General features: G+C 40.2%; 1 protein-coding gene across 1 annotated transcript; it reads left to right on the top strand.

The window, feature by feature from the left end:
• The first annotated feature begins 2780 nt into the window (after positions 1–2780).
• On the top strand, positions 2781–39563 carry MS3_00010315 (uncharacterized protein). Its single transcript, XM_051218677.1, has 8 exons — positions 2781–2877; positions 10949–11132; positions 16256–16988; positions 20100–20253; positions 27998–28402; positions 31100–32009; positions 36825–37094; positions 39085–39563. The coding sequence occupies exons 2-8, from the start codon at positions 11009–11011 to the stop codon at positions 39357–39359; spliced, it is 2871 nt and encodes a 956-aa protein (XP_051070563.1). The 5' UTR covers positions 2781–2877; positions 10949–11008; the 3' UTR covers positions 39360–39563.
• Positions 39564–60948: the final 21385 nt, after the last annotated feature.

Genomic DNA, 60948 nt, shown 5'->3' with positions numbered 1-60948 from the left:
TGATTGCAAGTCTGGACGGAGAATTCTGTCTCCAGCATCTAGACCATGTATTTGAACGACAACAAAGGCACGGGATTACTTCAAACATTCGGAAATGTCAAATAGAAACCGACTCTCTAGAATTTCTCGGAAATATCATTGATGCTCAATGCATCCGACCTCTAAAACATAAAGTCGTGATCATTAAGGACTACCCAGAACCCACGACAATCCAGCAACTACGCACCTTTAACGACCTAGTAAGTTTCTATGGACGATTCCTGCCGTATTGCGCGTCCCTTATGAGACCTTTAACCTTCCAACTTCGTGGAAATGCGAAATCCATGAATTTGGACAACAACGAGAAAAATGCATTATCTACAGTTAAGTAACGTACCGCCAAAGCAACATTGCTCACACACCAGGACACCAAGGCGCCCATTAGTATCGCAGTAGATGCATCTGACCCGGCAATCGGTGGAGTCTTACAATAATGGGTTAACCACACCTGGCGATCCCTGGCATTACTCTCGAGACGACTGGTAGACACCGAATCGAGGCACAGCGTTTTCGGAAGAGAACTCCAGGTCATGTATTGTGCTGTAATGCACCTTTAACACTCTGTTGGAGGTAAAGAATTCACGCTTTTTATTGATCATGAACCTCTCACCTCTTTAGGCTCATCATCAGATAAGTGCTTTCCTCGAGAGTCTCGACAACTGGACTACATTTCGCAGTTTGCTTCACATATACAACATATTTCTGAGGCAAACAATGAATCTGAAGACACTTTGTCTCGCATAACTCCCTTGAACAATTTTCAAAGAATCGATTTTCCTAAAGTCTCTCAGCTTCAAAAAGAAGACACTGATCTTCAGCACCAGTTATCGTCAACAACTGCAAAACTGAGTATCAGACAGATGGGAACAGGTGATGAAACCTTATTATAGGAAGAATCTACAGGTAGGGATAGTCCAATCGTGCCGAAACATCGACGCAACGTCTACAATACGTTGCACAGACTTTCGCATACAGGTGTTTGTGTAACCATCAAGCTCATGGCAAAACGATTTTGCTGGTTTAGTAGGAATGAAAACATGAGAGAGTGGGCACGCTCCTGTGTAAGCTGCAAGAAATCTGAGATAAGACACAACGAATGCCCCTTAGGCTCTTTCAAAACTCACGATGCTCGTTTCGACCATGTTCATCTGGATTCGGTAGGACATTAACCAGATTGAAATGGATACTCTTATTTATTAAGCTATGTAGGCCGTCTCATTCGACGGCCAGAGGCAGTACCTATCAAGGACACAACTGCCGAATCAGTTACTCTCTCTTTCGTTGAGCGATGGGTGTCAAACTTCCGCTGCCCTTCAGCTTTCATTACATATCTTGGACGCCAGTTCGAATATGAACGTTTTCGTTGTTTGACCACACTATTAGGAGTCACACGATTCCGAATGGCCGCCTACCAACTCACTGTATCGTAACAACTACCGATACATGATAGAGAACAAGCTTAGGCTAGAGAAAGAACAATATATTTAATATGAATAGAAGATATAAGGTAACATCCCGCAGGGACCACGCCTGCATGGCCGAGCCATGCCATTCGATGAACTCCAATCAATTCAATTCCTTGTTCGCGCTTTCTCCACCGTTAGGTATTTCTCCGCGTGTGATTCGACATGCATTTACACATTCTTTTTGTCATCCGGGACTGCTGGAAAAGATAAAAAAGAACGAAGTTCACGATGAAGAGAAATTTTCATTGTACCTGTTTCCTGTTGCTATATTGTACCACATTGCCCCTTATAGTGAGGGAAGACGACCAGATGTTGTTATACATAGCAGGTTATCAGAAGAGAGTTTGCTAACGACGAACTTATTATGTTTAAACTTCTGGTTGGCCACGTCTCAGTGTTTACACTGCCTCACTAGTGGAGGGCGGAGAGAACCATAGCGGTGAAGAAATTCCCGAAATCAATAGCTCCGTAAGTCTTTAACCTTTTATGCTGACCGCGTTAGTTTAACTGAACAGACTCTAGCTGATGGAGCTCGATCACGCATCCGTACCAGATCACGAATAAGTACGTCGTGCTACTCATCCCTTTCAGTTATTAGCCAGCTTAGAGCAAAAGTTCCTTGACTTACCGATAGATATCCAAATATATCTTTAAACTCCTTCATTTCTGACTTCTGATTTGACTGGCTCGGCAAGTTTCGGTTGTATAATGTGCTACTGGTTAAGATGTCAAACTCCGAATAATTGTGGCGTCTTTAGCACTTGGTGACTTCCCTATTCATTGTGCTCCCCTAATGTTTCTCCATCTAATGTGGGTGTCTTTTATTTTTAATTTTTGGAGAGAACGTAGCAAGGGTCATATTTTTAGCAACCAAAAACACTACTCAACTACCAAGGAGTAAATTCCATGAGACAAATAGTCCGCTACTTTTATCTAGTAAAGTTTGAATTTGAAAGTTTGGAGATTTGATTATTGAAGATAAATGAAACGGAGCTAAAGCTGAAGTCGAACGCAAGTTTCCTTTCGGAAAACACACCTAAAGAATCCTCGTAAATTAGAAGGAATTCACTTTTCTTGCATATAAAGTGTTCTGAAAGTCAACTAAATCAAAGAGAATGTATATGGATTGCTGCAGGTTGATTGATATAATCACTACACCTAAAACCGACAACTAATTATAAATATTGTCTTACAAAGAGTGTAGCTCAGAGAGAGTAGCCAGTTTACAGCATCAGGACACTGCTCGACGAAGATTAGGTGTAGTGCGCTGTTTTCAAACTGAAACGTTACTAGTCTCTTAAGTAGTGTAGTGCGTGCATCTGTTCGTCATAGAAACCTCAATACTTTAGCATTCGCTTATAATTTGCACATGGTATGATTTTGTTTTTTCGCTCATTCTGCGTTACCTCATTGTGACGATTGTGCCTTTGTATTTTTACTGCTATCATAAATTCACTTTTTAGTCACTTGGATCTCAAGTCATGTATAATGCATAATACTTCCCTGACATATTGTGTTAATTCTCATTAATAGGTGTTTTATTTGTTTTTGAGAGATGTTGCGTTTCGGGGTAATATGCATTTGCATTTAAATATACAATTGTGTTTTAATTGCATTTAAATATATTTTAAACCTATTTATTATTTCCTAAATACCAGGTGTAAAAAAGGAAACAAATATTGTCATATTTGTAATTAAAATATGCATTTATCTAATTTATTTCTGTCAGTATGCCGGCCCTATATCTTCTCTTATTAGATATTAAGATTTCCAATGAATTTGGTTCGACAGGTCAAATGGTTGCTAATCTTTTCCTAACTTATTTCCGTGCCCTTCATTTTCACTGAATTAGTCATGTCATAAACAGCTGTTCTGCTAACTTTTGGGTGTCCGTTTGCTGGCACGAAATCTTGCATCCGATAGGGTTGTAGTCCTCTTGTTATATCCTTGGGATGTCATTTTGTTTGAAAAGGAGAGGAAGGTAAGTGGACTGTGTTCCTCCTGGCAATGGCGGTCTCTGAGTTGATCCAGCTTTTAAAAGTATCGACAGATGGAGCCTAAGTCATGTGTCGAGGTAACGGATTCCATTTGTTGGTGATTCGATGCAAGGGTCGTTAGTCACCTGACAAGTAATTTGTTCTGGTCTTGTGAGAACTTTTACAGTGTGTTGTCCTAAACTTTCTGTTTTTGAAAACAGGAAAAATGAGGGCACATCGGATGCAAAGTTATCACCAAGTAACTTAAAAACTGTTAATGAGTCACCTCTGGTTCTTCTATATAACAAAGGGAGTAGATTTAGTTAATCCAGTCTGTCGTCATATGGGAGCTTTGGGATTGCGCGTATCAACTTGTGTTCTGTTCTTTAAGCCTTTTCTAACAGTACGCTGTCTCTTTTTGGAACTAACCTCTTGTATGCAATACTCAAGTTTATGACGAACGAACATTGTATACAATGTCCGGAAGGTTTTAGCATCAACGTGGCTAAAGGCTTTAGGTATGAGAGACCATAAGTTTCTAAAACATTTGCTGACCATTTCAGTAGTTTTTATTTCCTGGCTAACAATGACTCATAGGTCACTGTGTATCTAGGCAACAGGTAGCTCAATGTTATCCACCGTATATATATCTGTATCATCAGTCAGTCAGTCAGTCAGCTACAACGTAGGACCAGGCACATATGTGCATCGGTCCAGGTTGCCATACCGCATCAGCACAACAAGATGAACACCGGATTCATAGCAGTGGTTAGGTCAAAGGTAGTAATATATAAGAGAAAGATTGCATATACTCGTCCTTTTATTGATAGACGGATATCTCGCCTTCGCCATAGGTGACGCAAGTTGGCAAAAGCCAATCGAGCTTTTCGAATCCGTGCTGAGATTTCGTCCGATACCAACCCATTAGGGCTGATCAGACTTCCAAGATAAGTGAAGTTGTCAACGCGTTCGACTACTTCACTCCCTATCCTTAGTTCAGGTGTTAACGCAGACCAGTCCTGAAGCAACAGCTTGCATTTAGAGGGAGAGAAGCGCATTGCAAACATTCTGGCATTGCTGCTTAGTGCTACCAAAAGACTCTGCATTCTATCAGCGTCTTCACCAAACAGGACTATGTCATCTGCGTATTCTAAGTCGATAAGTGGACCTCCTGGTACGAGATCAATACCCGAGAACTCAGTCGACGAGAAAGTTATTTCCATCAGTAGATCTATGATGAAGTTAAACAAAGATGGAGAAAGTGGACAGCCTTGACGGACACCACTTGAGGTTGCAAAAGTAGATGACAGTTCGCCATAAGCTCAGACTCGAGTAGTAGTGTTCGAGTAAAGAGCCTTTACAAGGTTTATGTACTTCTGGGGTACGCCTTTCAATGACAGACACTGCCACAGAATCTCGCGGTCTACCGAGTCAAATGCTGCTTTTAAGTCGAGAAAGACCACCACTGTCGGACGTCGATAAGTATGCCTGTGTTCTAGAATCTGACGAATGGTGAATATGTGGTCGATGCAGCCACGACCAGGTCTAAAGCCAGCTTGGTTCTCTCGTGTTTGCAGTTCACGAGTCTTAGTTAGGCGTCTGATAATTATCGAGGCTAGTATTTTAGATATTATATTAGTTAAACTAATCCCTCTGTGGTTGTCACAGGATGATTTTAACCCTCTCTTATATATTGGGACGATAAGTGATTGTGACCAGTTAGATGGAATAACGTCTAACTCCCAGATTTTAGCTAAAATATTAGTCAACCTAATCGCTAAAATTGGACCACCATCCTTAAAGACCTCTGGAGCCAATCCATCTGGACCAGCTGCCCTTCCTCGTTTCAGATTAACTATAGCCTTTTGAACTTCTGCTAGAGTTGGGGGACCTTCTTCAATGTTCCATTCACACTGTCTGGGAATGGAGGGTAGTTGTAGAGTAGCTGAAGGCCAGCTGAACTGTTCTCTGAAATGTTCCGCCCATCGTTCTAAACGCCTGGACTGGGAGCAGATGAGTGTATCGTCTTTTTCCGACATAATCTCACTTACACTTGACTTAATAATTCCAGTTTCTTTTATTAGTCTGTAGAGGTGTCTTGTGTTCCCTATAGCCACCGCCTTTTCCATCTCTTTTGCTTTCGTTGCTCACCACTGCTCACGGTCGTTCCTTAGACTTTTGCTCAACCTAGATCTGATTTGTTTTCGCTCTTCATCGTGTTCAGAGCCTGATGGGATGAGTTTACGAGAATCCATCAGTGCAATAGACCTAGAGGAAATCCATTGGTTCTTTGTAACCATGTGGTTTAAATCACCGATAGATGTCACTGCTGTTTCCACAGCAGTTTGTATAGCTTTCCAAGCAACATCTGGGTCAACCTCGTCCCCAGAACTACCTAATTGTGACCTCAGTTGTTCCTGGAACCTACTTTTGGTTTTCTCATTACTCAATTCAGTTCTAATGGGTCTTTTTACTGAGGCTTTTTTGCGTCCAGTGAGGCGCAAGCAGATGCGTGCCCGTATTAGGGCATGGTTGGAGTCCATGCAGGTACTCCAGAATGAGCGACAATCTTCTACCGACCCTCTCCAACGATTACTGATGGCAATATGGTCTATTTGAGTACATCGTTGGTTTGGTGCAGGGGCTCGCCATGTTAGACGATGTCTCTTCTTATGCTTAAAATTTTTGTTAAAAATAAACGATTGTCTGAGCACAGTTGCAGCAGACGACCACCATTACCTGTTCGTTGTGCCGGAATACTAAAATACCTTTCTGTTTGGTTTAAACTACCTATCTGGGCATTAAAGTCACCTGCTACGAGTACTATGTCTGAACGTTTAGCTTTCTGAAGAAGTTCAGATAGCTTTCTGCAAAATTCATTTTTCACTTCATCCGAGTTGCAGTCGGTGGGAGCATGGGCAGAAACGACGAAAAAGTAACGACGTGTGTCCCTATCCTTCCGAGTTCTTACGGAGCCGTTTAGCCGAACAGCACATAGACGACTGTTGACGGGGATCCACTATAGCAGTGCTTGTTCCGCCCTCATGCTTAGTGCTATGCCTACACCTGCCAGTCCACGAGAACTGGCCATCGGGTCACCAGATACACGGAGGGTGTATCTCGTTGGCTCTCCGTTTTGTCGAGGTGAGGTCAAGTGGATGACCACACTGGAATCCTGTATGCGTGTTTCGGAGACACAGCATACATCAATGGTGCGAGACTCTAGGGTTTTAGCCAAGGAAGCCTGCTGACCGATTTGACATAGGGTGCCTACGTTGAAAGCTCCAATGTGTAGTTTGGAGCGAGGTTTCAGTAGACCTGGGACAGAGTTTTGAGCACTAGAATCGTTGGCTATGGTGACACTTGAGGAGGAAGCCGAAGGAGGAAGTTTAGGGTTGAAAGTCGATGTAGGAGGAATAATAGGAATTGAAGAGGAAGGTTGATTATGAATACAGTGGTCTTGAGTGCTGTTAGAGGTATGAGGGCGGTTATCACTTCCTGGTTGCCCACACTGTGGAAGGGTTGTTCTGGAGGTACCTGAAAAGGAAATTGGATTAGAGGCGGTCTCAGTGACCTGAGAGCGTGACCGCAGTGCCCAAGGGACAACTGCTTGAGGCCGGTCGCGCACGGCCTTTTCGTGGGAGGTTTTTGACGTGTTAGTTCCGTTCTTCAAAGGGCCTTACCGCCGGAGACGGAAATCCGTGAGGTAAAGTGAGGCGCGCACTTTTAGGGTCGACCTTTTCTAACCCCACCCCTCCTTGTGGGAAGGCAGCATCGCTGTCATGCTGGTTGTCTGAAGGAAACACCTTACTGCTGTCACACCTCTGTACAGTCAGCAGTACGACTTCGCCTTCGGACCTTGGGTTTGTTGCTTTTAGTCTTACCGCTCTTCAACCGACCTGTCTGACATGGTAGGACCTTGAGTAACGGTTGTTCCAGCCAGTGTAGCTCGGTTGCTTCATCACGATAGGCAAGCCCGACCACCACGTCAAGGTAGCAACAACGGTCGGGATATCTGTATCATGGTGACCAACGTGCATCACAATGCACGTGGATGCGTTTGTCAGCGACTGACAAATTCTAAACTATTCAGCTAGTTTCTACAGGTCATTTTGAAACACTAAACTATCGTATTCGTTTTTTTTTATTGCTCTCCATATCCTGATATTGTCAGTATATAACAGAATGGATGATGTTGTGAGACTAAGGTTATTTACATACAGGAGGAATAACACTGGCTCCAAGTCTGTACCCTGAGACACTCCACTAGGCACAGTTTACCAGCTAGACAATTTGAGGTTTGCCCGTACTCTTTGTTAACTCTGAACTAGAAGGTCCCTTATCCGCATAAATAAGTTGACTCCGATCCCGATATCACTTAACTTTGATAGCAGCCGGTTGTGAGGAGCTTTCTCAAAGCCCTTACTGAAGTCAATGTAGGTTGCATCGTTAGGTAGCTTTGGTCATTATAAGCGCATCAACTTTTTCAGGCCACTTATAATTTGTGAGACATGAATAGTATGTTCTAAATCCATGTTGATTTTCAGAAAGGATCTGGTTTTCGTTTAGATATCTTTTTTAAAACTTAAACAACCACTCTATGGGTCGAAATTTCCCAGGTTTGTGTCTCACACCTGTTTCGGAAGACAGTACTAACTATGGCGTTTTCCAGTCTTTTGGCAATCTACCTTGAGCTGCAGATAGATTTAAAACATATCCTTAAGGGATTTTCTAATTCCTGTGGTAAACTAGACTGCATTTCTTCGGGTTCCATGGATTTACCTATATGAAGCTTATTTAGCAAACCTAAGTAAACGGATTTGTATAGGTTGAGGGTTTGTATGTCAGTCAGTCAGTCAGCTACAACGTAGGACTAGGCACATATATGCATCGGTCCAAGTTGCCATACCTCATTTGTATGAACAGGATAGGGCTTCTCTACAGTATACACCTTGCACTGGGGCGTATGTAATAACCACGTCAGTTAGCTTTTGTTCGAAAGAATTTTTTGATAACTCAGTCCTCAGAATTTCCCAGTATACCATAGGTCCATCAAAGTCTCCTAAGACTAAACATCCACCACTCGAAGACCAAGTACTGAGATCGTTCAATAAGACCTCATTCAACTCACAGTTTGAACTGCGGTAGAGCAAACCATTTAGTAGCTCTTATCCTTTGCTTTTCAAGTGGCAACTAGCTAATTCGCATGTCCCACTTTTTGGGATATGTTATCAATAATGGTAAATGAGAAAGTATTCCTAATGAATTGAACTACTTATCCTTTAAGACTGTGTTCTGTCGGCTCTTACTAATGTGGAACTTTCAAAATCAAGTTCCCCACTGTCTTCAAACTGAGTCACCTAAATTTCTGTGATGGCGATTACATCCGACTTGCTAGAGTCTATCTGCATACCTATCTCCAATAGCTTGTTGAACAAGCTCTGGGCATTTGTGTATCAGATTTGAAGCCTATTTAAATGGCATCGTGCTGCACCCAAAGTGGCTTCAAGATCATTGTCTGTTGAAGCCTCACCACCCGAAAAATTGCAATTCTCACGTATTTCTCGCCAGTGTTTAACCTTATTTTTAGTTTTTTTCCAGCTTCTCGTCCTTTTATACGGTTCACGAGCAGACAAGACCCCTGACCCCTTTAGTTTATGTCCATTTTATAGAATTGAGTTACTTTCATAGGGAAATTCAAATACTACTTTTAGCAGACCGGTCTGAATTCTTTTCGAGTTCATTTGGCTACTCAGTCTAGAAACTTTCAGCAAGGTCGCTCCAGAGATATCTTGAGGCATTAGCTAGTTAAGTAGATCTTTTATCAATACAACGTCATGTTCAAAACGAGTTCTGGGTTCTGAGCTCCCATTCTCCTTGACTCTATAAAAAATAGCTGACTTGTCACTATGATCAGTCTTCGATTTCCCAGCTACTTTTTGAGAGACTGACTTTCCTTTGGTAACATGTCGTTTCTTATTCTCTATCTGTACGCACTCGTCAGCTTTCGTTGGAGTAGCAAACACAATCGTGTCACACGCTATGGGATCCAAGATGATTGTCGATGACTTGAGTTGTCAGGTTTTCGTTTTTGCTGCTATAAACAAACCTAGCCTTACGATTAGGTCTTTTAAGTGTTTCCTGCTACCTGTCATTTGGGGGACGTGGGGCAGAAGAAACTTTTTTTCCTGAGCTTTTACTTCTGACAGACCTTTGAACTCGGTTTTTCCTGCTTTGGCCCAAGTAATTCAATCGATTCTGAGTTTAATTGAGGTAACTTCGCATCAATTCATGTATCGACCGAGCGAGTACCGTCTAATGTGTTTCGACTACGCTTACTAATACTCACTCACCACTGTAATGACTTCGGATAGCAAGCTGTTTGTGTATAAGCAGCACTGCTGACACAACCACACGTAACCATTTTTACTAAACCGTTTAAAAGCAGCAGGCATTAGATCCGTGCAAACTTCATAGTACCATCATTTGCACTCCTCTCAGTGCATGCCACTTTTTACAGAGTATTGTCAGCGTGTTTATTTATTTATTTAAACACATAAACCTAGGTACAAGAAGGCACCAAACAGATAAATCATTCGGTCTGTGTGAGGGCTAGGATACTGCCCGGGTGCCCAAACCGAAGCAGGTGGTTTTCTTAGGGGGCCACTCCCCGAGCCTTCGACCTAGAGATCTAATCCACAGGGCAGTGGAGCAACGTCAGGAGATGCAGTCTCATGGTAGCCGGTGACCAATGTTTGGTTCATACGCCATTTGTTACCTTAGGATCCTGGAGCCTATGTGCACCATTGGTTTGGAATCAGGGTTTTCCAACTCTCCTAGGTGGACTCTCCGTGTCCACCAACCAGGTTAAAGCGCCGGACATTCGCTTTTCGTCCTCTCATTTTCGTAAACAACACCCTCACCACGAGAAGGCAGTGAGTAGAACTTCCCTGGCAGTGGTTGAATGCACGAGGCCATGTAAGAGCATTTAAAGAGAGAGAGTTGACTCTGTTCATTGTCGGCCGTACCAGGGCATTTGGGGGCGTTATTGAATGCTTCTTTTGTACTGTCCACCCATCAATCCGAGGTTTTCAAATAAACATAATAATAATATGAAGAATCCTTACTCAGTACGTATTTCTCCGTGAATTACCAAAGTTTACCTAAAACTCGACAGCGCTGTCTTTGGTGAACCATTGTCTAAAATGTAAAGCACCCACACAGTGAAAGGACTTCTAAAGGCTGTCCCCGATATACTGAGAAGACGTGAAACGTGTTTGTCATCTAGATAGTAGTAATAAGTATAGGCGGCTTTCAAATATCCTTGCAAACTTTAGAAACTTCTTTAGCTTAATATTTGTGTTCTAGTACAGGTTTTATTCTCCAATATCTTTTCAAAATTCTCAGTTTTCGGATACATGCTATCGTGTTCTCGTCATGTATTTCGAAATTTTTCTACCCGCATAGATTAATATTTTCCCACTTGTATTAGTATTTTAAATTAATGGAAACTGCAAACGTTAACTTATGGCCCTGATCAATTCTAATAAACCGGATAGTGATGGAAACTTAACTGGATCTATCGTACGTCGTTTACATTCACCCTCTCAATCTTCCGTGTCTAGTGAAGAACTCCTCGTTTGGTCTAAAGGTTAGTTAATTTCCCTCCCTTTTTAATGATTGAAATATTATTCATTATTTTGACATTTTAGGCTTTCTGGTTGACATAGTTACGTTTCAGTATATTTGCTGAACAGCATATATATGTACAGAGATAAAATTATTTTGAAGCGCAACCTTAAGCCTTGTTTTAGCTCACATTTATAAGCTTGGTAGTTTTTAAAACTCACAAGTGACTAACTTTTAAAAGCATTCCTTAATTTCTAGTAATAAGTGGTTACCTTTGCAGTTCAGCAACGTCGGTAATCAGGTGGATATTGCCTATGATAATGGATGATAGTCGTTCACTATAATCAAATTGACTGAATTTAGAAACGTGAGTGCCCTTCGCTGTGGAGTCCCATACTAAAGCAAAAAGCTATCAATTGCTTTTAGATTTACAACTTTTGGCTAGTTAAAAATAGTCTTTATTTCAAATTATCTTCAAAAATAAGTACGTTTAATAAAATGGGACGTCAGTTTAAAAATCAATACAAGTTTAGTTAAAACAAAGTATAGGTTAGTAGTTCTTAGCAGATTCTTATCCGGTTCCACATCTGAATAAATATCTTTAGATAAGATGACTTCATTGTTAAACTATCCTATTTTCAACGACTAGGCTCATAAATCAAACCCTACTCTTTCTACTTCGGAATGGGCGACAGGGTAGTCTCACTAATCTCCATATAATCTGTCCGACTTGTGTCTGAGTACATAATCCTGTACTAAGTAATTGAGTTATGTTCACCAAAGCTATTCTATTTGAGTACATGTAATGCTCCCTAACGAATTCATTCCCGTCTCACAAAGCTTTACAGTCAGAGATGTTGTAAGAAGCAATTTCCTACAGGTGTAACTCTAAGCTGTTCTCTAGACTGTCGAGCACAGAGTCCTGGTTTAGCCAAAGTCAGAACAAGTAAGCTATTTGGTTTGATAAACTTTATCTGTTTCTAATTTATTTATTTAAACATAAATATTGGTACAAGAGAGTGCCAATATATATGCGCCACACAAAACAATGAGAATTTGAAGAGAAGAAGGAAAAAAATGAAAGGTAAGGAGCGTTAAAAAAAGAACAATGACGAACGGATTAGTAAGGTAGTGGAATAATAATAATAATAGTAATAATGGGGAAAACGAAAAGGTACAATGAGAAAAAATCTTCCAGTCAGGCAAGAAACAACCTTTTTTTAATGAAGAAAATAAAGGAAGGTTACAGTAGGATCACCACTGGCTTCTATTCGGAGCCATATCTGATAACGTCTCTAGCCACTGTGTTGTACCATCTCTCGGACCCCAACCAGGCAGTCGTGAAGGACCAACACAAGCCAGCTCATTGCAGCTTTCTTTCATACCACGACACCATGTCATACACTGACCACCTCTCCGCTTCTTCCAAACAGTCCCAGAGTCGGCAAATGATGCACGACGTGGAATTCTCTGGGACGACATTCGTAGAACATGTCCAACCCACCGAAATCGGTGTTTCAAGATGGTGACACCAATTGCATTATCGTCTCTGTACCCGAACACACGATGCCGAACCTCTGCATTACTAACATGATGTTGTCACTGGATGTCAGCAATCCTTCGGAGACAACGATGATCGAACACAGAGAGTTGTCTAACGTCCTCAACTCGGAGAGGCCAGGTTTCACAAGCATAGAGCAAGACTGCTCTCACAGACGCGTTGTAGATCCGACGTTTTACAGCCAGACTAACATCACGAAGGCGCCAGAGATGGCCCAGATTGGCATAAGCCGCTCTGGCTCTCACTATACGTGCATTGATCTCATCACTCACGCCCCCACCAGCACTTATGCAACTACCCAGATACACAAACTTCTCGACTACTTCTATCTGCTCACCATCCAGGGTGAGTACAGGATTAGAATCCTGCCAGTCTTGTAGAAGTACTTTGCACTTCGAAGATGCAAAGCACATACCATACCTACGAACACTGATTGCCAACTGATTAAGTGCGGATTGCATGCCTTGGGCATTATCCCACAGTAAGACAATATCGTCCGCATACTCAAGGTCGAGAAGTCTTTCTCCAAGCAACAGATCTACGCCGTCATTACTTACATCCATCAGAACTGTTTCCAGAATGTTATCGATGGCAAAGTTGAAGAGGAATGGTGAGATTGGGCATCCCTGCCTAACCCCACTGCTCGAATGGAACAATGGAGAGAGGTGGTTGTATGCCCTCACTCTGCCTGAGGTGTTTGTATATAGGGCTTTTAGGATGTTAATAAACTTCTCAGGCACACCCTTCTTCAATAGACAATCCTAGAGAACAGTCCTATCCAACGAATCGAAGGCAGCCCTGATGTCAAGAAACACTACGATTGTTGGCCTGTGATAAGTATGGCGGTGTTCTAACATTTGTTGGAGGGTGAAGATATGATCAATACACCCTCGACCAGAACGAAAACCAGCCTGCTCCTCGCGAGTCAATCTTTCTCGGGTTTTGAACAGCCTACGAAGTATGACGGAAGCCAATAGCTTGGACGCAATCGGAAGTAGACTTATCCCCCGATAGATGTTACAGGAACGACGTGAACCCTTTGTAAAGATAGGGACAACTATCGACTCATTCCATGACGTTGGTACACTCTCTAGCTCCCAAACCTTCTTAAACAACACAGTCAGTTCCTTAGTCAGAAAGTCACCACCATCTTTAAAAAGAGCCGGAGGTAAGTCATCTGGGCCAGGTGATTTGTAGCGTTTCAAGAGTTGGAGTTCCTTGCGGACTTCCGCCTCATTTGGTGGATCAGTTGTCACCGGCCATGGAGGGCAGGACAGTTTGACTGATGTTGCCGGAGCAGCAGGCCAGTTGAACTGCCCTTCGCGAACCCACAACTGACTGTACCCGCCATTTTCATGGCGTCATGCAATTGCAACCAATGTTCATCTATACTTCGCGATGGAGTGGCAGCTAGCCTAGAAGCTACTCGGTTCGATACTTACTAGCAACAGAAGTTGCAACCAGCTTGCTAACATCAATCCGTTGGTGGCGGTCACTTCGTTGTCCACTGAAAAGTAAGGTAAGATTGGCGCAGACCAGGGCATGGTCAGAGTCCAGATAGGTACTCCGAAAGGAGCGGCAGTCTTGTACACAACCACGCTAGCGGTAGCTGATCGCGATGTGATCAATCTGAGTCCAGGCTTGAGATGCAGAAAGGGGACGCCAGGTAGCACATCGGCGATGACTGTGCCGAAAGTTAGTGCTAGCCAGAAACAGGTTGTGGTCTGTGCATAGTTGCAGTAGACGGTCCCCGTTATCTGACCTGCGACCAACAAGTCCCCATCGGCCACCTAAACGACTCTCTTCCGTGCCTAGACGCCCGATCTGAGCATTCAAGTCTCCGGCTAGTACTACAATATCTGTCGAACGCACTTTCTGGAGAAGAACAGTTAACTGGTGGTAAAACTTATCCTTGATTGCATCTGGGCTGCCATCTGTCGGGGCGTAGGCGGAGATGACGAAAAGACATCGTTTCCCATACCTATTTCTTCCCACTTTGATGGAACTATCTAATCTAGCAGCACATAACCGACTGTTAATGGGGATCCAATCGATTAGTGCTGCCTCAGCTCTAGCGCTCAGTGCGACACCAACGTTAACAAGACCAGACGAAGATGCCACAGCGTCCCCGGATAAGCGCACGTAAAACAAGCTTTTCGAAGCGACAGATCGAGAGCGAATCTGCAGTACTTCACCAGAGTCTTGAATACGGGTCTCGGATAGACAGCAGACATCAATATTAAGACTTTCCAAAGACATAGCCAGCCCTATCTGTTGTCCGACCTGCATAAGTGTGCGAACGTTGAAGGCAGCCAGTTTGAATGGTGCACGTGGTTTCAGAAAAACTGCTTCAGTATTCATATTCAGTGGTAACATACAATTTTCAACCGGACAGTGACTCGAGAACGTTTAGATACAGTCGAATTTCCATCAAAGACGAGCCGCTGTATAAGTATAAAAGAGGGTGAATAATGTGGTAAATAATAATAATAATGATAATAATAATAATAATAGTAATAATAATCATTTGATTGTTATTCGAAGCGAGAAAAGTAGTTTCCATAGATATAGAGAGTCCATTATTTGCGTGTGGGCTGCGATACTGCCCGAGTGCCCAGACCGAAGCAGGTGGTTATCTTAGGGGGCCACACCTGGAGCCTTTGACCTAAAGGTCTAACCCACAAGGCAGTGGAGCATCGTAAGGAGATGCAGTCTCATGGTAGCCGGTGACCAACGATTGTTTCATACGCCATTTGTTCCCGCAGGATACTGGAGCCCATGTGCACCGTTGGTTTGGGATCCGGTTAAAGCGCCGGACATTCGCTTTTCGTCCTCTCATTTCCGTAAACAACACCCCCGCCACGAGAGGGCAATGGGTAGTAGTTCCTTGGCAGAGGCTGTATACGCGTGGCCGTGTGAGAGTATTTTGAGAGAGAGAGAGAGTTGACTCTGTTCATTCTCGGCCGTACCAGGGCATTTGGGGGCATCTGTTTCTAAAACATAAGTTAACACCGTTAGTCTACAAAATAAACAGTACAGTTTATTAACACAGGGAAGAACAGAGACATAAATAACATACCGAACAGTAACTAGAGGATAGGAAAAATGAGTCAACAAAGCAAATATTGTTTTATAATGAACATAAAATTGTGATTAGTGAATAAACAAGACATAGCCATACAAGGTCGAAGAAAGCTAATGTGATGGTGGGTGTTTCACTTTATCATTAGTGAGTTCGTTTATCGATCACACTTTACAATGTTACCGTTTACTTATTGAGGCCACAACCAACCTTGTGTATAGGAAAGGAAACCCGGGGCCTATGTACACGATCTTTTGCTACTTAGTCTAGTCTTCTCACTGAAAGTTTTATTTAAGTGAGGAGCTTAACTACCCGAGTTTCTTCAATTTGGTTGTCTATTACAGACTAAGCACTAATTAACTTATTCGTTTTTTCTGCATTTTCGGTCATAATAATAATGCATGAAAATAATTATATATATATATATATATATATATATATATATATATATATATATATATATATATATATATATATATATGTTTTTCGTAAAAATTTATAGAAGGAAATGATTATGACTGGGAGTTATTTCCCATCTCACCACCACTCGGTGATGAATTATCGCGTATACAAAGTTCATCAAATGTCGGATGTGGCAGTAGTTTTACTCCAGTTACGTACAACAATTTGAATGATGTTAATAATGGTAGCAAAACTATTACCATCACTGAAAGTAACTTTAGTAACAGTAACAGTAGTAGTGATACAACAATATATTCATACAATCATAATTCCGTTACTGATCAATTGTCCACATCATTTTTAACATTAGAATCTTGTTCACATTATTTGAATGGTTCATCAATTCAACCTCAATTAATACATTCTACTAAAACTGATATGATAGAAACAACACCTAATGAACTGGTTCCTTCATCATCTTTTTCAAGAACATTGTCATCATCGTCCAAAAAAGTAACCAATCATTCCGTCTCATTCAATAATTTATATGACCAAATAGACGTAAATACGTTAGCAGATGATTTTATTGATTTGGACATTAAAACTATTGCTACTACTTCAAGTTGTTCATTGACAACTTCTTATCATCCAGATTTTGATTATGTAGGTTTTCCAGAATCACCTATCCAATCTTTACCAAATTCAGCTTCTCATAAAAAATTACAGCTTTTAAACTCATTTATTTCTAACAATGGTATAAATATACAAAAATCAAATGTTGTATCTCAATCACCAGAGACAGAAATTATTCGACAAACATTAAATCCACACTTGTAAGTCTTAACTTTCGTCGTATTTTTTTCTTAGAAATGGTAAAATAATTTGTAGGGAATGTGAGCATTTTTAGTGGCGTTACGTTTTACATCCTGATTTGTTTAGTTGCTAGGCTTTCTGAACATCAATAATACCTAATTCAAGTATAAATGAGATTTTTATAATTATTCAACAGAAAGTCTTGAGGTTTTTGTTTGTTGTTGGTTATCTCCAACGGTTTCATGTTAATCGGTTTATTAGACTCATATTTTAACTCCATTTGATCGAATATTCACGCTCATTTGTTTCTAGATTCAATCTACGTCCGTATATTTGCAGATTGAACTTAAATATTATGCCACTAGAAATTTCCTGACTTTGTTTATTCCTCAATTCAAAATCTTGATACTTTTCCCAATCAATTTGTCCTTTGTAATTATTCTCTTGAATTGATGTAAGTGACTACATATTATGTCGTTTAACTGATCAATTATGTTCATGTATATGTGAGCGAATGGGGCATTCACTTATGTAAGATATGCTTCCTTCAATTAATGCACTTTATTTTGTAGATAGCTTTGTATTTACTCCCCTTTGTTATCGTATCTTTCCGTTTTCACAAAATGGAATGAACCGTTTATTTCGGTCCCTGTATGAGATTGATTCTGAAAGGTTTTAAAATTCTTGAGACGATTTCTAAAATATTTCTCACTTATGATCGAATGGTTTGTTTTTTAATTGATGTGGAATAATTTTATGATGGTAAGATGGATTGTCGCTAGACACATGTTAATGAATTTCCAAAAATGGACAGAAAAAGGATGAGCTTTTTAAAAAATTTTGTGCGACTTTACTTTTTACTTGTTTTCTGGTTCTGTATGTACAGTTTTAGACAACTTAAAGCTACAGTAAGGAAAGTGACTAACTGGTTTGGGTTAACCGGCTCAAGAACAGAATATATAGTGCAATATGGTTTTTATGACTATGTAGCATCATAAATCAACATCTAGAGTAAAAAAATTCTACCTCACTGGCCAACAACCTGGAATGCTGATTTCTAACTCATCCTTTTCCTATGAAATAATGATTTTGGGTCCTGAAAGCAAAATAACGTTTGTAGAATCTATGCGTATTTCATTACTCAGCTGATAGAATTCCTCCAAATATAACCGAAGTTATTATTAATCTAAATTAACAAAACTATGCGATAAGTGTTAGGCTGTACTTCTAGTATTGTAGCCAACAACTTGAAAGTCAAATTTATTACCTATCATCTCATGAATTAAGTTTACGAGTTATTAAATCCGGACTCCAGGAACAATCGCTTACGGGCCTACACAATGCTTGAATTAACAGTGTACTGCTTAGTGATCATAGATATTTTTACCAGTTTGATTGGATTGTAAAAAGAAACGTAAATCGAGTGAGCGTTCAAATTTACTGTAATCTGATATATAAGGTAATCATCCAGAGGTATGGGTTGATGGTAATTGTTAGAAAATGAATCTGCACAACCGATAGGACAATCCATCTTCATGCAATTGATTCCCTTTAGCGATTTGAATAAAGCAGAATAATATGAATTCCTTATATGTATTAAAGTGTAACGTTGGGAGAAGAGTACATGTTCTCATTTCTGAGCACTTTTTAATGAATTCGAGACTGAAAGGCACAACAGCTCTACATAGTGCAGTAGCTCGGCATTTAATTGATACCGAGCATATCATTGACATTCCCTAATCCTTCAAAATTATCAGCAAACAAAAAACCCAGGGTCCCTCCAGTTTGCGGAAGCAGTAGCATTAAAGAAACTCAAACCTGATTTATGTGTCTAGAAAGAAACAGTAATCAACTTGTCACTTATCTTGGTAAATTATAGTTTATCATTATTATTATTATTTATTTTGTTATGTGGTCCTAGCCAAACTAATTCTTATTTTATGTAGACTAAAATCATCTGTTCATTCATCGATTTCTCATTCACTTAATTCTTTGTAAACTCTTCAAATCTTGTTTAATTACTACGCAACCCATTTTATCAGTTTCTAGTGCTAGACAATTACTACCTCATAATTAAATGTCTTTTATATCTAGTTTCAAGTAGTTTGAATTTTATTTAAACTCTTTTCAACTTTTATCATTATCACGCAATCTATCTTTGGTCTGTTTCTGGACTTCATTTAGTTACTGCCTCATCCACCCCTCTATGTTTTTGAACTCCATTGATAATCTGTGTTATTCTTTCCATCATCAATGTCATCTGTTTCACATTATATCTTGACTCACTTTAATACATATATGGTTGTATGTAGTTGATAAGAAACCACCGAAATATGAATTCATATTATTCTGCCTCAACTGTTGTTTTCGCTCTATGCAACTCTAGTTTTTATCATCGTCTGTCTACCTATCCACTGTCTAGTTAAGAATTAAGTCATTGATTGACTCTGATGATTTAACTTTAACCGATTTAAACGATTGTTACAATTCCAGAGTAGTTTTAGTGTTAATAGTTACTGAAAAATGTTTTTATTCTCATTTCCCAACACCATGTTTCAAGCTGCAATCTAGTTGTGTCAAGTTCTAAATCGCTTTAGTCAGTTAATAATCACCCGAGAAGTTTATATTGCATACGATCAGGTGTTAATTAATACAAATTATTTTCATATACAACATTTAAATATCTATAGATTTGAAATGATTGGTTATTTTGAAGTGTCGGTAACCCATTATATGAACAAAAATTTTTTAGAAAACTCCTACGATGTATCTCTTACATGACTGATTGAAGTTCGCTTTAACCCTAAGGCCATTGTAAACTGGAACATAAAATCTCAATGTGGGATAAAAAATACTTTTGGTAAATGCTAACTATAATAAAGAATTTCCAGCAATAACGACCGGTTTATAAATCAATTTACGATTATAAACAGAGATGGATTATGGTTATCCTATGCATCAAACTTTATTGTACACACAGATAATACTTTTGTATATATCACATTTTGTTTATGTTACTGTTTCAGTCTAGACTGAAAATTAAAAAAACATGGTTATCATTAGTAGCATTGTTTTTCTCCTTTCTTTGTTTCATTCATTTCTGTCTTTATGGGTTACTTTCTTAATTTCAGTTGTCATATGTTGTCATCTGTCAGCGAAATGCCCACCACAAAAATTATTGTTGGCTACAATAACGATGATGGTAACAATAATGATGATTCATTCACAAATTATACGGATTATAGATGTAATCAAAATAGTTATAATAAGAATAACAACAGTAAAGTGAGTAAAATCAATGTTTAAAGATTATTTTCAGTTTTTTGTCTAAATTACCATTGTAATTATATGTCCTGGAGTTCTAGTGAGAAGCAGTGACCAGTGGAGTTCAACCGCGTTATTGGTGAGATAGTAACTCATTGATGACAATGGTGAATGTGTCGCTCAATTTCATGGATTAGTTGACGCTAGACATTAACACCGTTGGCTTTCGTTTCAGTGGTCTAATGGTTAAGCGCTCGAGCGCGAGATGTAAATCCTGTGTTCGAATTCCGCGAGGCAGGGTCGTGGATGCTCACTGCTGAGGAATCCCATACTGGGACGAAACGGCAGTCCAGTTCTTCCAGGTTTTCGATGGTGGTCTAGCTTCAATTGACTCATGATCTCAACTATTGAAATTGCTACAATTTCCACAAAACCCCTTCTTATACAAATTACTATTTGTTTATAGTCATAACATTTTATCGTTGCTGTTTATTTATTTGAACAAAAATATCGGTAAAAGGAGAGTGGGCCCGCCCTCCCTCTCGAAATGCTCTCACGCAGTCACGCGTATACAGCCTCTGCCAAGGAACTACTACCCATTGCCCTCTCGTGGCGGGGGTGTTGTTTACGGAAATGAGAGGACGAAAAGCGAATGTCCGGCGCTTTAACCGGATCCCAAACCAACGGTGCACATGGGCTCCAGTATCCTGCGGGAACAAATGGCGTATGAAACAATCGTTGGTCACCGGCTACCATGAGACTGCATCTCCTTACGATGCTCCACTGCCTTGTGGGTTAGACCTTTAGGTCAAAGGCTCCAGGTGTGGCCCCCTAAGATAACCACCTGCTTCGGTCTGGGCACTCGGGCAGTATCGCAGCCCACACGCAAATAATGGACTCTCTATATCTATGGAAACTACTTTTCTCGCTTCGAATAACAATCAAATGATTATTATTACTATTATTATTATTATTATCATTATTATTATTATTTACCACATTATTCACCCTCTTTTATACTTATACAGCGGCTCGTCTTTGATGGAAATTCGACTGTATCTAAACGTTCTCGAGTCACTGTCCGGTTGAAAATTGTATGTTACCACTGAATATGAATACTGAAGCAGTTTTTCTGAAACCACGTGCACCATTCAAACTGGCTGCCTTCAACGTTCGCACACTTATGCAGGTCGGACAACAGATAGGGCTGGCTATGTCTTTGGAAAGTCTTAATATTGATGTCTGCTGTCTATCCGAGACCCGTATTCAAGACTCTGGTGAAGTACTGCAGATTCGCTCTCGATCTGTCGCTTCGAAAAGCTTGTTTTACGTGCGCTTATCCGGGGACGCTGTGGCATCTTCGTCTGGTCTTGTTAACGTTGGTGTCGCACTGAGCGCTAGAGCTGAGGCAGCACTAATCGATTGGATCCCCATTAACAGTCGGTTATGTGCTGCTAGATTAGATAGTTCCATCAAAGTGTTGGGGATGTTAGATCCCCAAAACTCATATTTTGTAATTTTATCTTTGTGGAGCTTGTATGCAGATGTACGCTTGGGCATTTCTTACCACCCACGCACATAGTCGATTGACAAGCTTATCGATTAGATGTTTAAATATTTCAATGGCAGTCGATTGACGAACTTATCGATTAAATGTTTAAAAACTTCCATGGCAATGTCAATTATATATATTGTATAAATACGCTTGATTTGTGTGCTTGAGGGACCTGGTATTTTCTAGTTGTCTGAGAATATACCCTCTACATCTTACCAGAACTTCTGGATCGAGTTAGTTGAGTCGGGGACAACTGATCAGTATAGCGTATCGAGTCTCTGAATCCTTGATTCTTCGTTCCGTTCCGAGTAAGATGAATCAGTAGTAGCATTCAAGTTAACGAACATAACACAAAGTGAAAAGAAATAGGTATGGGAAACGATGTCTTTTCGTCATCACGGCCTACGCCGCGACAGATGGCAGCCCAGATGCAATCAAGGATAAGTTTTACCACCAGTTAACTGTTCTTCTCCAGAAAGTGCGTTCGACAGATATTGTAGTACTAGCCGGAGACTTGAATGCTCAGATCGGGCGTCTAGGCACGGAAGAGAGTCGTTTAGGTGGCCGATGGGGACTTGTTGGTCGCAGGTCAGATAACGGGGACCGTCTACTGCAACTATGCACAGACCACAACCTGTTTCTGGCTAGCACTAACTTTCGGCACAGTCATCGCCGATGTGCTACCTGGCGTCCCCTTTCTGCATCTCAAGCCTGGACTCAGATTGATCACATCGCGATCAGCTACCGCTAGCGTGGTTGTGTACAAGACTGCCGCTCCTTTCGGAGTACCTATCTGGACTCTGACCATGCCCTGGTCTGCGCCAATCTTACCTTACTTTTCAGTGGACAACGAAGTGACCGCCACCAACGGATTGATGTTAGCAAGCTGGTTGCAACTTCTGTTGCTAGTAAGTATCGAACCGAGTAGCTTCTAGGCTAGCTGCCACTCCATCGCGAAGTATAGATGAACATTGGTTGCAATTGCATGACGCCATGAAAATGGCGGGTACAGTCAGTTGTGGGTTCGCGAAGGGCAGTTCAACTGGCCTGCTGCTCCGGCAACATCAGTCAAACTGTCCTGCCCTCCATGGCCGGTGACAACTGATCCACCAAATGAGGCGGAAGTCCGCAAGGAACTCCAACTCTTGAAACGCTACAAATCACCTGGCCCAGATGACTTACCTCCGGCTCTTTTTAAAGATGGTGGTGACTTTCTGACTAAGGAACTGACTGTGTTGTTTAAGAAGGTTTGGGAGCTAGAGAGTGTACCAACGTCATGGAATGAGTCGATAGTTGTCCCTATCTTTACAAAGGGTTCACGTCGTTCCTGTAACATCTATCGGGGGATAAGTCTACTTCCGATTGCGTCCAAGCTATTGGCTTCCGTCATACTTCGTAGGCTGTTCAAAACCCGAGAAAGATTGACTCGCGAGGAGCAGGCTGGTTTTCGTTCTGGTCGAGGGTGTATTGATCATATCTTCACCCTCCAACAAATGTTAGAACACCGCCATACTTATCACAGGCCAACAATCGTAGTGTTTCTTGACATCAGGGCTGCCTTCGATTCGTTGGATAGGACTGTTCTCTAGGATTGTCTATTGAAGAAGGGTGTGCCTGAGAAGTTTATTAACATCCTAAAAGCCCTATATACAAACACCTCAGGCAGAGTGAGGGCATACAACCACCTCTCTCCATTGTTCCATTCGAGCAGTGGGGTTAGGCAGGGATGCCCAATCTCACCATTCCTCTTCAACTTTGCCATCGATAACATTCTGGAAACAGTTCTGATGGATGTAAGTAATGACGGCGTAGATCTGTTGCTTGGAGAAAGACTTCTCGACCTTGAGTATGCGGACGATATTGTCTTACTGTGGGATAATGCCCAAGGCATGCAATCCGCACTTAATCAGTTGGCAATCAGTGTTCGTAGGTATGGTATGTGCTTTGCATCTTCGAAGTGCAAAGTACTTCTACAAGACTGGCAGGATTCTAATCCTGTACTCACCCTGGATGGTGAGCAGATAGAAGTAGTCGAGAAGTTTGTGTATCTGGGTAGTTGCATAAGTGCTGGTGGGGGCGTGAGTGATGAGATCAATGCACGTATAGTGAGAGCCAGAGCGGCTTATGCCAATCTGGGCCATCTCTGGCGCCTTCGTGATGTTAGTCTGGCTGTAAAACGTCGGATCTACAACGCGTCTGTGAGAGCAGTCTTGCTCTATGCTTGTGAAACCTGGCCTCTCCGAGTTGAGGACGTTAGACAACTCTCTGTGTTCGATCATCGTTGTCTCCGAAGGATTGCTGACATCCAGTGACAACATCATGTTAGTAATGCAGAGGTTCGGCATCGTGTGTTCGGGTACAGAGACGATAATGCAATTGGTGTCACCATCTTGAAACACCGATTTCGGTGGGTTGGACATGTTCTACGAATGTCGTCCCAGAGAATTCCACGTCGTGCATCATTTGCCGACTCTGGGACTGTTTGGAAGAAGCGGAGAGGTGGTCAGTGTATGACATGGTGTCGTGGTATGAAAGAAAGCTGCAATGAGCTGGCTTGTGTTGGTCCTTCACGACTGCCTGGTTGGGGTCCGAGAGATGGTACAACACAGTGGCTAGAGACGTTATCAGATATGGCTCCGAATAGAAGCCAGTGGTGATCCTACTGTAACCTTCCTTTATTTTCTTCATTAAAAAAGGTTGTTTCTTGCCTGACTGGAAGATTTTTCTCATTGTACCTTTTCGTTTTCCCCATTATTACTATTATTATTATTATTCCACTACCTTACTAATCCGTTCGTTATTGTTCTTTTTTAACGCTCCTTACCTTTCATTTTTTCCTTCTTCTCTTCAAATTCTCATTGTTTTGTGTGGCGCATATATATTGGCACTCTCTTGTACCAATATTTATGTTTAAATAAATAAATTAGAAACAGATAAAGTTTATCAAACCAAATAGCTTACTTGTTCTGACTTTGGCTAAACCAGGACTCTGTGCTCGACAGTCTAGAGAACAGCTTAGAGTTACACCTGTAGGAAATTGCTTCTTACAACATCTCTGACTGTAAAGCTTTGTGGGACGGGAATGAATTCGTTAGGGAGCATTACATGTACTCAAATAGAATAGCTTTGGTGAACATAACTCAATTACTTAGTACAGGATTATGTACTCAGACACAAGTCGGACAGATTATATGGAGATTAGTGAGACTACCCTGTCGCCCATTCCGAAGTAGAAAGAGTAGGGTTTGATTTATGAGCCTAGTCGTTGAAAATAGGATAGTTTAACAATGAAGTCATCTTATCTAAAGATATTTATTCAGATGTGGAACCGGATAAGAATCTGCTAAGAACTACTAACCTATACTTTGTTTTAACTAAACTTGTATTGATTTTTAAACTGACGTCCCATTTTATTAAACGTACTTATTTTTGAAGATAATTTGAAATAAAGACTATTTTTAACTAGCCAAAAGTTGTAAATCTAAAAGCAATTGATAGCTTTTTGCTTTAGTATGGGACTCCACAGCGAAGGGCACTCACGTTTCTAAATTCAGTCAATTTGATTATAGTGAACGACTATCATCCATTATCATAGGCAATATCCACCTGATTACCGACGTTGCTGAACTGCAAAGGTAACCACTTATTACTAGAAATTAAGGAATGCTTTTAAAAGTTAGTCACTTGTGAGTTTTAAAAACTACCAAGCTTATAAATGTGAGCTAAAACAAGGCTTAAGGTTGCGCTTCAAAATAATTTTATCTCTGTACATATATATGCTGTTCAGCAAATATACTGAAACGTAACTATGTCAACCAGAAAGCCTAAAATGTCAAAATAATGAATAATATTTCAATCATTAAAAAGGGAGGGAAATTAACTAACCTTTAGACCAAACGAGGAGTTCTTCACTAGACACGGCTCTGGAACTGTTTGGAAGAAGCGGAGAGGTGGTCAGTGTATGACATGGTGTCGTGGTATGAAAGAAAGCTGCAATGAGCTGGCTTGTGTTGGTCCTTCACGACTGCCTGGTTGGGGTCCGAGAGATGGTACAACACAGTGGCTAGAGACGTTATCAGATATGGCTCCGAATAGAAGCCAGTGGTGATCCTACTGTAACCTTCCTTTATTTTCTTCATTAAAAAAGGTTGTTTCTTGCCTGACTGGAAGATTTTTTCTCATTGTACCTTTTCGTTTTCCCCATTATTACTATTATTATTATTATTCCACTACCTTACTAATCCGTTCGTTATTGTTCTTTTTTAACGCTCCTTACCTTTCATTTTTTCCTTCTTCTCTTCAAATTCTCATTGTTTTGTGTGGCGCATATATATTGGCACTCTCTTGTACCAATATTTATGTTTAAATAAATAAATTAGAAACAGATAAAGTTTATCAAACCAAATAGCTTACTTGTTCTGACTTTGGCTAAACCAGGACTCTGTGCTCGACAGTCTAGAGAACAGCTTAGAGTTACACCTGTAGGAAATTGCTTCTTACAACATCTCTGACTGTAAAGCTTTGTGAGACGGGAATGAATTCGTTAGGGAGCATTACATGTACTCAAATAGAATAGCTTTGGTGAACATAACTCAATTACTTAGTACAGGATTATGTACTCAGACACAAGTCGGACAGATTATATGGAGATTAGTGAGACTACCCTGTCGCCCATTCCGAAGTAGAAAGAGTAGGGTTTGATTTATGAGCCTAGTCGTTGAAAATAGGATAGTTTAACAATGAAGTCATCTTATCTAAAGATATTTATTCAGATGTGGAACCGGATAAGAATCTGCTAAGAACTACTAACCTATACTTTGTTTTAACTAAACTTGTATTGATTTTTAAACTGACGTCCCATTTTATTAAACGTACTTATTTTTGAAGATAATTTGAAATAAAGACTATTTTTAACTAGCCAAAAGTTGTAAATCTAAAAGCAATTGATAGCTTTTTGCTTTAGTATGGGACTCCACAGCGAAGGGCACTCACGTTTCTAAATTCAGTCAATTTGATTATAGTGAACGACTATCATCCATTATCATAGGCAATATCCACCTGATTACCGACGTTGCTGAACTGCAAAGGTAACCACTTATTACTAGAAATTAAGGAATGCTTTTAAAAGTTAGTCACTTGTGAGTTTTAAAAACTACCAAGCTTATAAATGTGAGCTAAAACAAGGCTTAAGGTTGCGCTTCAAAATAATTTTATCTCTGTACATATATATGCTGTTCAGCAAATATACTGAAACGTAACTATGTCAACCAGAAAGCCTAAAATGTCAAAATAATGAATAATATTTCAATCATTAAAAAGGGAGGGAAATTAACTAACCTTTAGACCAAACGAGGAGTTCTTCACTAGACACGGCTCTGGAACTGTTTGGAAGAAGCGGAGAGGTGGTCAGTGTATGACATGGTGTCGTGGTATGAAAGAAAGCTGCAATGAGCTGGCTTGTGTTGGTCCTTCACGACTGCCTGGTTGGGGTCCGAGAGATGGTACAACACAGTGGCTAGAGACGTTATCAGATATGGCTCCGAATAGAAGCCAGTGGTGATCCTACTGTAACCTTCCTTTATTTTCTTCATTAAAAAAAGGTTGTTTCTTGCCTGACTGGAAGATTTTTTCTCATTGTACCTTTTCGTTTTCCCCATTATTACTATTATTATTATTATTCCACTACCTTACTAATCCGTTCGTTATTGTTCTTTTTTTAACGCTCCTTACCTTTCATTTTTTTCCTTCTTCTCTTCAAATTCTCATTGTTTTGTGTGGCGCATATATATTGGCACTCTCTTGTACCAATATTTATGTGTTTAAATAAATAAATAAATAAAATCATCATAAAGATACGGTTATGTCCAGTTGATGAGTCCCAAAAGGGACGAAACAAAACACCCGGATTTCACTGTCAGCCAAATTTATGTATTTTATAAGAAATGACAAAATAGCTACATCAAAGCGATCCACAAAACACCCGCATATACTAACAAAGACTGATCAAAATTCATTCCTGAATATCAGTAACGAGATTATTCAAACCTTTACTTATAATGATATATTTAAGTGTATATTTTGTGTAAAGTACAACCTGATAAACAGTTTAACTATAGAAAAAGGTTTACTCAAACCGTTTTTATTGTTGTGCTTGTAATTAACCTATTTTCTATTTGCTTTGGTTATTTTTTTACATAATGTTTTAACTAGTCATTCCATTGTCAATCGTCTGAACTCATTGAACATTTATTATCATCAGACAATGAATCAAGTGAAGACCTACCTGGTTATTCATTTCTGTCATCATCGTCTGCATCATCGTGTATACATATACCGTCAACGTGCAATGACGATAATCATAATGGTAATAATAGCTGTCATGATAATCACATGGAAAATAATACATTATCAATAAATACTATACATGAGATAGTGAATAATGAAGAAAACGCTAATAACTGTCATCATAAATATAAAAATCGTCAATATCAACGTCAAGATAATGGACTAATGTCACTGACATCATGTAATTCTATTCCACTTCCATTTATGCTTATTCCTACAAGTGAATTAGCTTCAGGTGGTTCACTTACATGTACAGTTGTTAATATCTTGGTAAGTATTATACATGATTATATGCATATCTCTAATATTATTTTGTTGAACAAACAGGTTTAGAAGGATTAATATAAAAGATTTAATACGATAATAGGAGTGGATTCGCACTGATAATACGCGAATCGACATCATATGTAATAGCTGAAAGTACTGCATCAACACACTTCATTAAATATCAGAAATGTTGCGGATAATATCAGTATATTCTTTTACTGTGAAGTTGTTTCATTTTAACAATATTTCACTCTGACCTCTGCCGTGGTTGTGTAAAAGACTTATGCTATTCTCGGCATACATATATTGGACCCCATTTCATGCCCTTGTTCGTGCCAATCTCACCTTACGTTTCGGTGCCCAACAAACTCATTACCCTAGACGGATCGATGTAAGCAAATTGGCTACAGCTTCTGTCCCAGCTAAATATCAAACCGAGATGAGTTCAAGGCTACCTATCAACCCACAGAAATATATATATATATATAAACGTCACCTGCAATTGCATGACAATATGAAGATCGTGATTTAAGTCGCTTGTGGCATCGCGAGACGTCCCGCACATAAAAAGTGGGTTTCTATCGAATCCTTACAACTCAATGAAGCACGTCGGTCTACTCCAGGTGACCGCGAGTTTGACCACAAATAAAGACAGTTACGTAATGAAATTGTACAAAGCTTGCGTAAGGACCGAGAAACTTAGTGGTTGGGACGTGCTAACGAGGTACACGATGCAGCTACATCTGGTAGTTACCGGAAGCTCTTCCAACTCATCCGAGTCACTAGCAACAGAAGTCGGGTGTGCGTGAAACGATCTGTAACGCTGACGGAACACTAGTCGATTAAATTTACCGACGTCTTGGACAATGGGCAGTCTCTCAATGAGCAGTTCAACTGGTCTGCTGCTCCAGTGACATCGATCAGACTGTTTTGTCCTCTCTGGCTAGTGTTGACTGTTCCACCTAACGAGACTGAAGTCCGCAAGGAACTTCAACTCTTGGAACACTACAAATCACCAGGCCCAAATGACCTACCTCCAATCCGTTTTACAGTTAGTGGTGACCTTCAAGTTAAGGAACTGAGTTGTTTGCAAATGTATTGTGTATTGATGTGTTACAACATCCTAGAATGAGTCCATAGTCGTTCCTGTCTTGAAAAAGTTCACGTCACTCACGCAACAACTATCGGGGGATAAGTTTACTACTCCCGATCGCATCAAAATTATTCACTTCCATCGTACTTTGTAGACTATTCAAAACCCGGAAAGGATTGACTCGCAAGGAGCAGGCTAGCTTTCGTTCTAATCATACTTATTACAGACCAACAGTCAGTGTTTCCTGACACCAAGGCCGCCTTCGGCTGTTCTCTTGGGTTGTCTAGTGGAGAAGGGTGTTCCTGAGAAGCTTGTTAACATACCGGAGGTCCTAGATACAAACACCTCAGGCGGGGTGAAGGCATGCAACCACTTCTCTCTATTGTTTTATCCAAGCAGTGTGGTTAGAGTTGCCCAATCTCACTGTTCCTCTTTGACTTTGTCATCGATGGCGTTGCCAAGACAACTCTGATGTCTGTAGGCAATGGTTGTGTGGATCTGTTGTCTGGGGAAAACTTTCCGACCTTGAGTATATTGTCTTACTGTGCGATGTTACCCCAGCCACACAATCGGCATTTAACCATTTGGCAATCAGTATTTGTAGGTATGCCATGTGCTTTGCACCTTCCAAGTGCGAAGTACTTTTACAAGACTGGCAGGACCCTGAACCTGCACTCACTCTGGGTCGAGAAGTTTGTGTATCTGGGCAGCTGCGTAAGTGCTGGAGGTGTTAATCATAAGGCCAGAGCGGCTTATGCCAATCTGAGTCGTCTTTGACGCCTTCGTGATGTTAGTCTGTCTGTAAAAGGTCGGATCTACAACGCGTTGATGAGAGCAGTTTTGCTCTGCGCTTGTAAAACCTAGCCTCTCCGAGTTGAGGATGTTAGACGACCCTCAGTGTTTGGTCATCATCGTCTACGACGGATTGTTGATATTTAGTGCCAACACCATGTTAGTGGTGCGGAGGTTCGCCAACGTGTGCTTGAGCACAGCAACGACAATTCAGTTGGTGTCACTATCTCGAAACATTGACTTAAACATGTTGGCTTGGACATGTCCTACGAATGTCGTCCCAGAGAATTCCATGTCGTGCATTGCTTGCCAACGCTGAGATTGGTTGGGAAAGGCAGAGACGTGGTCAGTGCATGACATGATGCCGTGGTGTGATGAAAAGCTAGACAGGACTGGTTTCCGTTGACCTTTCAAGACTTCCTGTTTGGGGTCCTAGAGATGGTGCAACACAGTGGCTTGAGACGTTATCAGAAATGTCTCTGAATAGAAGCCAGTGTTGGTCCAGCTGTAAGTTTCTTTTGCTTCATAAAAATGAACGTAACTTCTCTAGCTGAAATTCTTCCTGGTTGTATTTTTCCTAAATCAACTGCTTACCTCATTACTATTTCACTTCCATACACTAATTCCTATTGATTGTTGTTCGTTCTTCTTTTTTTAATATACTCACCCCTCATTTCTTAACAACCTCATTGTTATTGCGTGGCGCATATGTATTGTAGTATTCCTTTGTACCAATGTTTATGTGTTCCGATAAATAATAATAATAATAGATTGACTCCATTGATGGACATATATTGCATTTTTCCATTTTCTAGCGTTGTTTAGGTTTATTGGATCGTTGTGGTGTTGAAGATTTATGCGCAATATTATATGATTTCTGGAATAATAATTGTCATGCCCCATTTCATTCTTTTTTTAAATCACATGTTATATATCCAACATGTTGGGAATTACCACGTATGGAAGAATCAGTGGTAACACGATCATCCTCTTTTACTTCATGCACTTTAGTTGATTCAAGGAGATCAACAGTACCTGGTGAGGATTATGAAAGAAATTATCAAATGTTAATAAATTGTCGTGAAAGTAAACCGTTAAATGGAAGTTGTTTAGTTAGTTATTTACTATCCTGCAGCTATATGGGTACAAGTTTTCTTGCTTCACACTCAATATATAATTTGAATAATTTGTCTTCACCTTGTTGTCTACGTCCATCAACAAGTTGCTGTTATTTTGTTATGGATAGAACTAATCAAATTTTGCCTTATAATACACCGGAAATTTATCATCCTAATTTAATTCAACCAATTTCTAATTCAAACATGAATTGGCGTAGAGGTTGTGCTGATAATCTTGTTCTTATGCTTACTCATCATAGTCCTGGTTCTAAAAATTCGTCTTCAGTCGTGGATAAGCTTCTTACAGGACGCTTCTTTCCTGGACCTACTTCTTGGCGTTCCGTATGGCCTTTTATTCATATAAACAATCCGAAATATTTCAACTGTACTAAACCTAAGAGTAATATGTCTGATTCTCTCGCGCTATGGTTTTCTGCATGGCTTTATTGTGGAGCAATACCTGTACTAGCCCAATTATGTGATTCGGCCTATTCAAATGCACAGTATTTTCCTCCTGACATCTCACAACCAAGCTGTAATTCTTCAAGATATTCAGCACAAGAACTTGTTTGGTCCCACCGTCTTGTGTATGGTGTCACGGAAAATAGTAAGTATCTATTTGTTTTAGTTCTGATTAGCGTATACAGTTTAATTTAGGGATTCAGCTTACCTTAATAAGACACTAGGTAAAATGACAAATCGTTTGATGAGACTACATCTTCACCAAATAGGATGGCTATCACACTTACTACGTATCATTAACCACTACTATCCTCGATATCTAGTACTGTAGCAGCGAATGTGAATAAGGCTAGGAGGAACTAAACAAGACGTGGCATCAGTTCAATAAATAGTTGGTTGTTGATCTGAGCCATGCCTGTGGGTACAGACAACCTTGTTGCTGCTCGTTCCCAACAGTTGGAGACCTTAGGTTGTATGTCACCGAATTAGTCACAGTAATACACCACTTTTTATTCACCCCTAGATTCGGAATTTTAATGCCATTTCATACTTTCATTCCACGAATTCATCCCTTCTTTTCGAGTCATATTTTCAATATTTAATTATTCTTACTATCAGTGGCACTATTATTATTTGATGCTATTCTTGGTATTTTCATCTAGCTATGTTGAAATGATTTTTCTGGTAAGTATTTTTTTAGCGAGTTAGTTTTCTACGGGATGGGGACGCTAACCTCATGCCCAACCCTCCTCCTTTACCCGGGCTTGGGACCGGCAGTAACTCTAGAAGAGCTACAGGCGGAGAAAACCAAGGTCCTCGAATTCAAAACGGAGAACAGTAATCCAATCACTCTTGATGGCGAAACTCTGGAAGATGTAGAATCCTTCACATACCTGGGAAGCATCATCGATGAACGAGGAGGTTCAGATGCAGACGTAAAGACGAGGATTTGCAAAGCAAGGGTCGCATTCCTACAATTGAAGAACATATGGAACTCAAAACAACTTTCAACCAATATCAAAGTGAGAATCTTCAATACGAACATCAAGGCAGTTCTACTGTATGGAGCTGAAACTTGGAGAACTACAACAACCATAATCAAAAAGGTACAAGTATTTATAAATAGCTGTCTACGCAAGATACTCAACATCCATTGGCCGGATACCATCAGCAACAGCCTTCTGTGCGAGAGGACAAACCAGCTTCCAGCTGAAGAAGAAATTAGGAAAAGACGTTGGAAATGGATAGAACATACATTACTCAAATCATCAAATTGCATCACGAGGCAAGCCCTAATTGGAATCCTAAAGGGAAGCGGAAAAGAGGAAGGCCAAAGAACACACTACGTCGGATAATAGAAGCAGATATGGAAACGATGAATTACAACTGGAAGGAGCCGGAAAGGATTGCCCAGGACAGGGTTGGATGGAGAATGCTGGTGAGCGGCCTATGCTCCTTCACGAGGAGTAACAGGCGTAAGTAAGTAAGTAAGTATGTTGAAACGATATGGCAAATTGAACCAATGCACATCTGTATCCAAAGCTTCTAATGTCGGTTATAACTGATTATCAAAATAAGTTTTGTTAATGTCACCATAAAGCTAGCCTCTTAAACTGCGTTAATTCTAAAGATGTTAAGGAACTGTAAGTTAATTTTTACATGTTTAATTCTGTTGAGTTATGTATTATAAAATTATCTATCAAAGGTGAACAGTGACTAGTAGTAGAATTCAGGACGCGCGTCCTGCTCAATTTAGGACTCGTCATCCATATGTACCTTCATCCCAGTTGTGCTCACATTGAAACTCAAAATCCAATATCTTTTACTTTCAATGTCAATGCATTATCTACCGATCTATCAAGTCCAAATAGCCACTAGCTTTTTCAGCATGTGAATAAATAGCAACATCGAGACAATCCGCTTAAGATGCACATATACCAATAGCAAAAGATCAGTTGGCAGTCCTTAACATCAACAACGAGGAAATAAATCTTCTGATAAATACCATAGAAGCAGTTTTATTGCAAATATCACTTTAAGGAATAATTTTTTATTTCAGATTTACGCAATACGACTTGTAGATATTGTGCCAGAATGTAAACGATAAAAATGAAGATAACAGTATGGAACTACAAACCTAAAATCACTTTAACTTTTGTCAAGTTATTACTCAGACCTATAGCTGATATTAAATGTAAGATACTATTTCATATAATATCATCCAATGTATCCAATTTCTGAATGCGGTTATCGAAAATCTTCAATTGTTGAATTATCATGGAGAAGCAACAAACTTATATCAATATTTTTATCCTGCCGTGATAGCATCAAAAGCCCTAGCACAGGTGAGGGTGGGGAGAGTCCCCTTCCTCTCTTGAAATGTTCTAGTCTTGCCAAACGCACATAGTCAATGTCAGGCCCTCTCGCAGCAGGGGTGTTGGTTACGAAATCGGGAAGATGAAAAGCGGATGCCCGACGCTTAAACCTGGTTGGTGGGTTCGCACGATCCAGAGTAGTTGGGAAACCCTGATTCCAAACCAATGGTGCACATGGGCTCCAGGATCCTGAGGGAACAAAAGGCGTATGGACCTATTGTTGATCACTGACCACCATAGGACTGCATCTCTTAATGCTGCCCCACCGTCTTGTCAATTAGACCTCTAGATTGAAGGCTCGAGGCATGGCTTCTTAAGGAAACCACTTGCTTCGATCTGGGTACCCAGGGAGTACCTTAGCCTACGCACATATCAAGTGCTGATTAGAATTTAAAAAATTACTCTCGCTTCAATTTGCACCCTAACAAATTGTATTTACAATTATTTAACAACAGTCGTCCATATTTTATATTGCATAAATTGTCTGTTCTCTTTCACTCCCATTCTGTGTATTTCTTTATTCTTCAACTCATACAGCAGGTCGTTTGTGACGGAAACCCTGCTTTATCTAAATGTTCTCAAGTCACTGATTGGTCGAAAGTTAAGTGCTACCACTAAATACAAATTCCGATTCCACCATTCTGACACCACGTAGACTGGTCTCCTTCGAGATTCGCACACGTGTATAGATCAGAAAACAGATAGGGTCTTTCGAAAGTCTCAATATCCACATTTGTTGTCCATCCCGAGACCTGTTTTTAAGACTAGTGTAGTACTCTCTGCCAAATGTTAGAACATACATACATCATACATATTACAAACCGACAATCATAATGCCTCTTGATATCAAGGTCGCCTTCGATTTGTTGGAAAGCGGTTTTGCTCTACGCTTGTGAAACCTAGCCTCTCTGAGTTAAGGATGTTAGACAAATCTCTGTGTTTGATCACCATCATCTGCAACAGATTGTTGATATTTAGTGTTAACGTCAGTAAGTGATCTTTAGTGCTGTTAGAGGTATGAGGGCGTTTAACACTTCCCGGTTTCCCACACCGTGGAACGGTTCTTCTAGAGATACCTAAAAATGAAATTGGGTTAGAGGTGGTCCTACTAACCTGAGGGCATGACCGCTGTACCCAAAGGACAACTGCTTGAGGCCGGTCACACACGAACTTTTTGTCGGTAGTTTTCGTGTTAGATCTGTACTTGTTGGGACCTCTCCATCGGAGACGGAAATCTGTGGGATAAGGCAGCCTCACTGATATGCTGGTTTTCGCAAGGAAAACATCTTACTGGCGTCACACCTCTGTACAATCAACAGTATGACTTCGCCCTCGGACCTTGTGTTTGCTGTTTTTAGTCTTACTGCTCTTCAACCGACCTGTCTGGCATGGTAGGACCTTAAGGAACGATTGATCCAACCAGTATAGCTCGATTGGTTCATCACAATAGGCAACCCCGACCACCACGTCAAAGTAGCAACCACGGTCGGGAAATATATGTACGTGATGCGAAGGTTCGCCAACGTGTGCTTGAGCACAGCAACGACAATTCAGTTGGTGTCACTATCTCGAAACATTGACTTAAACATGTTGGCTTGGACATGTCCTACGAATGTCGTCCCAGAGAATTCCATGTCGTGCATTGCTTGCCAACGCTGAGATTGGTTGGGAAAGGCAGAGACGTGGTCAGTGCATGACATGATGCCGTGGTGTGATGAAAAGCTAGACAGGACTGGTTTCCGTTGACCTTTCAAGACTTCCTGTTTGGGGTCCTAGAGATGGTGCAACACAGTGGCTTGAGACGTTATCAGAAATGTCTCTGAATAGAAGCCAGTGTTGGTCCAGCTGTAAGTTTCTTTTGCTTCATAAAAATGAACGTAACTTCTCTAGCTGAAATTCTTCCTGGTTGTATTTTTCCTAAATCAACTGCTTACCTCATTACTATTTCACTTCCATACACTAATTCCTATTGATTGTTGTTCGTTCTTCTTTTTTTAATATACTCACCCCTCATTTCTTAACAACCTCATTGTTATTGCGTGGCGCATATGTATTGTAGTATTCCTTTGTACCAACGTTTATGTGTCCAAATAATTATGTAAAAAAAACTGGGCTTTGAACTAGTTTGTCAGAGGCCGTGATATTACTTCGTAACTGTATAAACCAAAGTGGGGCATAATTTAGATGAGTATTTCAACCATTAAATCTGTATTATTGTTTAGGTTTTTTAAATCTCCAAAAGCCGTTCATTATTTTTAAAATGGATTTTCTCTGTATACTTGTCTAGTTGCACAATAGGAAACATCCTCCTTTTTTCCGCGGATAGAAATGCTTTTTTCTGTTACTGTCGTTACTTTCTAATATGACTTTTTACTTTAGTTTCACGAGTTTTCTAAACATGTAAGTAGTTATCACTTGTGTAAACCACCCTTTTTTGGTTTATTTGATGTTTTTTTATTAGTTAAGGACAGAATGAAGATAAGTAGTTGTATATGACCAGTAATCGAAGGCGTCCTTAGGATAACCGAAACTTTAATCCTTTATTATTTTTAATTGATTTTAATTTTTTTTTCCTTTTTTAACAGATGAGGTTTACCTTACAAATCCAAACGAACTAGTCCCTGTCCAATATGTCTTAGATCAATTATCTAAGAAACCTGAAATCCGTATTTCTAAAGCACAAATTTCCAATTTATGGACAAAGCATTATTTACATTCAAAATTATGCCCTGATAGAGATCAAACTATAGAAGATAAGCAACATATTTTTTGTAAATCAACATTTTTCACTGGTGAAAGTCTCACTTTACTTGCGAGACACCCGGATCCTAGATGGGCTTCTATGAATATAATGGGTAGGTAAAAGTAGACATTTATGCACGTGATACATTAGTGCTTAATCTTTTCTAAATGTTATATTTTGCCGAATAAATCATAGTTCTAAAAAAGGTTACTGGTAATTTTGAATAAATAATCAACTAAAAACGTGAAGTAGTCATGTTATTTCAAGGATAAATCTAATTTTAAATGTCAATATCAAAAAATCCCCATAAATCTCGTTCTCACACAGTCATTTAGTTGTAGTTGTAGTAATATGAAGTCATTTATTTCGATGTCGAATCCAATTGTACTTCACTGAAATCACGAACCGATCTAAGTTAGACGACCATTGAAAACTTTGGAACACTAAACGACTGTTTCTCCACAGTACGCGACTAAGTGGCACGCATCTACGACGCGGTTTCGATTCCCAGTTGCGAGATCATCGATAGGGATTAGCGGAAAGTTGCACACTAGGACGAAATGTCGGTCCAGTGCCTCCAGGTTTTAAATATCGTCTAATTGCTCGGTTCATTATTTTAATTAAACTCAACTCATTCGAAAGACATCTAATCACATCGACAACTGGATAAATTAGAAACATGAAATAATGTTTTTAGATATTTTAACTATGTGTGCTCTGTTTTTCTGTGATCAAGTCACCGTTCCATCTAAACGTTTAACAGTGATAAAATAAAAGTATGACTCATTATTCGTTGATAAATTTCGATCTAAGTTGTTTTTTTCTTTTTATCATGGTTGGGTCAGCCACTGATGTCGAAATAAACATAGAATTTAGGATAAATGCATATCAGTTCAAGTTGCCACACCATATCAACAAACCATGATAAAATTATCAATATGAATATCAAAGTAGGAAAAAAGTTGTAATATCAGTAACAGTATAGATGAAGTGATTCGGGAAAAAGCGGTATATTCGCAAAATAGTGTATGAAATAATTTTGAAACTCGAAACCTAATAGAGGACAAATAATGAGTGTATCTGTGCCATTGTGATCGATTCTGAGCCATGTCACTCAAATTCAACAATTGATCACAATAACCGCACAGATCACGGCCAAATAGATGGCACCTACTTAGATAAACAGCTCACTCTAGTAGTCTGTGACTTCACGAATATTTATTTTACATCTTGATTTGGCTTTTAATAGCTTTATTTTAGCTTAATCCTATACCAGCAAGCATCTCGTATCGAAGTAAGCGATGGTTGGGGATACTTACATATTTCTTAACCACCGTCGACTAAGATTCAGAATCTCATCAACCGATTTGCTGTTTTCCAAAAACCGCACGTCTAACTTCAGAATTGTTGTAGTTGCATGTACAACTGTAATGTACAATACAAATTCCCTGGTATATTTACTGACTCATGCTCAAATAGGTACAACTGATCATTGATAAACACTATGGTCTTAAATAACTACGTCGAAAGATGCGATGAGTGACATTCGTTATATTAAGTCAGTTTGTGGTACTATTCCTACCCTGTCCGATTGTCACTGGCAGAAACTTGTCGTTGTAGTGAGCCCCACTAGCCTCCAAAGAGAATTAGAAATTACTCTTTCAAGCTAACTCACTATTTAGTTCTACTTTCTTCTCCTTGAATAAAAATTCTCGACAACCCACTTTGGAATTGGTTATCAATCTTGTCATAAGTTGTGTTAAGGAATAAGTAGTATACAGTATCGCAAACCGAAGGAATTTCGAAAGTGTCAACTGTTTGTTTGAGTTCTAATGCTGCTTTTTTTTACAGTAAAATGGTAACTTTGTTACAAGGTGTAAATATACAGCTGTGTCAAAATACACTGCGTAGTATATCATCATATACAAAGTTGAAACCAAGGCAAAATTTAACGTTTATGGTAACTGAGCGATTTCTAACTGACAGATTCTTGCAGAAAGTCAATGTGCTTATTCGCCAATTTCCCTTTGTGCTAAGTAATTGTCTTCTTTATGTAGTACCAAGGCTTTAAATTGTACTATTTTTTCCATCTTTTTATTTAGGACAAGTATTGTGTGCTTTGCGCAGTTTGGAGCGTTGGGCTGATACTCTAGAGTTATCAACCGTCGTATCGTTAGATTGTGTAAACCATCAATCCACGTTATTTCCTGATACAACTCCATCTATCAGTTGTAGTCGTACAAACTCTACAGAGGTGGAACAATTTTCCAATTCTCCAGCTATTATCATTCCATCAGCTCAATTGCCTGGAATAAGTCTTTTTGTCGAAAAATCCAATTGGGAACTAGTTCGTACATTATTACAAACTAAAGCGTAGAATAAATGTCGCAAACATTATGATTCCATTTGATTTAGTGAAAATTGCCATGCATTTCATTTAGAGTTCATCAATTCCTGCTTGTGATCATTATAAACCTCTCGTAAACATACGCTAGCTTGTACATATAAATCTTCCTTTGTCAACATTTTGACTGCAGTCAATCAATGCTGATCACTGGTTTATTATTAACTGCTTTCAATATATTTTAAATATTTTTCCACTTTTTATTTTAGATAATCTTGCAGGGTCATTCTGTACCTTTAAAGCTACAACTGGAAATTGATATATATATATATATATATATATATATATATATATATATATATATATATATATATATATATATATATATATATATATATATATATCAATGGTCTTATTTATTACAGCTGTTTGGTAATTTTGTTTTTGCGATTTAATAAAATAATCGTTTAAATTTTATGCGAACCATACTCTTTTGTATATCAATCAGTCAGTAACAAAGAACTTCGTACGTATATAATATGCAGTAGTCTATCTTCTCCACTAACTGATGTATTGCCATGTTTTCGAACTAAATTTTAAGTCTCTGGAAGGTTTGAATAAGTAATAAAAATATAAGCAAACGTACATTTATACTGATATGAATGATTTATCCAAGTCTACGGAAATTTTAAACTTTCTAAATGAAATTTTAAAATATCAACATGTATATCCACCTACTGTCTTAAGGGAAAACAACCTTATACAACGGTCTGTCAGTTTGAATTGTCGTATTTCAAGACAGCACAGGAAATTGGTCACAATGACTTCACTAAAAGTCGTTTCGAAGGACAATAACAACGAGCACATAAACAGATAACCATTACTATACAGGGGATTTGTGGAGACTGTTGAATTTGATAGTTAACATCAGACTGGTCTTGGCTTAACTATCGCAAACCAGAAGGTAATGGATAGGTGTTTCGACATTAGATGCGTAAACCATTGGATCCGGTTCAGTGGGCTAAGGGCCTGCCGCGAAACCCGAAGGTCCTGCGCTCGACCTTCGGCGAAGTCTGTTGAGGAGTTCAATACTAGGACGAAACAACTCTCCGGTGCTTCCTAGCTTTCAATAGCTGTTTGATTAAAGTCAATCTGATGTTAGCTGTAAGGTAACTACTACTTACTGAGGTTTTATGGATGGGTGTTTTTGAAACACTTCAAAATATTCTTTAGTCAAAAAAAAGGTTTTCTACATAACCATTCTACGAAAATCTCAGTTTACTTTGCCAAATAGGTGTTTTATCGCTGACAATGTACTGCTTATATATCAGCTACACTGCCCTTGCCATATTTATGAAAATATTGGTAGGTGGACGCAATGCTAATTAAATACAGGCCAAAACAAGTCTCTCAAACAGCAATTTCGTTAAGTGGGTTCGCCACAAAAAAATCACTTACTAGTGTGATAGAATTATGCGTTTTAACAAGCTACATGGTAAACGAAGACGCAAAAAAATAATTGTGATTGCATTTTCGGGAGATTTATTGGGCGCCCTGGCAGGATTCTAGCCCCCACATAAATCAAATGATTTGTGTGGTGCATATATATTTGATGCCTCCTTGTACCAACGTTCATGTATTTAAATAATAATGGTCTTATGACTAATATTCAGGATAAAACCTACTATTGTTTCCATACTCTTAGAGAAAATATTATAGTTTGTTTAGGATATCGTAATCCCTAGGAAAATCCATCAGCACGCTATCCCTCAATGCGAAAACTTTGCTCAGTTATGGCAAAACAATGCATCCACTAAAACTTTATGAACTTTGAAAACACTTCATGTATTTTACTAGCAAAAAAACAAACATATACATTTTACATATCAAGGAGATGATCGTATTTACGAAACATGAAAGAAGTCGATTGTCATCTAAAGCATATTTTGCACTGCCTGCTGTTGTACAGTGAAATGCCCGTCGTCTTCTGTACAGCGCATAATAAACCCATATAAATATTAGGTGTCTGCATTAGGCATTTGCTTCTTCACAAGCATCGATCCAATCATTGTAGACATCAATCTCTTGGCTAAGATAATTTATTTTAGTCTGGAAGTCTTCTAAACATATTGTACACTTAATGTAACCAATATTGTTATCCCGTTGCCTGAAAAACGTAAAACTATGACACTTATTAGGGGAAAAACTTACAAGATAACTTCACAAGATCGACCATGATTGCAGAAAGGACAATTAAACACTTTGTCAAGTGGGACAATAGCTTTCCGCTTTGGTGGAGGCTTGTTACTACTTCGGCGACGACCCATATAAAAGTTTGGAACAGTAAACTATTTTAGAGTGTGAACTAAAAGATTTAAGCGGAAAAACTGAATTTAGTAGAATTTTTGAATAGTTCGCGAAAAATCTCCAAAAATAAAATATCATAAAAACAATAACCACACAGGTTAAACAAATAGACTTCAACAATACTAGATAAGACAACCATGGTGAAGAAACAGGAGATATTATAGGAAATTCTCTTAACGGTTGAGGTTGGGGGTAGTCAACAGGAAATTTTGAAACTAGGTTTTGTCGGGAAAGTGTACCTGTAATCCTGAGGGCATTATTAATGCTCCCTAGCGAAACTGATCTCATGTGACACACTATAATCAGAGACGGTACCGCTTATCTATTTGGGGTTCTTCCGACCTCCTCTAGGACATAATCACAATTGAGTAGTAACCAATGTCGAGTCGCTAAGACTAGTGGCCACATTCCAACTTGATCTATAAATATTCGATCAGGACTAAGATGGATTTGACACACATAACACTGGTCACTACTCAGTGATCAATTAGCTGTAAATCGTCTTAGTCATAGTCAGAAATCAGTAAATATATCAATGTTTCAAAACCTGATGGTGACTGGGAGTGTGCTCAATCCATTTTAGATTTAATTTGAAGGGCAGTTCATATTTCATGATTTACTATTCTTGAAGTCAGATTAACCCCAAATGCATTTTTGCAGCAGGGGTGTTGTTTACGAAATTGAGAGGACGCACGGCGCTTCAACCGTGTTTGTGGGTTCGCGTGACCCACCTATGGGGCTGTAAAACCCTGATTCCAAACCAATGGTGCACATGGTATACAGGATCCTAAGGGATTAAATGGCGTATGAACCAATCGTTGGTCACCGGCTACCATTGGACCGCATCCCCTATCGTCGCTTCAGTGCCACGCGGATTGGATCTCTAGGTCGAAGGCTCGGGGAGTGGCCCCCTAAGGAAACCACCCGCTTCAGTCTGAGCACCCGGTCAGTGTCCCAGCCCTTACACAAATCGAATGGTGAAGTGTGGCAAATATATATTCGGTGCCCCCCTTGTACTAATATTTGTGTTTAAATAAAATAAAAATCATACATTTAATAAATATTGGTCTTAGATATTCGAAAACCAAACTAATCAAGTTGGTTTTTTTCTAATTATTACACCGGAATTTCTGCCGTTTTAAAAACTTCAGTGACTAGCAACCAAGAACAGTCAAATTGGACACTCGAACGAAGGCATAAGAGAGCGCACAAAAGTTAGCGGGTCCCATAGGTAAATCAATAATTTTGGACTGTGAATAGTAAAGACCTTCGTAATTAACTCATTAAGTTTTGCTGTTCGTCTTTGTCTAAAGTTGGCTAGAAATGCCAAGATCAAAGGAATAAACTTAAGGTTTTGAAGCATTTATGTCATGAATATTTCACACGGACTGTTATTAGGAACTAAAGGATAGTTGCAACCCACATTACTAACACATACTACCACTTTCGCAAGCAGTCATATCGGTCTCTTTTCCCCAATCTATATTTGAAATGCTTTATGAGCAGCTTTGCTCACCGTAATAAAAGTTAATCAAAGAATAGATCCAGGTCCGATATGGGGATCGACATTATGAATTTACTACATTCAAAGGTGTGCTAACTGATTAGAAAAACAAGTTTATTTTTTAAAGTCAGTTTTTATTGTCATTTTGCAGACAACTACCTTACAGGTTATCGAATTTTTTCAGAAACGTTTGGTATTAACGATTTACAAAGTACCTGTTTCGTACGCACGATAATTTATTTATTTATTTGAACACATAAATATTGGTACAAGAGAGCGCCAATATATATGCGCCACACAAAACAATGAGAATTTGAAGAGAAGAAGGAAAAAAATGAAAGGTAAGGAGCGTTAAAAAAAGAACAATAACGAACGGATTAGTAAGGTAGTGGAATAATAATAATAATAGTAATAATGGGGAAAACGAAAAGGTACAATGAGAAAAAATCTTCCAGTCAGGCAAGAAACAACCTTTTTTAATGAAGAAAATAAAGGAAGGTTACAGTAGGATCACCACTGGCTTCTATTCGGAGCCATATCTGATAACGTCTCTAGCCACTGTGTTGTACCATCTCTCGGACCCCAACCAGGCAGTCGTGAAGGACCAACACAAGCCAGCTCATTGCAGCTTTCTTTCATACCACGACACCATGTCATACACTGACCACCTCTCCGCTTCTTCCAAACAGTTCCAGAGTCGGCAAATGATGCACGACGTGGAATTCTCTGGGACGACATTCGTAGAACATGTCCAACCCACCGAAATCGGTGTTTCAAGATGGTGACACCAATTGCATTATCGTCTCTGTACCCGAACACACGATGCCGAACCTCTGCATTACTAACATGATGTTGTCACTGGATGTCAGCAATCCTTCGGAGACAACGATGATCGAACACAGAGAGTTGTCTAACGTCCTCAACTCGGAGAGGCCAGGTTTCACAAGCATAGAGCAAGACTGCTCTCACAGACGCGTTGTAGATCCGACGTTTTACAGCCAGACTAACATCACGAAGGCGCCAGAGATGGCCCAGATTGGCATAAGCCGCTCTGGCTCTCACTATACGTGCATTGATCTCATCACTCACGCCCCCACCAGCACTTATGCAACTACCCAGATACACAAACTTCTCGACTACTTCTATCTGCTCACCATCCAGGGTGAGTACAGGATTAGAATCCTGCCAGTCTTGTAGAAGTACTTTGCACTTCGAAGATGCAAAGCACATACCATACCTACGAACACTGATTGCCAACTGATTAAGTGCGGATTGCATGCCTTGGGCATTATCCCACAGTAAGACAATATCGTCCGCATACTCAAGGTCGAGAAGTCTTTCTCCAAGCAACAGATCTACGCCGTCATTACTTACATCCATCAGAACTGTTTCCAGAATGTTATCGATGGCAAAGTTGAAGAGGAATGGTGAGATTGGGCATCCCTGCCTAACCCCACTGCTCGAATGGAACAATGGAGAGAGGTGGTTGTATGCCCTCACTCTGCCTGAGCTGTTTGTATATAGGGCTTTTAGGATGTTAATAAACTTCTCAGGCACACCCTTCTTCAATAGACAATCCTAGAGAACAGTCCTATCCAACGAATCGAAGGCAGCCCTGATGTCAAGAAACACTACGATTGTTGGCCTGTGATAAGTATGGCGGTGTTCTAACATTTGTTGGAGGGTGAAGATATGATCAATACACCCTCGACCAGAACGAAAACCAGCCTGCTCCTCGCGAGTCAATCTTTCTCGGGTTTTGAACAGCCTACGAAGTATGACGGAAGCCAATAGCTTGGACGCAATCGGAAGTAGACTTATCCCCGATAGATGTTACAGGAACGACGTGAACCCTTTGTAAAGATAGGGACAACTATCGACTCATTCCATGACGTTGGTACACTCTCTAGCTCCCAAACCTTCTTAAACAACACAGTCAGTTCCTTAGTCAGAAAGTCACCACCATCTTTAAAAAGAGCCGGAGGTAAGTCATCTGGGCCAGGTGATTTGTAGCGTTTCAAGAGTTGGAGTTCCTTGCGGACTTCCGCCTCATTTGGTGGATCAGTTGTCACCGGCCATGGAGGGCAGGACAGTTTGACTGATGTTGCCGGAGCAGCAGGCCAGTCGAACTGCCCTTAGAAAAATTCTGCCCATCGTCCAAGACGTCGATGGATGTTAGTGATTGGCATCCCGTCATCCTCACAGATTGTTTCGCTCACACCAGACTTCTTGCTGCCAGTGGCTCGGATGAGTTGGAAGAGTTTCCGGTAATTACCAGATGCAGCTGTTGCTTCCAGCTCATTAGCACGCACCGACCACCAGGCTTCTCGGTCCTTACGCAAGCTTTTCCCAATTTCCATACGTAACATCCTTCGTTTGTGGTCAAACTCACGGTCACGCGGAGTAGACCGACGGGCTTCAATGAGTTGTAAGGAACCAGAAGAAACCAAGTGCTTTTAAGCGAGACGTTTCGCGAACCCACAACTGACTGCACCCGCCATTTTCATGGCGTCATGCAATTGCAACCAATGTTCATCTATACTTCGCGATGGAGTGGTAGCTAGCCTAGAAGCTAGCTCGGTTCGATACTTACTAGCAACAGAAGTTGCAACCAGCTTGCTAACATCAATCCGTTGGTGGCGGTCACTTCGTTGTCCACTGAAAAGTACGGTAAGATTGGCGCAGACCAGGGCATGATCAGAGTTCAGATAGGTACTCCAAAAGGAGCGGCAGTTTTGTACACAACCACGCTAGCGGTAGCTGATCGCGATAAGCACAGACCTAGAAACATAAATCAAATATACTCAGCAGATTTAGGTTTTTGCTAACTGGCTAGGCTTTCTGCAAGATTGTGCACCTTAAGTTGACATTGATCTTTCCTAAATATACATCAGATTAGTAGTGAACTAGGGACTTCATACTTAAAGGATGAAGGGAAGAACAAATGTATTTCTAACCCTGCAGATGTGCTGGAAGATAGTTTTAAAAATTCCAATAGGCTTTTGCAAACTTGGGCTACCTGTGGATTAGGCGAAATATTAGTATGGCTATCAAATAGAGAACATACTTCATAGCCTACTTCCCGATACTCTGCAGTCACGGGACGGCTTTTTAATGTAGACCTTTGCACGTTACTAGTATCTGACTATAGATAACTTGGAAGTACTATTTAGTAATGATGGAACTACCAAAGATTTGGAGCATAGTAAAAAGGTGAATAAATGAGAACGTTGCGAAACCACATTAACTGGTATGGTTAGGATAGATTTTGAGCGTGACAAACTACCAATAAATTCAAAGTGAGATGATGACAGTTGTTTTCGGGGATATCCATAGATGGGGTCTGTTTAATTGTGGCCTGTCCACAGTTGAAGACAATGGGTGATACGGTTCAAAATAGGCTGAGGTGTTACACTACCTTGCTCTCAATTGAACTTCATTTCCAACACTCCATTCTGCCATCTCATTTGTTCATCGTAAATTGTATCTATATTAAGATATCCATTGTAGCTGGAACCGTTTCCACACTTTTACTTCTTATTTCACTTATTTCTTTACTTTCGCTGTTGACATGAGATGTGGCAACTTAGAACTAAGGAAATTTCCCCCAAGTTCTACGCTAATAAGGAAAAAATTCGGACTAGCGAGTGAGATAATTTCCATTGGTTTTGAAAACCACCACGACATGCTGATTTGCAGGTTGCTTCACGTTGATTATCTTAAATAATTATTCTGAGTTAATCGCGTCGATGTGTTGACAAACTGCACGGATGATGAGGTCGTTTTTTATGGATATACTACCTTTGATGTCGGTTAATATACGTACTGAATAAGTGATAACTTATTTCATGTTAGACACCATAGGATGACTTATTCATGTCATCATAACTGAGGTTGGGAATAGTAATAAAACATTGAAGTTAATTAGGTAATTACTTGCCCCCAAATGCCCTGGTACGGCCGACAATGAACAGAGTCAACTCTCCCTCTTTAAATGCTCTCGCATGGCCTCGTGCATTCAACCACTGCCAGGGAAGTTCTACTCACTGCCTTCTCGTGGTGAGGGTGTTGTTTACGAAAATGAGAGGACGAAAAGCGAATGTCCGGCGCTTTAACCTGGTTGGTGGACACGGAGAGTCCACCTAGGAGAGTTGGAAAACCCTGATTCCAAACCAATGGTGCACATAGGCTCCAGGATCCTAAGGTAACAAATGGCGTATGAACCAAACATTGGTCACCGGCTACCATGAGACTGCATCTCCTGACGTTGCTCCACTGCCCTGTGGATTAAATCTCTAGGTCGAAGGCTCGAGGAGTGGCCCCCTAAGAAAACCACCTGCTTCGGTTTGGGCACTCCGGCAGTATCCCAGCCCTCACACAAGTCGAATGATTTATATGACACATATCTATTTGGCGCCTCCTTGGAATAATGTTTACGTGTTTAAATAAATAAATAATTTTCAACTGTTTGGAAGAATTAAGGTCTAAGTGGACTGTTTCTGTGTGAAACAGTATAATATGGAATTCCAGACGTATTGTCCTTAAAATTTACAACTATTCAAGTTTAAAGGAGGACTGTAATCCATTAAATGGGATAATCTGACGACAACTCCCTTAGAAATATTTGCTATCACGTGAATCACCTTAACTTGTCAGTAGTGCAACGCTTTAGTAAACCTTTAATGCGTATTTTAGGACTCATAAATTTTGTCTATAAATAGTATTTTTCGTCATATACTAAAGCTTGAAAGAATTGCATAGGTTTGAACTCGAGGAATATGTTATGCTGGATTCGGATGAAGTGATGAAAAGATCATGCTGAAAAAAAACTATTAAGTGACCAGTCTAATTCCAGTTATAATAGGAATATTCTACATGATATTTAAAAATCATTGAAGCACGTCGGTCTACTCCAGGTGACCGCGAGTTTGACCACAAATAAAGACAGTTACGTAATGAAATTGTGCAAAGCTTGCGTAAGGACCGAGAAACCTAGTGGTTGGGACGTGCTAACGAGGTACACGAAGCAGCTGTCCCGACCGATGTTGCTACCTTGACGTGGTGGTCGGGCTTGCCTATCGTGATGAAGCAACCGAGCTATACTGGCTGGAACAACTGTTCCTCAAGGTCCTACCATGTCAGACAGGTCGGTTGGAGAGCGGTAAGACTAAAAGCAACAAACCCAAGGTTCGAAGGCGAAGTCGTACTGCTGACTGTACAGAGGTGTGACAGCAGTAAGGTGTTTCCTTCAGACAACCAGCATGACAGCGATGCTGCCTTCCCACAAGGAGGGGCAGGGTTAGAAAAGGTCGACCCTAAAAATGCACACCTCGCCTTATCCCACGGATATCCTTCTCCCGCAATAAGGTCCCAAAAAGTACGGAGCTAACACAAAAATTACCCATAAAAATGTCGTGTGTGACCGACCTCAAGCAGTTGTCTCTTGGGCACGGCGGTCACGCTCCCAGGTCACTAAGACCACCTCTAATCCAATTTCCTTTTCAGGTACCTCCAGAACAACCCTTCTACGGTGTGGGCAACGGGGAAGTGATAACCGCCCTTATACCTCTAACAGCACTCAAGACCACTGTATTCATAATCAACCTCCGTCTTCACTTTCTATTATTCCTCCTACATCGACTTTCACCTCTAAACTTCATTTTTCGGCCTCCTCCTCAAATGTCACCATAACAAACGATTCTAGTGCTCAAAACTCTGTCCCGGGTCTACTGAAACCTCGCTCCAAACTACACATTGGAGCCTTCAACGTAGGCACCCTATGTCAAATCGGTCAGCAGGCTTCCTTGGCTAAAACCCTAGAGTCTCGCACCATTGATGTATGCTGTGTCTCCGAAACACGCATACAGGATTCCAGTGTGGTCATCCACTTGACCTCACCTCGACAAAACGGAGAGCCAACGAGATACACCCTCCGTGTATCTGGTGACCCGATGGCCAGTTCTCGTGGACTGGCAGGTGTAGGCATAGCACTAAGCATGAGGGCGGAACAAGCACTGCTATAGTGGATCCCCGTCAACAGTCGTCTATGTGCTGTTCGGCTAAACGGCTCCGTAAGAACTCGGAAGGATAGGGACACACGTCGTTACTTTTTCGTCGTTTCTGCCCATGCTCCCACCGACTGCAACTCGGATGAAGTGAAAAATGAATTTTGCAGAAAGCTATCTGAACTTCTTCAGAAAGCTAAACGTTCAGACATAGTACTCGTAGCAGGTGACTTTAATGCCTAGATAGGTAGTTTAAACCAAACAGAAAGGTATTTTAGTATTCCGGCACAACGAACAGGTAATGGTGGTCGTCTGCTGCAACTGTGCTCAGACAATCGTTTATTTTTAACAAAAATTTTAAGCATAAGAAGAGACATCGTCTAACATGGCGAGCCCCTGCACCAAACCAACGATGTACTCAAATAGACCATATTGCCATCAGTAATCGTTGGAGAGGGTCGGTAGAAGATTGTCGCTCATTCTGGAGTACCTGCATGGACTCCAACCATGCCCAAATACGGGCACGCATCTGCTTGCGCCTCACTGGACGCAAAAAAGCCTCAGTAAAAAGACCCATTAGAACTGAATTGAGTAATGAGAAAACCAAAAGTAGGTTCCAGGAACAACTGAGGTCACAATTAGGTAGTTCTGGGGACGAGGTTGACCCAGATGTTGCTTGGAAAGCTATACAAACTGCTGTGGAAACAGCAGTGACATCTATCGGTGATTTAAACCACATGGTTACAAAGAACCAATGGATTTCCTCTAGGTCTATTGCACTGATGGATTCTCGTAAACTCATCCCATCAGGCTCTGAACACGATGAAGAGCGAAAACAAATCAGATCTAGGTTGAGCAAAAGTCTAAGGAACGACCGTGAGCAGTGGTGAGCAACGAAAGCAAAAGAGATGGAAAAGGCGGTGGCTATAGGGAACACAAGACACCTCTACAGACTAATAAAAGAAACTGGAATTATTAAGTCAAGTGTAAGTGAGATTATGTCGGAAAAAGACGATACACTCATCTGCTCCCAGTCCAGGCGTTTAGAACGATGGGCGGAACATTTCAGAGAACAGTTCAGCTGGCCTTCAGCTACTCTACAACTACCCTCCATTCCCAGACAGTGTGAATGGAACATTGAAGAAGGTCCCCCAACTCTAGCAGAAGTTCAAAAGGCTATAGTTAATCTGAAACGAGGAAGGGCAGCTGGTCCAGATGGATTGGCTCCAGAGGTCTTTAAGGATGGTGGTCCAATTTTAGCGATTAGGTTGACTAATATTTTAGCTAAAATCTGGGAGTTAGACGTTATTCCATCTAACTGGTCACAATCACTTATTGTCCCAATATATAAGAGAGGGTTAAAATCATCCTGTGACAACCATAGAGGGATTAGATTAACTAATATAGTATCTAAAATACTAGCCTCGATAATTATCAGACGCTTAACCAAGACTCGTGAACTGCAAACACGAGAGAATCAAGCTGGCTTCAGACCTGGTCGTGGCTGCATCGACCACATATTCACCATTCGTCAGATTCTAGAACACAGGCATACTTATCGGCGTCCGACAATGGTGGTCTTTTTTGACTTAAAAGCAGCATTTGACTCGGTAGACCGCGAGATTCTGTGGCAGTGTCTGTCATTGAAAGGCGTACCCCAGAAGTACATAAACCTTGTAAAGGCTCTTTACTCGAACACTACTAGTCGAGTCAGAACTTATGGCGAACTGTCATCTACTTTTGCAACCTCAAGTGGTGTCCGTCAAGGCTGTCCACTTTCTCCATCTTTGTTTAACTTCATCATAGATCTACTGATGGAAATAACTTTCTCGTCGACTGAGTTCTCGGGTATTGATCTCGTACCAGGAGGTCCACTTATCGACTTAGAATACGCAGATGACATAGTCCTGTTTGGTGAAGACGCTGATAGAATGCAGAGTCTTTTGGTAGCACTAAGCAGCAATGCCAGAATGTTTGCAATGCGCTTCTCTCCCTCTAAATGCAAGTTGTTGCTTCAGGACTGGTTTGCGTCAACACCTGAACTAAGGATAGGGAGTGAAGTAGTCGAACGCGTTGACAACTTCACTTATCTTGGAAGTCTGATCAGCCCTAATGGGTTGGTGTCTGACGAAACCTCAGCACGGATTTGAAAAGCTCGCTTGGCTTTTGCCAACTTACGTCACCTATGGCGAAGGCGAGATATCCGTCTATCAATAAAAGGACGAGTATATTGCGCGGCAGTCCGTTCTGTTTTAATTTACGGCAGCGAGACATGGCCATTAAGAGTAGAAGACACTCGTAAGCTACTAGTATTTGACCACAGATGCCTTAGAAATATTGCTGGCGTCTGCTGGGATCACCGGGTAAGTAGTAGTGAGGTTAGACGCAGAGCATTAGGGAAGGATGGTAAATCACTTGATGAGGTTATGAATCTTCATCGACTGACATGGTTGGGCCACGTGTTACGTGTGCCTGAATACCGATTACCACGACGTGCAATGCTACCCGGTATTGGAGATGGTTGGAAGAAAGTTAGCGGCGGCCAAACCAAAACGTGGCATCAGTCCTTGAAGTCACTAACTTCTAGTCTGAGCCATGTTGGTAGATGCAGGCTACTTGGTTGGAGTCCGCGTGACTTTCGTAACCAATGGTTGGAGACTCTTGGTGACATGGCTCAGAATCGATCACAATGGCGTCGGTGTATACACTCCCTGTCTTCCCTTGAACTAAGAGATTAAAATCGCTTCATATCTTTCTTTCTATGAACTAATTCTTTCTTCCTGTACTATATCCTTATAGGCAATCTTTCTTTTATTAATAACCACCTCTGAATTAACACCTTTATGAATCCGGTGTCCATCTTGTTGTGTTAATGAGGTATGGCAACTTGGACCGATGCATATATGTGCCTGGTCCTATGTTGTAGCTGACTGACTGACGAAGCAGCTGCATCTGGTAGTTACCGGAAGCTCTTCCAACTCATCCGAGTCACTAGCAACAGAAGTCGGGTGTGCGTGAAACGATCTGTAGCGCTGACGGAACACTAGTCGATTAAATTTACCGACGTCTTGGACAATGGGCAGTCTCTCAATGAGCAGTTCAACTGGTCTGCTGCTCCAGTGACATCGATCAGACTGTTTTGTCCTCTCTGGCTAGTGTTGACTGTTCCACCTAACGAGACTGAAGTCCGCAAGGAACTTCAACTCTTGGAACACTACAAATCACCAGGCCCAAATGACCTACCTCCAATCCGTTTTACAGTTAGTGGTGACCTTCAAGTTAAGGAACTGAGTTGTTTGCAAATGTATTGTGTATTGATGTGTTACAACATCCTAGAATGAGTCCATAGTCGTTCCTGTCTTGAAAAAGTTCACGTCACTCACGCAACAACTATCGGGGGATAAGTTTACTACTCCCGATCGCATCAAAATTATTCACTTCCATCGTACTTTGTAGACTATTCAAAACCCGGAAAGGATTGACTCGCAAGGAGCAGGCTAGCTTTCGTTCTAATCATACTTATTACAGACCAACAGTCAGTGTTTCCTGACACCAAGGCCGCCTTCGGCTGTTCTCTTGGGTTGTCTAGTGGAGAAGGGTGTTCCTGAGAAGCTTGTTAACATACCGGAGGTCCTAGATACAAACACCTCAGGCGGGGTGAAGGCATGCAACCACTTCTCTCTATTGTTTTATCCAAGCAGTGTGGTTAGAGTTGCCCAATCTCACTGTTCCTCTTTGACTTTGTCATCGATGGCGTTGCCAAGACAACTCTGATGTCTGTAGGCAATGGTTGTGTGGATCTGTTGTCTGGGGAAAACTTTCCGACCTTGAGTATATTGTCTTACTGTGCGATGTTACCCCAGCCACACAATCGGCATTTAACCATTTGGCAATCAGTATTTGTAGGTATGCCATGTGCTTTGCACCTTCCAAGTGCGAAGTACTTTTACAAGACTGGCAGGACCCTGAACCTGCACTCACTCTGGGTCGAGAAGTTTGTGTATCTGGGCAGCTGCGTAAGTGCTGGAGGTGTTAATCATAAGGCCAGAGCGGCTTATGCCAATCTGAGTCGTCTTTGACGCCTTCGTGATGTTAGTCTGTCTGTAAAAGGTCGGATCTACAACGCGTTGATGAGAGCAGTTTTGCTCTGCGCTTGTAAAACCTAGCCTCTCCGAGTTGAGGATGTTAGACGACCCTCAGTGTTTGGTCATCATCGTCTACGACGGATTGTTGATATTTAGTGCCAACACCATGTTAGTGGTGCGGAGGTTCGCCAACGTGTGCTTGAGCACAGCAACGACAATTCAGTTGGTGTCACTATCTCGAAACATTGACTTAAACATGTTGGCTTGGACATGTCCTACGAATGTCGTCCCAGAGAATTCCATGTCGTGCATTGCTTGCCAACGCTGAGATTGGTTGGGAAAGGCAGAGACGTGGTCAGTGCATGACATGATGCCGTGGTGTGATGAAAAGCTAGACAGGACTGGTTTCCGTTGACCTTTCAAGACTTCCTGTTTGGGGTCCTAGAGATGGTGCAACACAGTGGCTTGAGACGTTATCAGAAATGTCTCTGAATAGAAGCCAGTGATGGTCAGCTTTAAATTTGTTTCAGTTTGTTCATATGATTGAGAGAAACTTTTATAAGTGAAATAATGGTTCTTGGGTTTCTTCCCTAAATCAACTGCATACCTTATCATTTTTACTATTATCTCAAGAGCGATCAGTCTTATACACTCATTTGACGCACTACACTATACGCATCTCGAAAATATATGCTGGAAGATAGAATCATCAAACTCTTACGATTTATCTAACTACTAAGATTATTAGTATCTTCCAACTGATAGTCCCATAACGCTGATGGTGAATTCGTCAGGTTTACACAAATATACATGTAAAGCAAACTAGTGTGCTCCGTTCTGCAGCAAGCGAACTTTTAATATGTACAAACCGTCTGAAAGTTATCAACGCTAAAAATGCATAACTAACAGCAACATTCACACCAAACTACTTACATCTAAGAGCAAAATCCAAATGCGCACCCACGAGTGCTGTTCAATAACCAATATTATCGTTCCGAACTTGTGCAGGCCGATTGTCTTGTTTGCGCTCGCATCTTATCGTCTCTGCTCGGTTTCAGGCATTTATTAATGTCCGATGGGTTGTGGTTTAGCCACTTGATCGTACTAATTCTAGTCTGTTTTTTAGTTTATTTTGGATTTGTATGTGGTGTAGTGTGATTAGACGCGTTTGTCTTAGGGAAGTAGTTCTATTGCAAATCGTCAACTATCGCATCGCCTGGCAGGAAACCGGTTGGTTGCAATGTGTGAGATAATGAAAAGATAACTCGAGTCTTAGGAGAAGACGACTATTTCTATCTATACATAAATATTTTATTTAATTGGTTGTGTTGACATTTTGAGATCAAAATGTTAGAATAAAGCAGGAGATGCAGATGACAATAAACGAGACAAGAATAAGTAGATGATATGTGATAAGGATAACATTTAGCAAGTAATAAAACATGCATCAGGCATAGCTGTTCCAATCGGTCGCTGATTTTCGATTGTTGAATGTGTGTTTGTGTTGCATTTGTACTAAATGATGATTCCTATGTACTTGATTTAGCGCTCAGTACAAATCCCATAAGTGATACGTTCAGTAATAATCATCTAGTTCTATTTGTCTTGAATTGTACTATTTTAGGAATTATTAATTAGTGGCCGGGTATCTGACTGGTTAGATCGGATGAATAATCATTATCGAATGATTGCAGTCAAAATATACGAGAATGAAGTTTTGAATACGCAAGTTTTGTACGCTCATTGATCTAGACATACAATCACAGGAACGAGGTGAAGGAAGCGGAGAGAAGAGAGTGCAGCGAAATGACGTGCGGTCGGGACGGCAAGTGTGTCAAATCACTTTAACCAATCGTGAATCGATATTTCTAGTTGAACAAGAATACTTTACAGACATGTAATGAGTATTATATCAAATGCATACACATAAGCTCACACAAAAAAACAGTCAGGGTTGATAAGCCAATAATTAACAAGGTCATACTCAGAAATGAATACATTGGTCCGTCCGAAAGCCCATAAAAGTTATGTGGGCTTCATATAATGATCGACACTGCAATTAGTTAAGACGTCAATTTGAATATTTCTGATCGACATATTGGCGTGCCGACGGAGCCTCTGATTCAAAAGTTGGACTTACATTCAAATACTGAAGACTTTGAAGATTACATGGAAAAGTTTGAGATATTAATTATGACTAGGATAGCTGTTAAAGATGATAAAATCGTGGCTCGTTCCTTTGCATTTATCGGAAAGGATACCTACAGCTTACAATAATATTTGGCATTTCCAGACAGACTTATTTCACTTCCCAATGAATTGCTCAGAGATTTACTATTAACTTATGTAAAATATACATATTTTGAATGTCGTCAAAGACCCAAGTCTCATAAAATTATTCGTCAGATTAAACTAATTGTTAGAGGTTTTAACCCCGAATTGTAGGAACAAGCCTTCAAGTGCAATTTTGGTGATCAACTTCATATCCTGCTGCGTGGCCGACTGATTATAAGAATTAGAATATCAAATCTGGAAAGAGAGCGTATACAAATACTGAACTGTTTCTTCCACGATGCCACTACATGAAAGCGACTTTCAGGTCATTCTGACTAGTATTTATGGTCATGCAAACAGGCGTTGGAATAAACCTAATCTCCGTTTGAGTGAAAACACGAAAAACGGCTCGTTGAAGAGTTGGAAAACATTGAACAAAGATGGGCATGAGTTTGGTAAGTGTTCATCATGTGATAAACCTCATTCACGTAATTCATATGTATTCCGTCATCCTAGGTGTTTTATTCGTGGAAAAATCGGACACTAGTAGTATGAAATATGGCAATTCACTCGGAAAGTTGGAGTCACTAAACCGACGGACATTTCCATTTCGAGCATTACCGGTCGTAAACGTCTTATTATTGGATGCTGTAATCCACTGATCAGGGATGATAAATTTCATTTACAGCTCATGAATCCTTCACCAGCGTTTAGGGATGGTCTACCCTGGATCTAGAACATTTACGAATGCTTCAAAAAATACTTCCCTCACTAATCAATGAATATGATTCTGGTGAAATGCCTGATAACCCATTTACAACAGAATTGAAATGCAAGGATTTGTACATAACTCTAAGACTTTCCTTTTCTGACGCTAACGAAGAAAGTACAAAGGCCTTGGAAACACCAACCAATTTTATTATTACGAAATTCGAAGACTCGGAGTGTAAGATCCGTTTTGAGTGTTTGGTATGTGTGAAAATCCCTTCATGTATACACTTGCACTTTGTTCCTATTGATCCCCTTAGTTGTACATTGTTGTCTTTTGATTACATTTGAATTGTTAATACTTGTATTTTTTATTATAGTTTTTGTTTTTCTTACGCATTCACTAAGTTTGTGTTTCTTCCCGAACAGCATCTGTGTTGTTTTACTTGACACTTGTTCTTGGCGTTAGCCATATTGATTTGCTCCTCCTTTAGTGTGTTCTATCCAGTCAGGATAGAATAGCGTTCATTTGTTGTGACTGGTAATTTTCCCTCATCCTTCATCAACTACTTTATTTATTGTAATTTAGATTTGATTGATTGAACAATTATTGGTTGAATAGCCGAGTGGTAATATTTGTTTAGGTAACGATTTACATTTAAATTTATGATGAATTATAGAACCGCTATTTACCCGATCACTTGTTTTGATTTCGACGGGAAAGGGCGCGTGTCTAACGTACCGGGAGGGCTATTCAGCAGTCCAAACCGTAGTTTGGATCCTACACGGAAAGTGGAGTAGCACTGAGATGTCACACCATAAAGTACGACGGATGTTTCAAAATATTTTCTTTCTCTCTCTATCAGGCATGCTAACTATAATATGTCAATACCGTAACGAGATCAATCACACCATATGACATACAGGATTATTAACTCAGAATAGAGAAGCAGATAAATGCTAGATAATACTTTATCCAACAGCTACGAGTAGTCATAATCGGTGAGTATTGAGTGTGACAGAAAGAAGACGCTGAAAATCCCTCTACACCATTTCATTAAACGGCAATGTCACACATTTGTTTTTGCGCTCTGTCTCGTATTTTACCTTCCAATCAGGTTTTTTTTATTCATGTTCTTCATTCTTCACTGTCAGAACGTATTCAGTTGACCTTGGTCAAAGATTTACTTAGTTTACAGTTGCAGGTTGCCGGACTATTGCCAATGAGGTCGTGTTCGACGGAACTTGAAATCACGGCACGTCTCACCGTATGACTGTTAACCCTTGACTGTCTGTCTAGAAGCGTTTCTGGAATCCGTTCAGACATGTATCTGATTCCATCTTGTCGAGACTATTTTTATTGATTCTCAGGTACAAAACGTTTTTTTATCAACTATTCCTTTTGTTGTTTAGCAAGTTAGTTCGTGCCAGAGAAACACTTGGCCATATAACTCATGCTAAGGCTGCAATTAAACGCAACTCAATTTCGTAAATGTGCCCTTCAGCTTAGCAACCAATCAGAATGAGGCGGGAATTGTTGCATCCACCATCTTTGTAAGCAATGGTGGTCGGCTTTCTTCGTTCTGTGCTTCTTTCAGCTAATTCTTTCGTGTAGCTATGTAATTTAATGTCTCAGTGTGCTAAAATGCCGCATTTAGAGTAATGTTCTATATGTTGGTGTGAAGTTTATTTCGAATCAGCGATGTTTTCTGGGTTTTTGCTGCTTCTACTCAAGTCAATGTATTTCTTCGGGCAATCTGGCTAGTCTTGTGTTATAAAATGTCGGCCGGCTTTCTTCGTTCTCTGTTTTTTTCCGCTATTTCTTTTGTGTAGCTACAGAATTTGATGTTTCAGTGTGCTAAAATTCAGAAGTTAGTGTAATACTCTGAACGTTGGAGCAAAGTTTTTCCTGATTTTGCTTTGTTTTCTGGGTTTTACCTGCTGCTAATGAAGTCACTGTATTTATTCAGCTAAGCTGGCTAGTACTAACATAAGACCTTACGTTTTCAAACGACAATCGGTTATGTTTTACATTGTTTTCTAGATATCCGAAGCCGAAGTTCGTTTTTGTTTAGCTAAAATAATTGTTGCTGCCGCCTGTGACTCTAACTGTTCGCATGTTCGTTACTAACTGTCCTTTAGGATGTTATCGGCAAAATGAAAGGAAACAATCTGCGGTTTTTAATTTTCTTCATTATTATGGACAACACTGTCCCACCAACGAGTCAAACTAATACAGAGTGCCCAGCAGTAGGGTATATCGGTACTGATTTCGAAAGGACCCAGACTTCCGACAATTATAGATGAAGTCACAGATGCTACCAATCTATTGCAGAGGGTTTGTTATGAAAAATATGCCATATAACAGTAATAGAGGGGTTGTACCCATTACTCAGTGCGTTAAAGCAAGCTTAACATTGAAAAGCCGGAAATCTGCTACCAGTGTGTAGTGTATGTTTGCTGTTTTGGCCATAAAAGGAAGCCAAGTAAAAAGGTAATTAACTGTTATTAAGCTCACTTTTTTATGGATTAGGAATTCCAGGATTAACGCAATTGAATTAAGAAGACACAAGCACTAACGAATGTATTGCATTTAGAATTCGAAATCAAGCATTCAACCAGTACGAAGGTATCATTAGTTCATTCAAACACCACATCCGCCACAGCTTAAATTGGAGTCTAGGTGTTTGTAATCAATCGTACGTCTTCTTCTGAAATTCATCCTGAGTCTGTCTGACATTGTATTGGATAAGGATTCTGTATTATCTAGAATATGCTCATTAGCATTAGAATTAACAATTGAAATTGGAACTGACTCACCTGGTTCCTGAAATTGTATTTGATCTACACGTCGACTGTGTGTACTTAAGTCATCGATGTCTAGAATTCGCACCATCGATTTTCCGACATTCTTCAGGACAATACCCGTAGATGGTTGAAGATCATTTCCTCGATAGTATGTAACTTCTGCAGACTCCAAACATCTCATATTTGACCGAAGAATTCTTCCTTTCAATAGCTTCGCTGGAGTCTCCTTCGTCACCGAATGTCTGGTATTTCTATATTGCAATAGAAAGGTATCTACTCCCCTCTCCAGCTCATTAAATGTTGAGGGGGCTATAGAATCAATAGCAGTCTTCAATGTCCTAACAAAGTTCTCTGCCTGACCATTGGAACACGGATGTCTGGGAGCAGTAAATAGATGTTTGCACCCTATACCGTTCAACCAGGTAGTGACTGCATCTGCAGCAAAATGTGAGCCATTATCAGTCACCAACACCATGAGAACCCCTTCTCGACTAAACACCTTTCTTAATGCTTGTATTGTGAAATCAGAATTTGGTGAAGTTGTGAAAAAAACTTCAGGCCACTTTGAAAAAGAATCAATGACTACTAGTGCGTATTATTTACCAAGAAATGGTCCACAATAGTCAGCATGAATTCTCTGCCAAGCCTCAGACGATACTGGCCGTGGCACCCACTTCGAAGGATGATTTTTCAACTGATGACATTTCTCACAATTGTTTGCCGTACGACATATATCTGCATTTATCTCTGGCCACCAGCATGTGAGCCTTGTCAAAGACTTCATTTTCTCAACACCTAAATGACCACTATGAAGATCTTCAAGAACAGATTTACGCAATGAAGGAAGAATGACAACACGATCATTTAAACACAGAATACCATCAGGAGTAGTAGATAACTCATCCCGCTTTGAAAAATAGATAGGAAATCTACGTTTCAAATTAGCATTCCAACCTTTCCTTATAGCACTGAGTATACATCCAAAATATCTACGAGTTTCTCTAATGAGATCTGAACGTCTCACTGGTAAAGGTTGCACTAACAAACAATCCGAAGTATTAATAGGTTTATCTTGTAATGACTGTCGAGAAATGTAATCAACATGTTGAATCTGTTTGGCACTTCTGTGCCGAACCGTATAGTCATATGCACTCAAAGCAATACTCCATCGCTGAACCATAGCTGCTGAGGAACGTGCTAAGGATTTTTCGGGATGATAAATAAACTTTAAAGCTTCATGATCAGTAACAATAGTGAATTTCTTTCCGAATAAATATTTATTAAGTCTTTTAACAGCCCAAAACACAGCTAATGCTTCTCGCTGAGTCTGTGAATAACCTTGTTCAGTAACAGTAAGTTTGCGTGAAACACAAATAACTGGTCTACCTTCCTGTTCCAAAACTGCACTAATTCCCACAGGTGATGCATCAGTAATAAGCAAAGAATGTACATTAGGGGAGTACGTTCGAAGAACAGCATCACTTTGAAGAAACTTCAGCAGACTTCGTAAGCATGACTCTTGTTCCTCACTCCATTTGAATGAATTGGATGTTAAAATATTAAATAAACAATTTGCACGACAAGAAAAATTAGGAATAAAACGGGAATAGTATTGAAGAGCACCCACTAGTGAACGTGATTCTGTAAGATTTTTCGGAGACGGTGCATTAGTCAGTGGAGCTAGTCGTTTCATATCTGGTCTAAAACCATTACCATCAACTAGGTATCCAAGGCATTCAAAACTAGATACACAAAATGAACACTTATTTGGATTCACTGTTATATTCTTTTCAATTGAACGACGCAATAAAGCAATAAGTCTCTGGTCATGAACTACCTTATTAGAGCCATGAACAATGAGATCATCTTGA

This window comes from Schistosoma haematobium, chromosome ZW (assembly GCF_000699445.3).
Source record: "Schistosoma haematobium chromosome ZW, whole genome shotgun sequence".
Taxonomy (NCBI): Eukaryota; Metazoa; Platyhelminthes; class Trematoda; order Strigeidida; family Schistosomatidae; genus Schistosoma; species Schistosoma haematobium.
The sequence above is the reverse complement of the archived record's forward strand: the minus strand, read 5'-3'. Positions and strand labels throughout refer to the sequence as shown.

Bases quoted from the DNA above. Each gene is read 5' to 3' on its own strand.
- MS3_00010315 (XM_051218677.1), top strand. From the start codon at position 11,009: ATGGCCCTGATCAATTCTAATAAACCGGATAGTGATGGAAACTTAACT. The intron at 11,133-16,255 runs GTTAGTTAATTT...AAAAATTTATAG, and splicing joins ACTCCTCGTTTGGTCTAAAG to AAGGAAATGATTATGACTGG. The intron at 37,095-39,084 runs GTAGGTAAAAGT...CTTTTTATTTAG, and splicing joins GGCTTCTATGAATATAATGG to GACAAGTATTGTGTGCTTTG.